Source organism: Phocoena sinus, chromosome 7 (genome assembly GCF_008692025.1).
Source record: "Phocoena sinus isolate mPhoSin1 chromosome 7, mPhoSin1.pri, whole genome shotgun sequence".
In the NCBI taxonomy this organism is placed as follows: Eukaryota; Metazoa; Chordata; class Mammalia; order Artiodactyla; family Phocoenidae; genus Phocoena; species Phocoena sinus.
In genome coordinates this window covers 103330630-103402718 of record NC_045769.1, presented here as the reverse complement: position 1 = coordinate 103402718, position 72089 = coordinate 103330630, and the positions used below count along the sequence as shown (strand labels likewise).

General features: G+C 46.8%; 1 protein-coding gene across 1 annotated transcript; it reads right to left on the bottom strand.

Moving 5' to 3' along the window:
• Nucleotides 1-30787: 30787 nt before the first annotated feature.
• Nucleotides 30788-50809, bottom strand: MARCO (macrophage receptor with collagenous structure). Its single transcript, XM_032636640.1, has 13 exons — nt 50656-50809; nt 50458-50589; nt 49401-49553; nt 47976-48020; nt 43025-43123; nt 42882-42917; nt 42300-42398; nt 42144-42206; nt 34757-34801; nt 33731-33829; nt 32931-32975; nt 32267-32443; nt 30788-31069 (listed from the first exon to the last, which is right to left on the bottom strand). Exons 1-13 carry the CDS (start codon nt 50807-50809, stop codon nt 30939-30941), a joined length of 1278 nt encoding a protein of 425 aa, XP_032492531.1. The 3' UTR covers nt 30788-30938.
• Between the last annotated feature and the right edge of the window lie 21280 nt (nt 50810-72089).

Here is a 72089-nt window from a genome sequence, read left to right as displayed (position 1 = left end):
TGATATCTTTTAATGTGTGGTCGAATGATCACCAATGTTAGAATCACCCAGGATGTTTGGTAAAATGCAGGTTCATAGGTCTGACCTCAGCCCTACAGAGTTGGACTTCCACATCTTTCTTGTCATCTAGGTGGTCTTTATGCGGAGAAGAGCCCTGTGACTTTCAAATCAGGACACTTGAGGGTACCACAGACTTCTAAGAACATTCACTTATTCCTTCTATACCTGTTGATCACCTGCTACGTGCCAGGCATGGTGCTCAGAGCCACCAGATCAATGAGACATGATTCCCAACTTTGAGGAGTCTACAGAGGCCAGGAATTACAGGTGCTGATTTTTATATCCTCCCAGAGAATCTAGTCACATATTCACAGATCTAACTCTCAGTACTTGAGAATGAATGAATGAATGGATGGAGTTTGTAGGACCACTAAGCTTTCATTTACTTCCCATAAGACACAAGCATACTCTAAAGAATTTAAAGAAGAATCTAGAATGTTGCAGAGAAGACTGGCAGACTATAGAAATGTGTGTAGTGTGACTTACCAGTTACTTGAGGTTACTATCTTGATTGTGTGAGTATTAAGAGCTCATCTGGAAAAGGGCTGGCCAACTGCTGAGTCTATAGGGGGCTATAGGGATGCACCCATCACAAGCCTTACTGTGGAGCTCTGGTCTCTATATTCTCCACAAAACACATCTATTAGGTGCCCAGCTGTCTGTTAAATGGTACATTTGATCCCCTTCTCCCTCATTCACTTGCGGCCTACGGCTCATCATGAGGTAGAAGAGAGAGGGTTTGTAAAACCAACACATTTCATTACTCTCTTTGTCCAAGAGAAGCCAGGAGGGAATGAGCTGGGAAGGAGCAGAGAGGGCAGTTGTCTTCCCCCAGAGCAGGGTGTGTGTGAGCCCCCTGGGGGCAGGACACAGTGTCTTCTCTTTCAACGCTACACACCGGGTGCCAGCTCCAGAAATGCAAGCCCAGTCCTTTGGCTGGCGGTCCTGATAGCCGACCTCTGAAGGGGCAGCCAACCTGCCCAGCCACTCCAGTCCTTGCAGCCTATAAACAGACAGCCCTGCCCCCGACCACGGGTGCACTGTTTCCCCTCTGTCTTCCTGTCACCCAGGCCCTCGTCGAGCTGCAGGAACCCACCGAGTCCTGGGTAAGAAGGTTAAAGACCCCCCGGCTGTGGCCTCTCTCTTGCGTGAAGCACCTCCTTGGATTTGCAGCCCAGTCTCTCAGGTCCTCCCCGGTGGGAGCGCATTCTCCCAAATACCTGGTGCCCCGCTCTGGCCAGTTCCCTCTCACATAAGGAAGCAGCCTCTCAAGCAGCTTGGAAGGTGCTGCCCAGCTCCAGGTTGCATCCGGGATCTTGCATCTTCTCTCTGTGGCTTGATGAGCAGCCTGCCCATCTGCCACCGGCCAGATGTCCCCCATCCACCTGGGGCCCATCCATCCCTTGCCAGGGGCTACAGCGTATCCAGAGAATGAGAAGACAGAGGTCCTCCCTCGAGGACCCTGGAATCTCTTTGGGAGACAAAGTGTAGGCACAGCCATGCCCTCAGAGAACTGCACGGAGCAGTTTGGACTGCAGGTGGGCAGGACATCCAGGAGGTTGGGGCTGGAACACGTGGTCAGGAAGAGCCTCGCAGGCGGCTGGGTGAGAGCAGGTGCTGGTGGAAGAGGATATTCCATGGGGAGGTGAGAGGGTGTAGGAAGTTGGAGGAGGGGCGTTTGCAAGCATGGGGTAACCCGGTGACACGTCAGCCTCCACCTACATCTTACGCTCAGACCACGTGTATGGCTCCTGGGACTGCAGGAACTTGTTCCCACCCCCCAAGCCTTTGCCATGCGTCTCCCCCTGTCCAAATCCCCCTTTCCTCCTGGAATTCCTTCACAACCTTGCAAGGGGCACTTCTCCCAGAAGGCCACAGACCAGGAGACTGGACTTCACATGGCCTCTCCCTCCCTCGGCTGGACCCTCTCCCAGGACACACCACATCTTACCTTACTCATCCTGGACTCCCAGTGTTCAACATGAGACCCAGCACACAGCAGGTTTGCCACAAATGCTGACTGGATCAAACTGAACTGCTGACCCAGCCCGGCCCAAGAGCCTCTTTCCACTGCGAATGTGCCCATTCTGTCCCGATGTTGGTCCTCTCTCCTCTCTGCCCTGCATCTCTGCTCCCCGCCCCCACCCAGCTCTGCCACTTACTCCCGGTGATACCTGGGCCATTTGCTTTAACTTTCGGGCCTCAGGCTTCTCCACGTCGGTCAGTTATGAAGAGATCTCCACACCGAGCGGTTCTGACGCTTACATGGCCCAGAGCCTGGCAACTCGGAGGCCCTCCAAAAACAGCCCTTCCCTTCCCCCACGCCTGGATCCCTTCACCGGCCCCCGTCCTGTTCCTGCAGCCTCTACCCATCTCCTTTTAGCCTGTCTTCCCTTCGCTGACACCTCTTGGTGGCCCAGGTGAGCCTTTGGGGCTGGTCCAGACTCTCGAAGCTTGCCAGACAGGAGGTTTGCACGTTTGGTTAATAGGAGAAAACACAACCCTGGCAGAGGGAAGACTACAGTGTGCAAAGGTGAGATAAAGGCTCAGGGAGTTGGACCCCAGGGAGAAAAACACCAGCTCAGCAAGCCCCTCACCCTGTCTCTGTTCTCAGGTGCGTCTGTCATGGCTGGAGGAAGAAGGTTTGCCCAGTTGCAGATGCCCCAAGCCCTATGAAACAAACGTGACAGTGGCTACAGAGGCACTGGGTCCAATTCTGCTTTGGCCACCTACTAGGCTGTGTGAACTCTGGCAAGTTAGACTACCTCTCTGAGCCTCAGACTCCCCAGCTAGAAAATGCAAATGGTGCTAGAACCATCTTCAAAGAGGGTGACGTGAAGATGAAGTGCAATAATGCTAGCACCATGCTTAGCATGGCGCAGGGGACGTGAGAAGCATGAAATGAATTATATAAATTAGTGAATATGTGCATTTTTACAGCTTGACCAAGCCCAAAGAACAGAAGGATCCTTAGGGTGCATGAGGCCCCAGGAAAACATTTGATTAAAAATGTGTTATAAAATCCATGTGGAGTATAATGATTTACAGATGAAGATTTAGAATAATGGGCAAAGAAGAGAAACTTAATTGTTTGTTTATTGTCCAATCAGAGCTCATGAAGACTCTTCAGAGTCCCCAGGCTCTGTCTCTCCCTGTTCAGGCCCAGAACCATCTCTTTGTAGTCTTTACTGTCACATGCACATTCCTGGCTAATTTCCTATTTCCCACTTCAAGGAAAAGGTGGCAACACTATTTTAACTCTCAGTGCCATGGCTTTTCGTCTCTGCAGGTCCCTAATGCTATTTAGTTAATGCTGGTTTACATCGTTACGCCCAAAGCTGCATCAGCCACTGTGCTGCCCATGACTACTGACTTCACTGATTTTAAGCTATTATTGTGTTTTATTTACTGATGACCACTTGGGCAAGTCTTGCCCAAGACTGCAAGGAAGTGGGAGCGGTAATTCATTTTCTGGTCATGTTAAATTTGCCTCTTGGAATTTTGTAGTATTAACGTAAAACAACACATATCTTCCACCGATGTCTTCTCTGGAACTCGTAATCACCACGTCCCTAGAATGTGATAGCTCTCACTGTGGCCCAGGCGCTGGCCTTTCACACGCTGCCACCAGCATGGAGAACAGGCAAGGCAGGGTGAGGGGAGCCAGCAGGCTGGTGCATGCACATAGGGGTGTCCATTCCCTCTCCGGCATGGCTTAAGATGGGCCAGGGGACCGTGGTGTCACCACACCTTTGGCCATAAGAGAAGGCATCAGTTGGAAAGCTCCACTGGCATTTCTCCAAAGCCTTCAGAGGAGATAGGTGTGGCCATCCATGGAGCCTGCCTGACTTGGAGCCTGGGGAAGAGGTGTGGGAGCCATCCTGGGTGCCAGAGGTGGGAGGCACGCAGCGGGGAAGGAGGTCAGCCTCCATTCCCAGTGCCCTCAGGAGCCATAGGCTGAGGCAGCACCGTGATGGAAACACACCCAGAAAGAAGCAGCACGTGGGCCCACAGTGGTGGCTCAAGCCTGAGGGTCCACGGTGAACTGTGATTACTCAGAGGCCCCAATTCATCCTCTGTCTGACACGAATGAGAGTTACCCCAAAGCAGCATGTCAGTTCCCTTCTAGGGGCGCAGGCCCATGCCAGCCAAGTGAAAGCACCAGCCAGCCAGCCAGCAGTTGTGATCCACTCAGCTGGTCACGCTCCTGGAACCACGGCCTGGCCACGGGGCCCTTCGATGATCCCCACGGCATGAGTCCTTGGGGGCTCCATTTGTCTTGTAGATCCCCACGTGTTGGGTAGAGGGTCTGAGAGCACCTGCGGAAACAGGGCTAGAGGCCCTCACCAGTCTAAATCTAGACCAGGGGTGCCCTGGTCAGAGGCTCTGCCAGCCCTGGGGATCACAGGTACCAGTAGGGACCTTAGAAAATTTCAAGGAGCGTGCAGCTGGAACCTGGGAACATACGGGATCTGGTCTGGACCTGGGGTACCCTGCTTGGACACAACTCCTAGCCCCAGCTTTTCCCAGGTACCCAAGGGGTCTCAGAGAATTTCAAGAAAAGCAATGCAAAGTGAGGCCCCTTAAGGTACAAGGGCCAGGGCAGGGGTCTGCTTGCTTAGGCCTAAGGGAGGTACTTCCAAAGAATACACTGAATGAGATTTTACATCTAAGGTTCATGAAAAACCAAATTGCATAAGAATTTCTCTGCCCCATCCAACATTAACCTAATTGCTATGGGCCCGGCTGGCTGTAGTGGTGCAGAGGGGCTTGGCTTGGGAAGTGATGACCCAGGTGCCCCAGGGAGGCCACTGTTTGAAGAGGGTAACTCAGCAGGCTGGGTGCTTCTGCTTGGGCCTTGCCTTCCGGTGCCAGGGCAGGGCTGCCCAACCTGGATGCACATCGGAGTAACCTGGTGATGTCCTGGTCCCACACCAGACCAGTTAAATCAGAATCTCTGGGGGCTCCTGTGCTCAGAGAATCCATGAAGAGGGAGCAGTGATCTGACTCCAAATCCTAGCTCCTCCCCCTACAAGCTGTTTGACCTTGAATAAGTTAATTAACCTCTCTGAGATTCAGTTTCTGATTCCATAAATGGGATAGGACTCTGCCTCTTCGGACTGTCACAAATGCAGTAATTGAGACCATGGACTTGGAGGTCAGGCAGGTTCTCTGTTCTTTACTAGCTGTGTGACCTTGGGCAATTTTCTAACCTCTCCTGAACCTTCATTTCTCCAATTTTTAAAAAATTTATTTATTTTTGGCTGCACTGGGGTCTTCGTTGCTGCACGCACGCTTTCTCTAGTTGCGGCGAGCGGGGGGTTACTCTTCATCACGGCGCGCAGGCTTCTCATTGCTGTGGCCTCTCTTGTTGCGGAGCACAGGCTCTAGGCGCACAGGCTTCAGTAGTTGCGGCACGTGGGCTCAGTAGTTGTGGCTCACGGGCTTAGTTGCTCCACGGCATGTGGGATCTTCCCGGACCAGGGCTTGAACCCATGTCCCCTGCACTGGCAGGCGGATTCTTAACCACTGCGCCACCAGGGAAGTCCTCTCCAGTTTTTAAATGGGCATTATAGTGTTAACTCCCAGGGCTGTGGAGATGGAGTAGGATAAAGTATTTTAAATACTTAACATAGTACCTGGTGCATGATTAGGAATTTCTTAAAAAGATGATTCTCTTGCCTGTAGCCCTGCCTATAAGGAGTGGATGATCCAAATCCCCCATCGGCTTTCGGCAGTCTCCGCTGTTGCTTTCCTGTCTGCTCCCCCACCCCCAGTCCTGACAACACGCACCTCATCAATCCTTGTCTCCCCTAACTGCTCCAGTCATATTAATCTCCCTTGTTCTTTCTTATCTCCGAGCCTTTGCTCCTGTCAGGGGCAACAGAATGATCTCCCCTCTCCTCTCTGCCAAACTAGGCTGAGCACCTCATTCATGCCTTTGTCAAATTAAAATTTTCTCCATGGCAAAAAATACCATGAACAAAGTAAAAGCACAAACCAAGGGAATCTATTTACATATTCATATCCACGCAATACGAAGAGCTCTTACAAACTAGTGAAAAAGAATAATAACTCAATTAAAAAATAGGGAGGGCGGGAGGGAGGGAGACGCAAGAGGGAAGAGATATGGGAACATATGTATATGTATAACTGATTCACTTTGTTATAAAGCAGAAACAAACACACCATTGTAAAGCAATTATACTCCAACAAAGATGTAAAAAAAAAAAACAAAAAAGTAGGGAATGAACACATAAGGCAGTTTCCAAGAAGGGAAGTACAAACCGTCAATAAACATATGAAAAGCAGCTCAGACTCACTCATTATTAAAAAATGCACATCAAAACAATGAGATGCCATTTTCACAATTATATTGGCAAAATAATGATGACAATATACAGTCAGACAACAGGATAGGGAGGAAGACAGTCACGCACTGTTAATGGGGATGTAAGCTGGTGCAGCCTCTTGGGACAGCGGTTTGACAGATTTACTGGTATTTTAAACGCTTATTCCCTTTGAGAGGGCAATGCCACGGCCAGAAGCTATTTTACAGTTGTAATTACATGTGCACCTCTGTTCAGTCAACAAATCTGCAGTAAACTCCTGCTGTAGGCACTGTTCTTGGCATTGGGATGCAGTGAGGGGAGGGCAAAACACAGCTATGCCTGGATTAGTTTCCTATTGCTGCTGTAACAAATTATCATAAACCGAGTGACTTAGAACAATATGGATTTATCATCTTACAGTTATGGAGGTCAGAAGTGCTACAATCAAGTTTTCGGCAAGGCTGAGCTCCTTCCGGAGGCTCTAGGGAAGGATGCATTTCCTTGATTTCCCAGCTTGTAGAGGCCTCGTGCACTCCTTGGCTTATGGTCCCTCATCCTTTCTCTGACTCTGGCCTTCCTGCTTTCCTCTTATGAGGACCCTGTGATTACATTTAGGGCCCGTGGGGATAATCCAGGATGCTCTTCCAATCCCCAGATCTTTAATTTAAATCACATCTGCGAAGTCCCTTTCGCTACAGAAACGAACGTAGTCACGGGTCCTGGGCATTAGGATGTGGGCCTCTTTGGGAACTGTTGCTCTGTCTGTAGCACAGCCTTGTGAGGTTAATATTCCAGTGATATTTATACACAAGGAGATTCATGGCAGCATTACGTGCAACAACAAAGAACTCAGCAAAGAAAAGCCTAACCATTCAGTAGTGGACGAGTTCCACTGGCTATGATGCACCCACTTAGTGAAGTCCTAGGCTGCCGAAGACCTAAACAGTAGAGCTGGGATCCGTCTCCCAGACACCTTGCTGAGTGAAGAGGTGAAACCAGAGCAGGACGAAGAGTAAGCTGACAACTGTGTAGAAAGAAAAGCACGTCTGCTTCTACAGGTATAGACCATATTTGAAACTATACACAAGAAACCGCTAACGGAGACCGGGATCGAGAACTAGGGTTTGAGTGAGGGTGAGACTTAATTCTTCCTAATATAACCCATTGTAGTCCTTTCCTGTTTTACTGTTTGTGAAAATAACTTTTCAATTAAAAAAAATCTAGCTAAGGAAAAGATAGAAACGATACCTTCTGTGTCTTACCTGCAGCCTCCATCACTTCCCCAAAGCTCTGCCCCCATCATCTTCCTCCATGACCTCTCCTCCCAGGCGCCCTGGGACAGGAGGGAGTTGTCTGCAAACTTGAAGCATCGGATGCCCCACCCTGGGAGGACTGCTGGAGGGCCGAGGGTGCTCAGAAACTTCAGGCTGAGGCAGCGGCAGAGTGAGGAGGTGGTCATTCATTCATTCATTCAACACATAGATGTAGGAAACCACTGTGTGCAGGGTCTGAATCAGGGCCTGGGAGGAGAGCTTGGAGATATCCCTGGGGGATGTGCTGGAGCCCCATCTCTTAAGGTCCCCTGTCTCACTTCAGACCCACAAACCTTTGTCAGCTGCCCACTCTCTGCCTGGTTCTCGGCTGGAATTTTGCCCCATGGAATTATGAAGTCAGATTTGAATGTTAGAGACGCCTTTGGGCTGCAGTGGGCCCAGAGATTGGATGGGCTGAGGATTGAGGCAGGCAGCTAACTGGAGGCTGGTCCAGGGGAGAGAGTACAAAGATCCGGATAAGACAGTGGCTGCCGGGGAAGAGCGAGAGGATCTGAGGATGACTTGTGACAGATTTGAAAGGACTGGGGGACATGGAGCGCTCGCTCCGGGAACTGTTGCTTGTCTAAGAGACTGCACGGACGACAGCATCCTCCAGTGAGAGAAGCGATATGGTGAGAAGGTCCTGGTGTGGGACTGTGCAGTGGAGGCACTCGTGGGGGGCACCCAGAGGGTGGTGAAGCTGCAGCGGTCGGAAAGTGGCCCAGGCAGCAGGGGTGACACCCAGGAGGGACAGAGCAGCCGCACTGCTGAGAGGGGAGAGGCCATGTGCACGTGTACAGCATGCTGCTTTGGCTTAGGTTACATCAATAGAAGCAGCGAGGTTTTCTAAGGTGTGTTCAGCCAAGCTCTACTGGGGAATGAGAAAACATGCACTTCACTCACCTTTTTCCCTCTCCACTTTCTTCTTCATCTGCTTTGGAGGGTGCTTTGGGAGGAAGCAGATGGAGTTGGAGGGTAACCACCCTCAGGCAGCCCTTGGCATCATCCCTGCTAGGGAGCATGTGACCAGTGAAGAGAGAGAGTGAAGGTCCATTTTTAAGCCACAGACAGAGAGAAAGAAGCCAGGGAGGAAGGTTGAGGAGGGGTCAGGGAGACAAAGTGGGGTGAGACTCCAAAAAAGGTTGAGAAAATCAGGGGGAGAAATGTTTCATCTACCTACCTATCTATCTATCTATCTATCTATCTATCTATCTATCTATCTATCTATCTATCTATTATCTATTTATCTATAATCCATCTACCTAGTCAGTAAATACTTAAGACATGCCTGCCAAGCACAAGGCATCACCGTAGAATCTGCAGGCAATGCTGTTAAGGCACCGTATGTTCTAGTCGGCTGAAAACTGAAACTAGCTATAAAATATTTAACTAACAGTTTAACCCTGAAGCCACAAAGGAAAAGATTGATACATTTGACTCCACAAAAAATTAAAAGCTTTAGTACAAGGGAAAAAAAATCTTCAGGACAAACTGTAAAGGTATTTGACAGACAAAAGACTAATTTCCTTCATTGACATTGCAAGAATCACTGAGAGACAGATCCCAAATGAGCAGATGTGAACAGGAAGTTCTTAAAAATGAAAGCTGATATGGAAGTATTCTCAACCTAACTCATAATGGAAGAAATGTAATTCAAAACTTCATTAACCACATCTCAGGTTGGTAAATATTAAAAGGATCATTACTACCCAGTGCCATGAGGAGTGTGGGGAAAATAGACAGCTACTTACTACTGGTACCAGTTAACTGGTACAGCCTTTTTGGAAGGTAATTTAGGACCATGTCAACATTTAAAATACATATCCCATTTGACCTAGAAATTCCATCCCTAGGAATGAGCTCTATAGGTGTCTTGCATAGACACCAAGATGGACCAGGAAGGATGCTCACAAGTGGCAAAGATTGCACACGACCTAATATTCATCAACTGGGGACTGGATAAATAAGTTAGGCTATGTCCAGACTGTGGCATATCGTGTAGCCATTAGGAAGGATGAGCTAGAAGTGAAACCAGCTCAGTAGAGAACAGGGTGTCTCTCATTAGGACATTACACTGATAAAAAGCATATATACTGTATATGGATTATACTAAATTTTATTTTGGAAGTAGACATGTGAAACTAGTAACCATTTCTGTCTTGAGACACTATGTGATTGATTGTTCCATCAAGTGAGAAAAGAAATGCAGGAGCAGGTCTTTGGGTGAAAATCATGACTGTTGACTGTTGAGTTTCAAGTACACTTGGGAGGAAGACTGAGCGGGGTTCAATATAGAAAGGAAGGCTACTATTATCTAGTTTATGTTTTCAAGTACTTTATGAACTTTTCTATTAAGTTCATGTATTATATTTTATAATCTATAAAATATTTTAGAATAGATTTTAAATAAAATTACATATTAAGACAATACTTGAGCAGTTGACCCAAGGCCACATGTGAGAAACATCATTGAATTTTTCCCCAAAAAATGGCCAGGACGGGAAGTCTCTCTGATCATCCCTCTGTGTCACGTTGTTTCTCTATTTTGTGAAATCCTTTTCTCACTGCATATTGTTCATGGAAGCCCTTAGGAAGACCCCCTGCAAGATGCCTGAGATGTTCCCACCCACAGCTAGCCCCACCACCTTGCCTCAAGATACAGCCAGGACAGGAGTTTGTTCTGAGTAGTTTCTATTTCTTTGAAATGCCAAAACATCAGTAGGGTCTTGGCCAAAGTTAGAATGAATCACTAATTTGGATAATTGTGTGTGTGTGTGTGCGTGTGTGTGTGTGTGTGTGTGTGTGTGTGTGTGTCCCACGGTAAGCAGTACAGCTTGATGAATGGGAGGAACCCTGACTTAGGGACCAGAGGCCTTGGGTTCTAATCCAGCTCAGCAGTCGACCAGCTGTGTCCTGTGGCCACCACAGTGCCTCTCGATCTCCATCACCTGCCTCTAAAATGAAGGAATCCAACTGAGTCATGGTCTCTAATGATCCTTGCAGGTCAGACTTCCTGGTTTTTCTACATTTCTTTCTAGGCCTCAACTCAGGGATTGGTTATATATTCTTCCATTTCTCTACTTTACCTGTAGGGCCTCCTGTAGTACTGAGCCTGCAAAGGGCTGGAGTCCATAGCTTCCTGGGGTGGAGAGTTTGGGCCTTGGAGGCAGATACCCTTGGATTTGAATCCCATTTCTGCTCTTCACCAGCTGTGTGTCCTGGAATAAGTCAATTACCTTCTCTGAGCCTTGGTTTCTCCCTCTATACAGTACTTTCAAGGTGGTGGTAGAGATTAGAGATGTACCATCTCCATCTCAGGGGCCTGGCATATAATAGGTGCTCAATAAAAAGGGAAATGCTTATAATGTCATCAGAAAGTAATGATAGGAGGACACAGGATGCCTACTTCCTTGCCTCCTTCAAGTCTTGTCAAATGCCCTTCCTCTGGGCATTCATGTCCTAACCCCTCTGACCTTGTGTGTCGTGTCCCATTGAAGTTATCCACTGATGTCTCTGTCTCATCCTCTAGACTGTGAAATCCTTGGGGTCGTGAATCATGATCCCCAGTACCTGGCACAGTGCCTGGCACAGATATACCTTTGTCAAGTGAGTGTACCCACCTGGTTACCTGCCACAGGTAAGCCTGAGAGGCCTGTAGGCTTTGGCGGTGGTTTTGCCTCAGGCCCAAGCTATCCTTGGCCCGCATGTTTCAGCTGCAATTGAGCTAACCTAGGAGGATTCCTGTATGCATGGGGGCGGGAAGGGCTCTCTGGGCAAACTGATGTAAGCAGTGACCCCTCGGCCCTGTGCCTGGTGGGGATTCAGCAGTCAGCCAGGAACCTCAGGGAGAGGCATGTCCATTCATCCAGGAGATAAACAGCCGTCAGGTGCTCCGGGGAGCATCTGTAAATGCCACTCACCAGGGAAGGAGGCTCATTTTTAATTAATTGCAGCCTCTTTTATCAATAACAGCAGGGACCACAATCAGCATCACAGAATCGCTTTAATTGCCTCTGAGAACTCTCCACACTTCGGGTGCCCTGGGACATCCCCCTCAGCAGGCCCAGGAAGCCCCAGTGGGCCCTCCTGTTTACGCCAATTCCACAGCTCCTCAGGGGTTCCCAGAGGTCAAACCCAAGCTTCTCTCTCCCTGAAACTGCCCTCCGTTTGGATGAGTAGCACAACTACACTCCTGGGTACCCGAGCCAGGAACCCAGGAATCAGGCTGGAGTCCACCCTCCTTTCCAGGCACTGAGGGCGCATCCCGTGCCCCTCTCCCCTGTTCCAGGCCTCGTCCTCTCTCAGCTGGGCTGCTGTGCCAGTCTCCTCACCGCTTTTGTCCCCTAAATGTCCAGCTCCCTCTCTCTAGAGCATCTTCCCTCTGCCCTCACTCCCCTAGCTGACTTTCCTTATCCTCCCAGCACCGGGCGAACTCTTTCAGGAAGCCGCCCAAGATCTCTAGCACCCCCAGCGGTTCACCCGTCCTCCTCTGGGTCTCCCTGGACCCCGTATTGGATGGCCTAGCTGTCTGTTGATGGTTCTGACTCCCCAGCTGGACTGAGAACTCTTGAGGGCCTGGCTGCAGATCGCCTCGGTCCCCATGTCCCACAAATGCCGCAGGGTGTGACACGTACAATATGCCTGCTCGGGGTATGTTGGAACAGAATTAAACCCAACACGTTCATAGCAGAAAGAGCCGGAGGAGAGAGACAGCTCCCGGCAAGGAAAAGGTGGGCTGTCGAGTGCTGGGGGCACCGCCTGATGCCAGCGGCCGTGGGGCTTACTAAGACCCTGGGTGAGTACCTGCTGGTGTGGGTATGTGGTCCCCTGTCTTCCCAGACCACTGGCCACCCTCAGGCAGGCCTGGGGTGGGGCAACTTTTCAGGGGCTCTGGTCCTCTGGTACCCAGACCTCACTTCACAGATGGCATAACCCCGAGACTGTTTGCATAAGGGCTCCCTCTTGGCTTTTTTCTGACCTCTCTGGCCGGCCCTTGGAGGAAGCCCAAAGTCGGGGAGTCCTCCGCGCACAAACTGTTGGAGATGCCGGGGGCCTTGGGAATGACTTAGTTCCACGCCACATTTTCCAAACAAGGAAATGGGCGCTGGAGGGGAAGGACCTGGCTGGAGGTCATCAGCTAATATTTGACTGAGTAGAGACTAGGACTCAGGTCCCCTGACTAGTTTGGTGCTTTTTCCGCTGTAGAGCTCTGTCTCCCCCAAGCTCTTCAAAAAACCTTCCATCAAACCTGCTGTGGTAGCCCCTCCTCCTGCCCAGGTTCTTTACCCTGGGGTGTGGGTATGGGAAGGCACTGGCAGGGATGGGGAAGGACATGGACTTCGGGTCAGCCTTGGGTTTGGACCATTAGCCCTGCTGCATACCAGCTTGCTGGTGACCCTGGGCAAATAACCTAACCTCTCTGAGCGTCTCAGTAAAATGGGAGCTATAGCATCTCATGAGACTGTTCTGAAGAATTAACGTATTTAAAGAACCTCACCCAGTACCAGTTCACAGTGAGTGCTTCGTGAATGGGAGTTTCCCAACATCCTAAGGACCCCCTGAACGGCTTCTGTCCAGGGTCAGCGGTAGATTGGTTATTACTGCGCATCAGGGGGAGAGAACGAGGAGAGAGTTTCGCGGAGGCCCGGACTGGGCACAGATGAAGGGGGGTGGATTTTTTCTGAGCGGCGCGCTGGATCCGGCCCTGGAGCCTGGACCAGTCTTTCTAGGTCCGGCCCCCGGCGGCGCCGGGCAGAGACCGAGGCCGGCTCCTGGCGGGCTGAGCACGGCCTGCAGCGCCCCCTCGTGTCCTCAGCGAGAAGGCGGCCTCCCCAGCCGCCGCCGGTTTGCAGGTAAATGCCCCCCAGGCCTTGTGCCCTGAGCAGAAGCGGGGTCCAGCAGATCACGCGGAGGGGCAGGCGGCCAGGTTATGTTTGTGGGGCAGGAGGCTTGAAACCCACGCTTCCCCAGACGGTTCTCCGCTCGCAGCCCTGCCACCGCCTGCAAAGGTCAGTCATCGCCCAGTGTTTACCGAGTTCCTGGAGCGTCGCCAAGCCTGTGGTACCAAGCACCTACTTTGCTCCACAGTGCACCCGCTGTTTTCTTCCCAGACCCAGACAAAAAGGGGCCGAGGGCCAGAGAAGAGCTCCCATCAGCTTATGAGAGGACTCCAATCAGAAAATCCAGGAAAATGCCATTTTAACATTCATTTTAACACACATGCAAATTTCATTTGCTATTTGGTATGATTTTGAGCATATTTAGAGGGGAGATACCATGCAGCTGTTTGGTGTGTGTTCTTTAAGATGTTACCATAGAGATTTGGGGAGGTGGTAGGGAAGGGATCCCAGCCTGGCCCTTGGCCTGGGGGCGTTCAGAGCAGAGACCCCTCTGGCCCCCACATTCCTGGGCCGGGCCAGCCCATCACTCTGTGCTGATGTGTTCACTCATGGTTTCCTCCGTGAACCCTGGCCTCAGGGGTCAGGAACTGTGTCTTAAATCTTTGTGTCAGCGGCTCCCAGCACAGCGCCTCACACACAGAAGGGACAGGTAGAGGCCAGATTACAGGGGCAAATGCAAGTGTGAGGCGGTGAGGCTGGGAGCAGCATTGTGGCAGGTGGAAGGAGAAGCCGCATTGGATTAAGCACAGAGGGGGCCCTCGTGAAGAACCCCCCCGCAAACTCTTCTGGTAGGACGTTAAACCTTCGACACTCATTCACGTATTAGAGCCCCCAAATTTGCTGGTCCTGCAGGGAACGGACTTGATCAGGAAGTGAGCGCTGGGATGAAGAGGTGCCCAGAGGGTTAGAAGGGGAGGCAGGACACCAAGGCTCAGCGAGGGCGCGTCCAGCAGGGGGTGCGTGCGGAGGGCCACTCGTCTCTGGCATCAGCCGTACGTGGTTCAAGTCCGGCCTCTGCCTCTTGCTAGCTGTGTGAGCTTGAAGCCACAGCTCCTCATTTGTACAGCGGTCCCAGGAATTCTTACCTTGCAGATATTCTGAAGATAAGTGAGAATGTGTGCCTGGCACAGAGGGAACCCTCAATGACGGTCGCCCGATGACTCCTAGCATTTCCAATAAAGGCGGCAGTGCAGTCCACCCCACCCCAGCTTCAGATCTTTCTCCCTTGATGTCCCCAGCACCCATTCTTCCCCTGAGCCTGCTCAGCTGCTGACCTTGGCTCGTGCCCTCTTAAAGAACAGAAACAATCAGATGAGAGCTCCTTTGTCCCTCATCTTGCCACCACCAAACCCACCAGCTTCTGCATCTTTATTCAGATTTTCCCCTTCTTTCCTGTTGGGGATTCCCACCCCCAACAATTGCTCAGAACCCTCTAGTCCTCGTAAGGACCTGGCTCCTGAAATTGTGTCCTCCCTCCTGAATTATTAATTTCTCCCTTTCTACTGGGTCGTTCCCATCAGCTTACAAACAGGACTTTATCTTTTTATAAAAAATAAAGTCCTCCCCTGCACCCCACCTGTCTCGCTCCAGCTGCAGCCCCATTTCTGTTCACAGCCACACAGCAAAGGTATTCTCTGGACTCTGTACCCCTGTCCTCCCAAGTGCTTGTGCACCAGCGACACACAGTGACACACAGAGAACCTGGGACGGAAAGTCTGACCTCAGGAGGGCGAAGATTCTGGACTCTTTGCTGATGCATATTGCACTTTTATTGTTTACTTTAAGTGACAACTTCTTTTCTGCTTATAAATATATACTCATGGCAGACAACCACCAAATCATGGAAAAATATAAAAAAGAGAAGAAAAAGGCATCACAATTCTACTGCCAAGCAGAGACATTTTGGTGTGTTTCTTTCCAATTTTTTTCCCTAAGCATACACATTTAAAAATGTATAGAAATGTATATACTGTGTGCCATGCCCTGTGCTAGCTCCTGCTGTCAGAGCAGAGAGAGGCCATGTGCTAAACTGTGCTGAGTGGCATCACGCTGGCTGAATCCAGGCGTGTGGGACTCAGAGGAAATGGGCATGAATGACCACAGCTGCCCTGAGGGACTGAATGAAATGCCTCAGGTTGGAGAGTAAATTTGGGCTTTGTGGCAAGTAGTGATTCAAAGGCTGGATGACCAGCGCCCCTTATGTCTTGGCTGGGAGAGGGGACTTCCTTGTAATGGCAGTGGGTGACCTTTGAAGTGTTTGAAACAAGGAAAGTGACAAGAGCTAAGGCCACTCTGGCTGTTCTGGCAAGGAAGGGGCAAGATTGAAGGGGGAGAGAGCAGCGAGAGGCCAGAGCCATCATCTAGGCCACTGTCACTATGGCTCAGGCCATGCTGGGGAGGGAAGGATAAGTGAACACACCCCAGAAGCATCTGACGGAGAACTCAGAGGTCTTTGGTGCTTAATTGAATCTGGGATAGGCATGGTGAGGAAGAAGGAGGAAGATTTTTTCTTTCTTTTTTTTTTTTTTTTTTTTGCGGTGCACGGGCCTCTTACTGCTGTGGCCTCTCGTGTTGCGGAGCACAGCCTCCGGACACGCAGGCTCAGCGGCCATGGCTCACGGGCCCAGCCGCTCCGCGGCATGTGGGATCTTCCCTGACCGGGACACGAACCCGTGTCCCCTGCATTGGCAGGTGGACTCTCAACCACTGCACCGCCAGGGAAGCCCGGAGGAAGCTTTTTATTAAATTGTGGCCCTTCTGTACACACTGTTTTATAATTTCTGTACATACTTTTATAACTTCCGTACATACTTATTTATTCTAAAATATCATGACTACTTCCTCATATTCTTAATATCCTCTGTAATGTGGTTTATAATAGTTGAATAATCTGTAATTGCAAGTTATGTATATCATTTAGTTAACCAATACCCTCCTACTGGCCATTGGCTAGTTCCAATTTCTCTTTACAAGAGAAGAAATCTCAGCTCATAGGGGGAAAGCACACTGCACTTTGCTTTATTGAACTTGGCAGATACCGCATTTTTTACAAACTGAAGTTTGTGGCAACCCTGCATTGTCAGATGATGGTTAGCATATTTAACAATAAAGTCTTTTTAATTAAGGTACGTACATTGTGGGGAGGAGTCAAGATGGCAGAACAGGAGGACGTGGAGTTTGCATCTCCTCCCAGGTACATCAAGAATACATCTACAGGGCTTCCCTGGTAGCTCAGTTGGTTGAGAGTCCGCCTGCCAATGCAGGGGACACAGGTTCGTGCCCTGGTCTGGGAGGATCCCACATGCCACAGAGCGGCTGGGCCCGTGAGCCATGGCCGCTGAGCCTGCGCGTCCGGAGCCTGTGCTTCGCAACGGGAGAAGCCACAGCAGTGAGAGGTCCACGTATCGCAAAAAAAAAAAAAAAAAAAAAAAAAGAATACATCTACAAAGGGAACAGTTCTCAGAGGGCACCTGCTAAACACTAGCAGAGCAACTTGGACACCTAAAAGGACCAGAAAAATCCCCACGCACCTGCGTAGGACGAAATAAGGAAAAAAGAAAAGAGGAAATGTGAAGGGACCAGCACCCCTGGGGCGGGGTAGCTGAAGAAGGAGAGAGGTTTCTGCACTCAGAGAAGGGGGATCAGCTGGGATAGAGAGGGCACTGCCTCCATGGGCCCTGGGATGGGTGCCCATCTGAGCAGGCTCGCCCCTCCTTCAAGCCAAGGCCTCCTTCACCTGCACAGGCCCCAGTGGACCCACACCCCACCCCTGCCAGGGCCTTCTGGGGAGTTAGCCCTGGGTACTGCAGCCTGAGCCAGGTGTCCAACAATGCTGGTGAGGGCTGGGTGTTAAAGTGAGGGGTTAGGAGAGCGGACCCAGGGAGAGGACTGCTGTTGGCTGTGCGGACACTGACTGAAGGGATGGGAGTAAGGATCTCCACGGCCAGGAATGCTCCTGGAGGAAGCGTGGTCTGCCTTGGAAATGAGGTGCCATTGTTGAGGGGTGTGCAGGGGGTGGGACCACCATCACGGACTCTCTCCCCACGTGCAAGCCCCTTTTTGTTTTTTTGGTTGTTTTGGTGTGTTTGCTCTTGTTTGCTTTTCTTTTTAGTTTGCTTTCTACTTATTTATTTTATTTTATTTTTATTGTTTGTTTTGGTTTTGGGTTCTTTGTTGTTTTCATTGATTTTATGGTTTGTTTTTTCTTGTTTGTGTGTTTTTTGTTTGATTTTGTTTTTGTTTGGATTTGTTATTTGTCTTGGGTTTTGTTTGCCTGTTTGTTTTCCTTTTTTTGTTGTTGTTGGCCATGCCATGTGGCTTGCTGGGTCTTCTTTCTCTAGCCAGGGGTCAAGCCTGAGGCTCTGGGGTAGGTGAACCGAGTCCTGGCCCCAGGGAATATTAATCACTGTGAGCTCTCTTAGAGGTCCCCATGGCAGCACCAAGATCTGGCTCCACCCAACTGCCTGCAAGCTCCAGTGCTGAGTGCCTCAGGTCAAATAACCAGCAAGACAGAAGCACAAGCCCACCCATCAGTAGACAGGTTGTCTAAAGTCATACTAAGCCCATAGACACCCCAAACACACCTCCTGATGTGGCCCTGCTCATGAGAGGGACAGGACTCAGCTCCCCCCACCAGAGATCAGGCACATGTTACTCCCACCAGGAAGCCGGCACAAGCCCCTGGACCAACCTCACCCATCAGGGAGCAGACACCAGAAGCAAGAGGAACTATGACCCTGCAGCCTGTGGAAAGGAGACCATAAACACAGTAAGTTAGGCAAAATGAGATGAAGAGAAATATGTTGCTGATGAAGGAGCAAGGTAAAAACCTACAAGAACAACTAAATGAAGAGGAGATAGGCAATCTACATGAAGAAGAGTTCAGAGTAATGACAGTAAAGATGATCCAAGATCTCAGAAATAGAATAGAGTCATGGATGGAGAAGATACAAGAAATGTTTAATGTGGACCTAGAAGAACTAAAGAACAAAAAAACAGTGATGAACAGCAGAATAACTGAAATGAAAAATACACTAGAAGGAAGCAATAGCAGAATAACTGAGGCAGAAGAATGGATAAGTGAGCTGGAAGATAGAATGGTGGAAGTACATGGAACAGAATAAAGAAAAAAGAATGAAAAGAAATGATGACAGTCTCAGAGACCTCCAGGATAACATTAAACACACCAACATTCAAAAAACAGAGGGTCGCAGAAGAAGAAGAGAAAGAGAAAGGGTCTGAGAAAATATTTGAAAAGATTGTAGTTGAAAACTTCCCTAACATGGGAAATGAAATAACCACACATGTTCAGGGATCACAGAGAGTCCCATACAGGATAAACCCAAGGAGAAACATGCTGAGACATATTAATCAAACTAACAAAAATTAAATACAAAGAAAAAATATTAAAAGCATCAAAGGAAAAGCAACAAAGAATATACAAGGGAAACCCAATAAGTTTATCAGCTGATTTTTTCAGCAGAAACTCTGCAGGCCAGAAGGGAGTGGCAGGATATATTTAAAGTGATGAAAGGGAAAAACCTACAACCAAGATTACTGTACCCAGCAAGGATCTCATTCAGATTTGACAGAGAAATCAACAGCTTTACAGACAAGCAAAAGCTAAGAGAATTCAGCACCACCAAACTAGTTAAACAGCACTCAAGGCAAGAAACACAAAAGAAGAAAAAGACCTACAAAAGCAATTAAGAAAATGGCAATAGGAACAGACATATTGATAATTACCTTAAATGTAAACAGATTAAATCCTCCAACCAAAAGACACAGACTGGCTGAATGGATACAAAAACAAGACCCATATATATGCTGTCTACAGGAGACCCACTTCAGACCTAGGGACACATACAGACTGAAAGTGAGGGGATGGAAAAAGATATTCTGTGCAAGTGGAAATCAAAAGAAAGTTAGAGTAGCAATACTCAAATAAGACAAAATAAACTCTAAAATAAAGACTGTTACAAGAGACAAGGAAGGACATTACATAATGATCAAGGGATCAATACAAGAAGAAGACATAACAGTTGTAAATATTTACACACCTGACATAGGTGCACCTCAATATATAAGGCAAATGCTAACAGCCTTTAAAAGGGAAATTGACAGTAATATAATAATATTGGGAGACTTTAACACCCCACTTACACCCCACCTACAATGGATAGATCATCCAGACAGAAAATTAATAAGGAAACACAAACCTTAAATGACACATTAGACCAGATAGACTTAATTGCTGTTTATAAGACATTCCATCCGAAAGCAGCAGAATACACTTTCTTCTCAAGTACACACAGAACATTCTCCAGGTTAGATCACATCATGGATCACAAATCAAGCCTCGGTAAGTTTAAAAAAATTGAAATCATATCAAGCATCTTTTCCGACCACAACACTATGAGATTAGAAATCAATTACAGGAAAAAAACTGTAGAAGACACAAACACATGGAGGCTAAACAGTATGTTACTAAATAATCAATGAATCACTGAAGAAATCAAAGAGGAAATCAAAAAATACATAGAGAAAAATGACAGCGAAACACAACAATCCAAAAACTATGGGATGCAAAAAAAGCAGTTCTAAGAGGGAATTTTATAGCAATACAATCCTACCTCAGGAAACGAGAAAACTCTCAAATAAACAACCTATCCTAAAAAAAAAAAAAAACAAAAACAAAAAAAAAAAAACAACCTATCCTTACACCTAAAGCAACTAGAAAAAGAAGAACAAACAAAACCCAAAATTAGTAGAAGGAATGAAATCATACAGGTCAAAGGAGAAATAAATGAAATAGAGATGAAGAAAACAATAGCAAAGATCAATGAAATAAAAGCTGGTTCTTTGAGAAGATTAACAAAATTGATAAACCTTAAGACAAACTCATCAAGAAAAAAAAGGGAGCGGATTCACATCAATAAAATTAGAATTGAAAAACAAGAAGTTACAACAGACACCACAGAAATACAAAGGATCATAAGGGATTGCTACAAGCAACTATATGCCAATAAAATGGACAACCTAGAAGAAATGGATAAGTTCTTAGAAAGATACAACCTTCCAAGACTGAACCAGGAAGAAATAGAAAATATGAACAGACCAATCACAAGTACTGAAATTGAAACTGTGATGAAAAATCTTCCACCAAAGAAAGCCCAGGGCCAGATGGCTTCAAAGGCAAATTCTGTCAAACATTTAGAGAAGAGTTAACACCTATCCTTCTCAAACTCTTCCAAAAATTGCAGAGGAAGGAACACTCCCAAGCTCATTCTATGAGGCCACCATCACCCTGATACCAAAACCAGACAAAGATATCAAAAAAAAAAAAAAAAAAGAGAGAAAATAACAGGCCAATATCACTGATGAATATAGACACAAAAATCCTCAACAGAATACTAGCAAACCGAATCCAACAACACATTAAAAGGATCATACACCCTGATCAAGTGGGATTTATCCCAGAGATGCAAGGATTCTTCAATATACACGTCAATCAATGTGATACACCACATTAACCAATTGAAGAATAAAAACCATATGATCATCTCAATAGATGCAGAACAAACTTCAAACAACATTCAACACCCATTTATGATAAAAACTCTCCTGAGAGTGCACTTAGAGGGAACCTACCTCAACATAATAAAGTCCATATACAGCAAACCTACAGCTAACATCATACTCAATGGTGAGAAGCTGAAAGCATTTCCTCTAAGATCAGGAACAAGACAAGGATATCCACCCTCGCCATTGTTATTCAACATAGTTTTGGAAGTGCTAGTCATGGCTATCAGAGAAGAAAAAGAAATAAAAGGAATCCAAATTGGAAAAGAAGGAGTAAAACTGTCACTGTTTGTAGATGACATGATACTATACAAAGAAAATCCTAAAGATGCCATGAGAAAACTACTAGAGCTCATGAATGAATTTGGTAAAGTTGCAGAATACAAAATTAATACACAGAAATCTCTCACATTCCTATACACTATCAATGAAAGATCAGAAAGAGAGATTAAGGAAACAATCCCATTTACCATTGCATCAAAAGGAATAAAATACATAGGAATAAACCTACCCAAGGAGACCAAAGCACCTATACTCAGAAAACAATAAGATACTGATGAAAGAAATCAAAGATGACACAAACAAATGGAGAGATATACCATATTCTTGGATTGGAAGAATCAGTACTGTGAAAATGACTATATCACCCTGAGCAATCTACAGATTCAATGCAATCCCTATCAAATTACCAAGGGCATTTTTCACAGAGCTAGAACAAAACCTTTTACACTTTGTATGGAAACACAAAAGACACTGAATAGTGAAAGTAATCTTGGGAAAGAAGAATGGAGCTGAAGGAATCAGGTTCCCTGATTTCAGACTATACTACAAAGCCACAGTAGTAAAAATAGGATGGTACTGGCACAAAAACAGAAATATAGATCAATGGAACAGCATAGAAAGTCCAGAGATAAACCCACACACATATGTCAAGCTAAGCTGTGACAAAGGAGGCAAGAATATGGAGAAAAGACAGTGTCTTCAATAAGTGGTGCTGGGAAAACTGGACAACTACATGTAAAAGAATGAAATTAGAACACTCCCTAACACCATACACAAAACTAAACTCAAAATGGATTAAAGACCTAAATGTAAGACCGGACACTATAAAACACTTAGAGGAAAACATAGGCAGAACACTCTTTGACATAAATCACAGCAAGAGTTATTTCAATCCACCACCTAGAGTAATGAAAATAAAAACAAAAATAAACAAATGGGACCTAATTAAACTTAAAAGCTTTTGCACAGCAAAGGAAACTATAAACAAAATGAAAAGACAACCCTCAGAATGGGAGAAAATATTTGCAAACAAAGCAACTGCCAAAGGATTAATCTCCAAAATATACAAATAGCTCATGCGGCTCAATATCAAAAAACCAAACCACCCAATCCAAAAATGGGCGGAAGACCTAAATAGACATTTTCTCTGAAGAAGACATACAGATGGCCAAGAAGCACATGAAAAGCTGCTCAACATCACTAATTATTAGAGAAATGCAAATCAAAACTACAATGGGGTATCATCTCACACTGATCAGAATGGACATCAACAAAAATCTACTGATACAAACAATAAATGCTGGAGAGGGCATGGAGAAAAGAGAATCCTCCTACACTCTTGTGGGAATGTAAATTGGTAGAGCCACTGTGAAGAACAATATGGAGGTTCCTTAAAAAACTAAAAATAGAGCTACTATATGACCCAGCAATACCACTCCTAGGCATATATCCAGAGAAAACCATAATTTGAAAAGATGTGTGCACCCTGATGTTCATTGCAGCTCTATTACAATAGCCGGGACATGGAAGCAACCTAAATGTCCATCGACAGAGGAATAGATAAAGAAGAGGTGGTACATATATACAATGCAATATTAGTCAGCCATAAAAAAGAACGAATTAGTGCCACTTGCAGAGATGTGGATGGATCTAGAGACTGTCATACAGAATGAAGTAAGGCAGAAAAAGAAAAACAAATATCGTATAATATCTCTTTTACGTAGAATCTAGAAAAATGCTAGAGGTGAACTTATTTGCAAAGCAGAAATAGAGTCACAGATGTAGAGAACAAACTTATGGTTACCAAGGGGGGAAGGGGGGATGGCGTGTATTGGGAGATTGGGATTGACGTATATACATAGCTATGTATAAAATAGATAACTAATGAGAACCTACTGTATAGCACAGGGAACTCTACTCAGTCCTCTGTGGTGAACTAAATGGGAAGGAAATCTAAAAAAGAGTGGATACGTGTATACATAAAACTGATTCACTTTGCTGTACAGCAGAAACTAACACAACATTGTAAAGCAACTATACTCCAATAAAAATTAATTAAAAAGTACACACCAAATACAAAAAAAAGTATGTACATTGTTTTTTAAACATAATGCTGTTGCACACTTGATAAACTACAGTAGAATGTAGACATAACTTTTATATGAACTGGGAAACGAAAATATTCATGTGACTTACTCTATTGTGATATTTGCTTTATTGCAGTGGTCTGGAACTGAACCCACAATATCTCCGAGGTCCACCACCATATTCAAATATCTTTGAAAACCACTTAAGTCGCTCATGAAGTATAGTCTTCCATACGCATAGACACGTAGAGTAATGCGTATGTGTCAGTATATAATGTATAGCATCTATTTAAAAAGATATGTGCAAAATAGAACTTTGGGCCACTATTTAAACTGCCATTTTTCTTTTAATTTTTCTGAAGTCAGGTAGTTGAATTTACATAAGGTGACAGTACCAGAGCAACTGTGTGACTCCACGGCGGTCTACACAATGCTCCAAAGAACTTTGATCCACTCCAGTGGGTTGGCAGGTGCCTCACTAGCCCCGGTTCTGCATCCTGCCCACCCCACCCCCAATACATGCCCTTTGCCCCTTTGCTGTCCTCCCGCCAGAGGTGGAGGGAGCTTCAACTGCCCAGTGACTTTGTGCTCGGCCACGTGACTTCCTTTGGCCAGTGAAATGTGGGTGACAGTGTGCCACCATTGATCCCAGGGCTTAAGAGGCATCATATGCTCCTTCTTGCTCTTTCATGCCGCTGCCTTCACAATAAGGCAAGTTCTAGAAGGATACAGGTGGAGCAGCCCTAAGCCTGACCCACAGAGAGGAGCCAAGCTCAGCTGGACCACAGCTTGCAGCAGAGCTGCCAGGTTGAGCCCAGCCCAGGTCAGCCAATGTCCAGCTGACCTGCAGATGCAGGAGTTAGTATAAATAATGTAACCTACCAAATCTTGGTGTAAGTTGTTACGCAGCAATGACTAACTGATACAGTGGGCATTTCTCATCAGCCCCTTTTTCTATTTCAGAAAGTTCAGGTCACATCTTGCCAAATTTCAACACCCTCCCATCCCGCCCTAGGAAATCTATTTTCATTTCTATTCATAGTTTCTCTCCTCTCTGACCAACACCAAGGATTTTTTAAATTGCCAATTTGATGCACAAATAAATGATCTCCCTCTTTTTGCATTTCTTTTATTATAAGTGAGGATGAACATTTTAAAAATATATGTTTACTAGTGTATTGACTCTCTTTTGTGACTTGATGGTTTGTATTCCTGGGACTTGAAATAATTCACCTCTGATTACCCTGTCACTGAAGAAAACTGAAGAGTGTTTGAATGAATGAATTCCTTGAGTTCTGAGCCCCTCCTCAGTCTCATAGGCTTAGAACAACCCTATCAGGTGAGTGCTATTTGTGTACAATTTTAATAATGCAGTTTCCTATGTTGCAAAAATACAAATTTTCTGAAAGCTTCTTGAGTCCAGCATGGTGCAAATGAAATAGTCTTCAGAACTAGAAGAACTGGAGATGAGTTCTAATGACCAAAGGAAAGTCATGTTATTTCTCTCAGCCTCAGTTTTTCCATCTGTAAAATGGAGATAATAACAGAACATCCCACTCAATGTTGCTGTGAAGAGTAAGTAAGGTCATGGGTCACCAACACAAAAATATAATGCAGCTAGCATGATGCATACCCCGCAGTAGGCCCTTAAAATATCAGATTCTGCACTGAGTTTTCCTTCCTTTCATGGATGGGCCAAAGGGATTAAGAGAAAAGAAAGATGTCTCTGGAGTGAGAGCCATCAGGGAAAGTTTCCTAAAGGAAGTACAATTTGAGCTGGGTGTTAAAGGGTGGGGAGGATTCTGGAGTAGTGGATGGAAGAAGGGAAGATATTGTGGGTGTGGAGACATGGTAAGAACAGGTTTGGAGCCAGGAGCTGTTCTAATAAATGTTGCTGTTAGTCAGTACCCAGTACATGTCAAGAGCACACAAGCTAGTCCACATAAGGTAATATTTTATTTTTGTTTTTATTATCATCATCATATTCCCATTTCATGGATGTGAAGCAGAAACTGAGAGAGGTTATGGGATGTCCCCAAAGCCACACAACTGGTCATCGGTGCTGGCTTTGAATTTGATCCTAAGTCCTACCCTCTTTTAAGCAAACCAACTGTAGCCGCCATAGCGGTGCTTCTGGGTCTCTGGCTTCAAGAGAGAACCTGCTGTTCAGCTGTAGGAGTGCCCAGCTTCAGGGCAGCATCATACCAAATCCACCCCCACATCTGGGCCAAGGCCCTGCACTTCTGGGGCAGACCCCGGCCAGGGGACTGAGTTGGGAGGAGGGACTAGGGCCTGGCTATTCTTGCCCAACACGGCACTCCTCTGAGGGGCCATCTTTGCTCCTGTCTCCCTGTAGAGCTGGCTGAGACTCTGTCATGGCTACATGTCGGTCTGAGACTCTGCCTCCACCTTGCATCTTTCACAGGCCTTCCTCACAATAAACCTCTCCCACTCCCAGCCCCACATGTGTGGGCTTCTGGAGGACCCACAGACATACCATCCTGGTCCATCCTCTCCACAAGCCTGATGCAGACGGGTGGGCCCTGAGGAGACCCACTGCCTGGTGCAGGGGGCTCAGTGGGGCAGTGTTGGGGGCGAGGGATGGCTGTGAAGGGTCTTGAAGGATCATAATAACCGAGACCAAGCATTTACCACGTGCCAGGCACCATTTAAGATGCTTTCTTTTAACTTACCTTTTCAATTAATCCTCACAAGAACTCTGACAGGGAGGAACTGTTACTGTCTTTATTTTACAGATGAGGAAAGCCCAGAGAGTTTCAGTAACTTGATTGTACAGGTAAGGGCCTACTACGTGGCAGTGCCAGATCCTAACCCAGGCAGTCAGGCTCCAGAACCTCAGTTCCAAGCTGCACCTGTCCAGCTGGATGCTGGGAAACTCTCTGTGCTTGCCCTTCCAGGCTGGGAAATGATGGGAGTCTTGCACACAGAGGACCCTGCCATCTCCATCGCGCCCAGCCAGTATGCTCAGTGCTGGTGTCTGTGCTGCCGGCCTCAGACAGGGCACAGAGTCCCCAGAAAAGGGAAGCAGGAGGGAGGAGAGTTATTTCAAGTGGGCGGTAGTGTCACACAGAGGTCATGCCCAACATATGGCGGCCCCAGCCGCCCAGCCTGTTCTGTGACCATCGAGGATGCGCTCCTGCTAGTTTTACCCAGTTCCTCTTCAGTTCCACCATCAGTCGCCTATCAGCCACAGCACCAGCGTGCCACACACTGCGGCTACTTTCTGTGGTCTCTGCGGTTCTAAAGGGACTTCCTCAGCTTACCTCGGCCTGAGAGCTCAGCAGAGGACCCACCAGGAGGAGGTGCAGGCAGCAACTCTCCGGGCTGTGTGAATCCCCCTCTACTTCTCACTGGCTGTGTTTAGTTTTATTTGGCCGTTATTGCTACCTAACAAACCACCCCCAAACCTAGTGGCTTTCAGTTGCAACCATCTGTGATTACTCATGAGTTTATGGGTCGCTTGGGCAGTGAGTCCTTCTGGTATGGGCTTGACCAGTCTCTGCTGGGCTCGCTAACGTGACTGGGGCCAGCTGTTGGCTGGCTCGCGGAGGATGGCCTCTGCTGGGGTAACTGGGTCCTTCTTCACATGCTCACTCCTCCCCCAGCAGCTTAGCCTGGGCTTGGTTTCATATTGTGGCAGGAATTCCAAGCGAGGGAGTGGAGCAGTAACAGCTTTGATTCCTGTTAGAAGAGCTGTGGTCACGTCGCAAAGGCAACGTGAATAGAAAGGTGGTGAATTGGGACCAGCATACCCCGGTACTGAACCTCTCAGTGACTCAATTTGCTTATGTATGAGATGCAAATGATACCGCTTGTATCATATGATGCTCTGGTGTGCTGTGTCCTTTTAGGGGTTGGTCGGTCAGGTGCAGCTTCAAGAGGGGACCCAGGAGGGGAAAACAAAGTCTATTACACTCACAGGTCCTAGTGAGACAGAGTCGCTGCAGGCTGAGAGGGAGCCACCCACAGAAAGCACCAAGGGGGTTGGTCAGCCACGCAGGCAGGGAGCTGGGAAAGGGTGAGAACCCGAGGGTGAGGGCCTTTGTCGGAGAGGGGGTGGGTGGGGTACACAATCAAACAGTGTGAGGGGATTTCATTGGTGCGTTTGAATGTCATTAGGTCACAGCGACAGGAAGGGAGGAAGGGGAATTTGTGGCAGGGCCCAGCTTATCACACTGGTGCACCTGGTCACCTGGGCTGGTGCTCATGGCCTGTTTGTGGCGATGCTGAGGCAGCAGGAAGATAAGAACTTTTTTTTTTTTTTTTTTTTTGCTGTACGTGGGCCTCTCACTGTTGTGGCCTCTCCCGTTGCGGAGCACAGGCTCCGGACGCGCAGGCTCAGCGGCCATGGCTCACGGGCCCAGACGCTCCGCGGCACGTGGGATCTTCCCGGACCGGGGCACGAGCCCGTGTCCCCTGCATCGGCAGGTGGACTCTCCACCACTGCGCCACCAGGGAAGCCCGATAAGAACTTTTAAAATTTACAATACACCTTGTAATAGTTGGGCTCCACGATTTTGTTTCGAAAGCTAATCTTGTAAAAGGCCTCGGATTAGATTTGCCTCTGGAGAAAACCATTCCTTTGTTTGGGGGAACCTGTTTAGTGGGTGGGGATGCAGGGGTGTTTAGTCACAAAAATTAGAGTACAGTGTGCAACAAGGGCGTGCCTCCCATCTGAGGAAAGACTATGAAGCAATCCCAATACGAGAAGCTAAGCGCTCTGTTTCGCATTCCTTCATTTGTTCAGGCAGTCATTCATTTATTCAGGGAGCCAGTCAGAAAATGAGTCTGTTGTGTAAGAGGCATTGCATAAGAGAAACTGCATGAACAAAGGACTGGATGCGATAGAGGGGAAACAAAACATTAAGGTTGCTGGAGGACCAGGTGAGATTGTCAGGGGCACATCCTTGTAAGCCGTGATGGTGAGTTTGACCCACTGCCTAAGGGAATGGGGAGCCACTGAAGGCTATAGGCAGGGAGTGGCATGGTGAGCTGTATCGTTTCTAAAGATCCCTCAGGCTGCTGCCTGCAGAACGAATAGGTGGTTGGTAGAGCACGGTAGATGCAAGAGATTAATTAGGAGAAGTTCCAAGCACCCAGGCCACTGGGGCTGGGGCCTGGATCATCTTGGTGGCAGAGATGGAGAGGTTTGGGAGGTAGAATGAGTGAGACTTGGTGCCTGGTGGAGGCATGGCATTTGACACAAAGTTTCTATCTTGGACCCTGGATGGAGGGAGCCATCGGCTGAGATGGGGGCAGGATTTAGCTGCCTGGCCTTCAAGATACCCGTGTGGAGGCAGTTGGTGGACATACAGGTGGCCAGAGCTCAGGAGAGAGGTCTTCACTGGAAGTATAGGTTGGGGAATCAACAGCTAAGGGATGAAAACCAAAGCCATGGAAGGGAAATTTTGGGTGTGCTGAGCCGTGTCTCTCAGTTTCCTTGCTGTGATGGTGGTGGTGGGGGGGGGAGATGGTCCATTCTCTGCAAGGATTTTGTCTCTTCTGTGCCTGTAAACTGTCGTTTGTTCCTGTGGAAAGATGTGTGTGTGTGTGTGTGTGTGTGAGAGAGAGAGAGAGAGAGAGAGAGAGAGAGAGAAAGCATGCCTACTGACACCTCCCTAAGGATGATGGAAGGGGCCCCCCAGGCAGGAACCAGTCCCACAGTGCATCATTCTTGGAGGAGGCAGATCCTGGGAGAGGAGATGAAGGTGGGAAAGTTGGGCCTGAGACTCCAGGGAGGACCCTCCTCTATTTTTGTCTCCTTGTCTCCTTTCCCACCTTCCCCTGTGAGGGGCAGGGAGCTTTCACGGTACCCTCCCTTCCTGATGGCTCTGTTCAGACCTCCTGCACTTAAAACACTATAATCAAGTCAGCCAGGCTTGGCTTTTGATAAGCTAGATGGAAAAAACTAGAAAACTATTTCTGCTTTCAACTCTATTTTCACGGCTCTCCTCTTTCTAAAGAGGTTCAGGAAGTCAGCTCTGAGGTTCAGACGGGAGAGATGACATCTTTGTTTCAGGCCGTACCTGCCCTTTCCTTCCTTTCCGGGGGTGGGGGAATGGGGGTGGGGTGGGAAACAAGGAACAGGCAGTAAGATTGGAGAGATAAGGAGGCTGATAAGACACATTAGTTACCATTTGCAAAATATTATATCCCCACACCCCCTGATAGGGCTTAAAATGTCCTCTTTCCTCCCTGACTGACCTACCACTCCCCTATCGCGAAGTGCCAGGAAAACCTGCATCATTATAGAGGTTTCTGACCTGGTTTCAACCCAGGTTTCAACCCCCTGTCCCATGCCCCTCTCTCTGCCGAGGGCCAGAGAGCCCTCACGTCCCCCTGCAGCTCTGCCCTTGGTACTGAGTGCAGCCTCTGAACTTGCATATTGGGTCCTGGGTGGCTGGTTGAGCTCTTGAGGCAGAAAGCCCTGAGGTGTCCACTCCATCTCCCAGCCCTTCCACCGCTCCTCCTCGGTCCCACCATTTACAAGTGTCCCTGGGCAAGTCTCCTAATGCCCTGAGGCTGAGCTCCTTACAGGTCAAGTGTGAACGGCGATGCCTCAGAGCCGTATCCCATGCACCCCACTCTCCCAGATTTCACATTTACCTGAGCCATTTACAACACCTGGAGGGAGAGGGCGAGAGCATGTGATTGCGCTCAGAGAATATGTATCCCAGGGGAAGACTGCAAAGGGAGAGGGAGGCCAAATTTCTCAGAGAGGGTGAGCTGCTCTACCTTCTTGGTTTAATTCAGTCGTTCATTCCATAAATATTTACTGAGCCCCTACAGGGGTGAATAAAACAGAAAAAAGTTCCTTCATTTATGGAGCCCACATCCTAATGAGAACAAATTTTCATGCTTAATGGTACATTTCCTATTTTCCATGCAACCTGGTGCCAGCTACACGCGGCCTCTTCATTTGCTGCCGAGCAGCTCCAGTGCTGGAGGGAGTGCCTGCTGCTGTGCAGAGATGCTACATCGGATTGATTGAAAGGCTGGTCATGACTATTTCTGTCTACAGGTGAGCCTCGCTTTCGACATTGCATTTCATTGCCCTCCCATACCCTCAGCCTGCCCGGCTCTGAGCTGAGACTCCACTGTCCCCGTGCGTGGGAATGGGGGTGCAGGGAACGTTAGGACTCAGTGAAAGGCTGTGTGCAAGGAGTGGGCAGGAGGGACGAGCTAGTGATTCCAGCCACGGCGCAGGGCGGTGCCAGGTAGCGCTTTGAGCTTTATTAGCAAGCCCACTTCAGAGGCTGTCAGCCACCCCAGGAAGCCCCTCAGAGAGCACGGCCTCCCTTCGTGGGCTGAGCGTCTTGGCTGTGGACACCTTGGGGGCAGAGCAGTGAATGGCCTGTGGGGTCATCTGCAGTCCACACCCGCATCCTCACTGTGGTTGCAGTTGTGAGAGCCCCAGTTGCTCTTGCTGCAGCTCCACAGGGTCGATTCCGACCCTTGACATGCAACGTTGTCCAGCCAGATGGTCCCAGTGCCTGGACACAGCAAAAGCAAGGAGGGAGAGGAGCGTGGGATTAGGGTCAGAGCAGCATAGCCTGTCTGTCCTCAGGGTCTCCCACGGGGAGCTAGACTGCCAATTTCTCCCACGTGGGCACAGGCCCACCCTGCTGATGGCTGGTCGGCTCTCTTACGATGGCTCTGCCTCTGTTCTTCTTTCTACCCTTTGACAAAAGTCTCATCTGAGTATTTAATATGTAACCCAAGCATGATTTGAAATCCCCTCCTAGGGATCTCTAGGGTTTGTCTCTTCCTTAAATGCCTTTGTAAACAGGCCATTCACGTGTTCTAAAGCACTCACACCTTCCTCAAACCCCCTTCCTTCTGATATAATTGATTTCAGATCAGGAGCTCAGAGGAATTACCGGATAATTTGATTTCTGTAATTTACACTACAGTGTGACCATCTATAGAGGCTTAATCTGTTTGAGGAGAATGTGTATTTTAAAGGAGTTTTGTAATCCAACTGGACTCAGATTGAAAAGTAGGTATGCATTTTGGTGGGGTTGTGGGAGGGGTAAGGGCAGAGAACATTTTGGGGTGGGGGCAGGAGAAACGGGCCTAGTGTCCCTGCCAGGTCAGCTCAGAAATGGTCTCAGGCCTGGGGCTTAACTCTTTTGTTGAAAGTCTAAACCTTTTGCTGCAAGACATAGCTGAGTCTCTAGCACCCCAGGACATCTTTCCAAAACTGATTTTAGGAGGTCCCTGCTCTGATTCGTTTTCTCTTCCCTTCCACCTTCTCCTTGAAGATGATCAAGCTTGGGCCACCTAGACTGTCAGGTTCCAGAGAGCTGGGATGACTGCTGTGCTGCCCGCCCTGCATCCTTCTCTGTTCTCCCAGCTCCAGCCCCTCAGCTGTCCAGAGAGTGTCCCTCACAAACACCCTCCGACACATGGCATTCTGGCTTTAGGGCTGGACAGACAGCAACTCAAACAAGCCTTTGCTGTCCCTTTGGGGAAGAGAGCCTTCTTTCTCCCGGGGCTGCCAAGTCTGAAGGATGTAAGCTGGGGCCCTGGGCTGCAGAACTTTTCAGTTGCTTGAACCAATCCTTTTCTTTTAACGCAACCAAGCTGAGTCACTTGCAACCAATGGTTGCCAACACCCTACCAGGGAGAGAAAGCCCACATCAGCACCTCAAGGAAAGAGGCTCCTGGTTGAGGATCGATTCACTTACCAGCTCCCACGTTGAAAACGGCAGTTCCCGAAGAGAAACCCAGCATGCGGCAGAAGACGGTGGCATCTGAATTGTCCCAGTCATCATCGCAAATTGTCCCCCAGGCACCATTATAGTAAATTTCAGCCCGGCCTCGGTTCCTAGAGCCAGCAATCCGGACGGATACCGGGGATTCGCCTGGATGACAAAACACACATGGGAGAGGTGAGGGAAGCAGCCCAGGGCTTTGTGTGAATGTAGGCTCTACCATTTCATTTCTGGAAGTCTTATTGTTAGGGAAAAGAAGCCTCCTGCTTGGCTGCCACCACAGCTGGGAAGATCCCACGTGCTGGCACCAGCACAACCAGCGGCTCTGTGCACCTGGGCCTGCAGGTGCGAGGCCATGAGGGCAGGTCCCTCTGCAGCTGGCCTTGCAAATCCAGCCTACCATGTTTAGCCTTGTGTTGTCGATAAAAAAGGGGGAGGAAAGGAGGGAGGGAGGGAGGAAGGTGTTATCTGTGGCTCTGTGCCACGGGCAGGCTTATCCAAGGGACAAGCCCTTAGCTTTCCCCCCAAATGAGGAATCTCTCTGACAACCAAGGCCTCTCCCCCTAGCACACCTACAATTTTCAAGTACAGAGTAACCTCTGAAACACACATTAAAGAGAACAGAAATAGCAATTACCTTTTTGACCTCTTTCTCCCTTTGCTCCTTTTGGCCCAGAAGATCCTGTCATGAGGAGAAAAACCACACAGTTCGAAGGAAACCAAGCCAGGACCCCCTTGCCCTCCTTTGCCAGCAGTGGGGAGGAGGGGCGGGCAGGAGGGTGGAGGGGTGAGGGTCAGACTCCCTCCTTCAGCTTTGCCAGCCACCTGGCATCATGGGGACTGGATGTGCCGTGGGATCCCATGGGTGAGCAAGAAGAAATGGGCCTGGGGCTTCCCTGGTGGCGCAGTAGTTGAGAGTCCTGCCTGCCGATGCAGGGGATATGGGTTCGTGCCCCAGTCCGGGAAGATCCCACATGCCGCGGAGTGGCTGGGCCCGTGAGCCATGGCCACTGAGCCTGTGTATCCGGAGCCTGTGCTCCACAACGGGAGAGGCCACAACAGTGAGAGGCCCGTGTACCGCAAGGAAAAAAAAAAAAAGGAAGAAGAAATGGGCCTGAGCCACAGCAGGAAAGATTTAAGCTCTATTAGAGAGGAACAGTCAAGAGACATGGAGTTAGAAGTCTCTCCTGCCATCAGTCATGGAGACTGTGTGGTCCAGGGCCTGACTGGGCGTGGTGCCAGCGCATGGTCACCGGCCTGCCACTCGGAGTGCCCGGCCGGGCCTTATTCTCCTCTGTAAGCTCAGCGCTGAGGGCGATCCCAGCGCAGGACTTGGCCACAGAGCCACTAAACTTCTACCCTTCTGGTTCTGAAAACTCCCAGCACCTTATGACAGGCCTCTCCTTAGAACCCTCACATCAGAAACCGAGGCCTTACCTTTCGCTCCCGGCTCTCCCTTTTGGCCGTCTGGTCCAGGTGCCCCCTTGAGGCCGACCAGGCCTGGGCTTCCCATCTCTCCCTTCATGCCTGCAGGGCCTGCGGAGGAGAGAGACCACCTCCATCAGATGCTCTGCTCTGCTTTCCAAGGGGGACCAAGGGCCTTGGTGTTTAGTACATGAGTTGTCCTAAACCACCAGGTTCCCACCCTGCCCCCATCAATGGGCTGTTCGAATGTTCAGCCCGGGTGGGCAGGGCACTGCCCTGATCCCTCGACTCCTGTGTAAACTCTGGTTGAGGACGAGTGGGTGAAAATCACTGACAGTATTCCAAGGCTGTTGTTCCTCATTGGATGGCATGATTGTGTGGACGTTCTAGCCATTCTGGGAGAATTTGCTAGAACATTTCTAGGATTCAATTTCTCCTTCAGTAAGTTAGAATAGGGATAGAATATCCAGCTCAGGTGGAAGAAAGACTGCTCAGGAAATGTGTCTGAGGAGTGTCGCTTTGGCTTCTCAGGGTAGGGCTGGCGAGAAGACTAGAAATGCCGTGGGCAGGACGCAGTAACCAACCACTAGCTGAGGCGGGGGCCCACGAGGACCTTGATGACAGCCCCGTGAGAAGCAACAGGAAGAGGGGGGTGCCTTGAGGGCCAAAGGGTAGAGGGAGATGGACCGAAGCAGATGTGGACAGGCAGATAGAGGCCATGCAACCAACCTGGCAACTGGAGAGGAAGGTCGCCCAGCTCCTGGGCGGCTGCGCGGCCTGAAGCCACCACCAGGGGCAGTCGTCCCGGCTTTCTTTACCCTCCACCCCCTCTGCCCCCACCCCTCTCTCTACACCCCTTCCCCAGGTTTGTCACCCAAAGAGTCTGAGGCTGGAGCGATAGAGCCCTGCAGGCGGAGACGCTCTGGGGAAAGGTTACTGAGGTTACCGCCGTGATTTCAGGGTCGACAAGACCCACCCTTGGAGCACAAGCCCTTCCAGTCATTGCTGTGAGAAATGAAAATGAAGCCGGCACTTTACCTGGAACTCCTGATTCTCCTTTTGTTCCTTTCTGTCCTTGAAGTCCTAAGATCAAAATACAAAAAATGGGAGAAGATAATAAAATGTAGGTATTAGACGCTTTTAATCTCAGACAACCTCTACCTTCTGTCTGATTAATGCAGAAGGAAAGGTACATTGGTTCTCCACGATTGTTTAAACCCTCTTTAGCAGAGCATAAATGTAGACAGACTGCAGATAAATGGGGACGTGTGTTGGGGTGAAATAGAAATGTATTGGATGAAAGTCTAGGTTAGATGGACAGACCCCGGACTCAGTGGCTGGCCTTCCTTGTCCAGAAATAACCTGACTTGGTGTCTAAATACAATCCCATTCCTTTCTGTTGCATTTTATTGAAAAAGAGTTGAGAGATATTTTGAAAATAAAGTTATTTTTATTTCTAAAAGACTGTGGAGGAGACTCAGTGGCCACTAGGAGCTTTGGGGGGGCCCTCACCCTCAGTAGATATTCCACAGCGTTTATTGGTTTATTTCACTGTGGCCCCCAGTGTAGCTAAACATCCTTCTTCCTTCCTCCCATTCATCTCTTTATTCATTAACTTACATGGAAGACCCACTATCCCCAGCACCATGCTGGGTCATAATTTATTGTGGGATAATAATTTATTGGTTTAGCAACTCCATGGTCTCTCAGAGAAACAGGACTCTCCAAGACAGTTACACAAACTTGGGGAAACTAAAGCTCATTATTGACCATGAAGTAACAGTTACTAGAGGGTAACAGTGGGAATGCACTCCCACCATGCTCTTGACTGGTATCCCTCCCACCACGCCAGCTCAGTCTTAACCAAAAACCCACCCATTTGATGATCACTAGAGACCACAAGGAACTCGGTTACCCTCATTGCCAATTGCTTGGAGGAAGTTCCTGCCTTCCACTTCAGTTCCTGGCTTTCCTGAGCACATACTGTGTGCTGGTCAGTGGAGGGCAGGCGAGGGGCCTGGTGGGCCTCTTCAGGATCCCTTTTTGGAATAATGAGCAAGGAGTCTTGGCTCCTGGCAGCCTTTCAGAGGGCTCGTCTAAGGCTGGGCGCTGCCTGGGGAGGAGAGTCCGAGGGCCGAGGAGCTAGGAGCTGCTGCTGCAAGCCTGGGCACCAAGGGAGGCGGGAAGCCCTGGAAAGATCTGAGAGGGCAACTAGTTCTGCCCCTCATGTTTGAGTTGAGGACCAGAATGAGGCTCAGAGAGCATCTTCTAAAAGCTGGAGGGAACTTCGAGGTTGGCCCTGGCAGACAGGCCCCAGCTCACTCCACGCCAGTCCCTTGGTTTGGAAAGCCTCACTGCTTTGGTCCCCTGGGGAATGGGATCAAGGCTGTGAAAGCTGCTAAGATGCTAGATGTTGCTGCCTCTGAAGCCTTCTCTGGCCTCGTCCGTGGCTGACACACTTCCTTCCAAGGCAGCACAGGGGCCAGAGTCAGAGAGCCTGGGCTTGCGTCTGCCTCTGTGACCTTGAGCCAGGCTCCCTCTCCCTTAGCCTCACCTTTCTCCTCTGATCCTCTGTCAGACTGAAATGAAGTTGTCTGTGTCACGTACTAAACCTCGTGTCTGACAAGCGGTGCCACGAGGACCCCGGGGCCCCGTCGGCACGTGTCTGTCTCTCCTCCAGCGGACAGCGCCTGGGACACTGGGGCCGAAGCCCCCGCAGGAGCTCCAGGCTTGCTGCCCAGCAAGCCCCCGCCCCCAGATGTTTGCTGTTGACCTCAGGTGGCCCAGCACGGGCAGTAGATGTGTCCTCTCTGCTTACCTGCACCTGAATTGCAGGTGTCAAGATGAGGGAGGAGAAACCACATTCAGAAACATGTCTTTGGTTATTAAATAGAAAAATGGTTCATATCTAGACTCTTGACCCTCTCTGCCACATCCTAAAGTGTCCCATATTGCACAGATCTCTACCTTAAGAGCCTGTCCCTAGACCCAAGGTTGAGGGACACCTGGCACTGTGATCTCCCCTTATTGCCTATCTGCCACCGAAGAAGTCTCCAGAGCACCAGAACAACAAATGTCCTATACAGAAAGGAGCCCCAGGGGAGCCCCTGTTCACTAGGGCCATGGTCCCCAAGGCCTGACCCTTCCACCTCGTTTCTCACACCCTCCCTCCCTGCCCCCCACCTCTTGGGGACTCAACCTTGGCTGCTGCCTGCACCTGCACTAGGCACCACGCCAGGAGCTTCACGTACATCTCTCAGCTTCCCAGCGAGGTCGTGCCATTTCCCTCTTTACAGAGGAGGGAGTCCACACTCAGAGACGCTAGGTGATTTATCCCACGTCACACAGGGAGGGAGTGGTGACGTTGGGGTTAGGGCCCAGAGTTGGCCTCCCACTGGGCACTGTGGCTGCCTGTGTGCCACCAGCATGCCAGCTCACTACTTCCTGGAGTTTCACGTGGGCTCTCCACCTCGTTCCAAAGACTCCCAGTGGCCTTAGGCCATCTCTTACTCCTAAATGAGTCATCAAACTAGAGTGAGCGTCAGAATCGCCAGCACAGGGTTTGTTAAAAACAACGTGCTAAGCCCCGCCCCCCCCCTCCCGCCCCGGGGTTCCTGATTCACTGCATCTGGGCTGGGAATCTGAGACGCTGCACTTTTAACAGGTTTCTGGGTCTTTCTGATGCTGCTGGTCAGGGATCATGGTTTGAGTAACCACTGCCCTAAACACATCTCACTCAATCTTCAGGGACCAGCTGACAGCCCAAGTCCTCCAAGCAGCCTTCCTATCTCTGAGGAACTCACGGCCCCTCCCCTGTCTGAGCTCTCTCCTAACCCACTGGCCCTTGATAAAATGCCCTCTGAGAAGTGTATAATAGGTGTAGGTGTATGTCTTCAAAACTCCCCTCTTCAATGCAAGGAAACTGGAATTGAGTTTTGTGTGATTTTTGGGGGGTGTGATTTCTCTCCAGGACTGGACTCTTGAGAGGTGCTCGCTGAGTGGCTATGCATGGATCCAGGGACCAGTAATGACTTCACTATAAATCAAGGCGGCATCCTGATTGGATCAGGGAGAAGGAGAAATGGTTGAAAAATAGAATTTAGAAGTTCATGTTGTAAACCTTCACTGGAAGGGAATGAATGCTGGGTTTGTCCTCTTAACCACAAGCAAACTGGGATTCCCTGGGTGTCACAGACTCATCACGCTGAAAGGGCTCAAAATATTTATTTGCAAGGTGCTTATTTATAGAAACAATTTTCCCCCAAGAAAATAGTTTAGTTAGAAAGCACATGCCTTCCTATTGTTTTGTGTTCAGCTGGTACTCTGCCTAAAATCTTAGAAGGTCCCTGCTTGAAGGGAAAATTGCTTGTTTCAAACCCAGAGTGCTGGCAGATTGGCAGGGACCTGGGTATTATTCTAGAACTCTCCCCACACTCCACAGAGGAGGAAACCAAGGCTCTGGAAGTCATGTACCAACCCATCATCACCTAGCTAGTTGGCAAGTCCAAACTGATGCACAGGCCTCCTCACTCTGATTTAATGTAGAAATTTCCAGTACGTTAGGAAACTTCCTTAAATACCATCCCAACTTACAGGCTAAGTGCAGCCTGGCAAATTTTGGGTTAATTTAATACCTAACACGTTGAGCTGTATAACAAGAAGTAAGATGGTAGATAGGGGACCCAAATTTGGGACGCATGTAGACTTCTTCAGATGTCTCTAAGAAACTTAGAGGAAAACGAGGAAAACTCTAAGTGACAATTTAGTAATATGAGTTGGTAGAATTTAATAAATTCTTGGACTAAGTCAATACTTAGACATGGGGAATGAAATCAACTGAGAAATTATATTCATGATATAGGGCTTAATTGCTATTATTGATTATTCTTTGTTACTTATCTTTAAAGTAAAACGCGCCTTAAAATACAGATGAGAAACTAGATTTCAAGTTATTTGTACTTTGGCTTTGCCTCAAGAGAAACATAAAAGGACATAGAAAATTCAGATTCTTGTTATATTTTAGACATGAAGATTGTTGCGATGTAGAAATTTTGATCGGATTGGTATTTTGGAGCTTCAGTGTTTTGGCTGTGTCTAACTTCATTTCATGAGGTGAGGTGGTAGAAAGAGAAATGCCATGATCACAAGTTGAAGTGAGCCCTTCCTTATTTCCAAACAAATTTTCCTTTTCAAAATGGCCAAAGGATTTAGAGCTAAAATTTGTTTTGCTGTGGATTTTTTGCAATTTTTTTCCCCAAAGTCAAATGATTCTGCAATCGTTTGAAAGATCAAAGGTTAGAAAAAACTAAGTTTTCGGGGTTTGATAAAACCTTGTTTTATGAACAGTGAAGGAAACTACCATTACAGAAAGTTCTTCTCGGTGATAATGTCCTCCTTAAATCAACTATGCAGTCTATGTTCCCAACAGAATGGAAGGAGTCTCCTCTTTGCCATCTTTATCTTTAATCTTTCTCAAGGGGTGTGAACGTGGGGAAACCTTCCACCAGAATGGGTTGGAGTGTGATTAGAGAGCGTTCACAGCAGCGAGAAGATTTGGTGACTAAGCTAGGATTTACCCATCTACTGTGGGGTGAGAGGTGCGGGCAATTCTGATTTCTCTGAGTCCTATACTCTATGTTATTCTACACAACAAAATTTAGAAAAGCACAAATTTGGAATCAGACTTTGGGATTAACTCCTGGACTCAGTGTATATTAACTGTGAGACCCTGAGGAAAGGTTTTACCTTCGCTTCCTCAGTTGTAAGGTAGGGATGATGAAACTCAGCTGTGTGGATGAACTAAGGTCCTGGGAGGAAAGGCCCAAACACAGTGCCTGGCTTGGAGGCATCATTAGTACTAAACAGACCTCTTACTTTTGGTAATTAATGCACAATAACGAGATCTAGCTGTTACCTAGGTTAAGCCAAGGCACCAGAATTTCTCTGTTTTCATCCCGTACTGCTAGATAGTCTCCTGTGAGATTAATGATTTTATTTACAAAATGGGAAATACATCAGTTTGAAAAACTGGCTTCATATGATCAAAATTGAACCAACACCTCAGTACCTCTAGTTTGGGGAATACCAACATCCTGACATTGACAAGTACGCATTGTCTTCCACGAGGAGATGGTCTGGCTCCCACTCACCACCCACTCTTCCTTCTCCCACTGCAGAATGTGACCTTTCCAAAAGTTCATTAATGACTTCAGGATGAAATACAGCCCTGGCTAAAGCTAGTCAGTTTATGGTTCTAAGGGAATTCCCTCCTGAGATGTCTATGTAGACCAACAGCTACTTGATCGAGACAAACGTTTGGGTTTGAGCGGGAAACATACGCAATTTGGAATTTGTGGTAATCATCACACACCCCAAATTGAAAATGTAATTCACCATGTTTACCTGGGCAGCTGGAATTAAGGAATAACCCTTAGAATCTGCCTGGTTGGTATTTCCCACTAGGCCTGATTGATGGAGGTTCCCATAAAGGTGCTCACCAGATATACAGGTAATGGAGTTAAAGTGATCACGTCAGGAGCTGCTCTTATTATGCAAACCCTCCCAGGATGCAGAGTGCAGGCAGGATTCTCCACCTTCAGTGGGAGACACAGGCTCAGGGGCCTGGGGAGTGGGTGCAGTGCCCCTTGTGGGTAAAATCATGTTTTGTCACCCGTACTCTTGCTTAGTCAAGAATCACTAGCCTGGCAGTGGTGGGGTCGGGTGGCGGGGCTCCCAGTTTATAACTGAGGGAGAAGAGCCAACATCTCCATGAAGCCAAGCAGAAAACTCAGTGGTAAGACAGCCTCAGAGTCAGGCACCCTGAGATCTGGAGTCAGGGAAGATGGAAGTATAAAATCAGAAAGAGGCAGCCAATTAATCGGGGTCACCTGACCACCACACCCAGATGGAACCTTTCTGGAAGGCCAGACTTGCTGGTGGCCTTCAAGTGGCATTTATATGGCATCAGGTAGCAGAGCCCCTGCCTGCACTTACCCACCATCTGTGAAAAGGAAATCAGCTCCGAGGCTGGATGCATTGGAAGGGCAAGGATATAGGAGTTGCTTGTGCCAGGGCTGCTGACAAGCATCAAGGAAACTCCAAAGGTCGAAGGTCCAGAGTCCAAGGCTCAGGAGGTGGCATGGCCCAGCTCTCTGGCCAGAGCTCCTGAGCCTCTACCACATCCTAGACCTGGACTCCAGGGACATGCACCTACAGAGCCCTCCCTCGCCCTCCAAGACTTCACCTGCTCGGTTCCCTCTCTCTGGACTTGCCTTCCTCTCCCCACGTGGCTAAGCTCTACTCATCCTCCAAGACTCAGCTCGAGCTCTTCCACCACTCCTGCACTGCCTACCTTTTGCTAACCCCACCAGGGGCCACTGTGAACTTGAAGGATTTGGGTCAAGTCGCGTTTGTTTTAAAAAATCAATCCGTTGACCACTTGTTCAATGAAAACTGAGAGGGCTTGCCCCTGGTGTAGGTCTCTAACATGGTTCTGGGGTGAAGGCATCCGGGTTGTCTAACTCAAGTATGACCTTCTGCTCTGGCAGTGACTGTCCACAGACATCCTTGGAAGATACACAGCCCTTTCTCACAACCCTGCACTGGCCACAATACCTCCTGGCCTGCACCTGGCTTTCTAAATGGCATGTGGCACTTCTCCATGCAAAACCCACAGCACGGTGTGCCTGACACCATCTGGCAACAGTCCATCTACCTATCTCCTGCACCAGTCTGCACATCTGAAGGCAGGAACCAGGTCTTATGCATCATGGGGGTCCAGTACCTAACACAGTGGACCAGACTTTCTAGACCATCGTGGGTGCCTGGACTTACTTAGTGACTAGAAAACACACAGTTCTTTATAAAGTAGATCACACTGGTATGATGGTTTATAACCTAGACTAAATTGGCGTTAACAGTTTATAACCTTGACTAGGTTGGCAGGATGGTTTATGAGCTAGTCTCTGTGAGTTGGGTAACCGTGGGTCACTCCTCTCAGCCTGAGCCCCCCTGGGAGAATGTGCAAGAAGGGTTTCTCGACAGCTGTTGTCCAAATCCAGAGCCCTGACCCTTGGGACCCCACCGCAGGTCAGTGGGAGAGAGAGGGCATTACGAGGACCCCTGGAATGCAGGCCAGGAGACAGTGCGGCCGAGGCATCCCCTGCTCTCCTCTTTGACGGTGGAGGTTTGGTCATGGCATTCAAAGCCTCTCAGGGACTCTGGGCAGAGAAAAACAGCCCCAGAGCCTTGGACTCAAAGGGTTCCGGCAGAGGAAAATGCCCTTTTTAATCCAGGTGCGTCAGGGGCCAGAACACAGGAGACCCTCTGCCTGCTTCTGGTGGACCTGCTGGGAGGCAGTCTTCCTCTCTGTCCATCCTTGACACCCAGCGACTCCACCTGCCCGCCTACCCACGCCCTCTGTTACCTGTGTCCCCCTTGCTTCCTTTCACACCTTCGGCTCCTGGACTCCCGGGCCTCCCTGATGGTCCTGGACAACAGATACCATGGAGGGTGTAAGGTCTGTGTTGGGTGGATCTTCAGACATCAGTCCCCACGCCCACCACGGGACCCAGGACCTCACCTATTGGCCCAGTGGGACCAGCGCTGCCAGGCTCACCCTTGGCACCCGGGGATCCCGCAGTTCCTGGAAAGCCTGGAAGACCCTTGGCTCCGGGTTGTCCTGAAAGTTAAGTCATGAATGAAAGGCTGGGAGTGGTTGGCAGAGGGCCTGGCTGACTACCCCTTCAACACACCTCTTCTCTGCATGGCACATGCATCTCTTAACACCTCATGTGTTCCCCGGGCAGCTTAAACTCTAGGAGCCTTGAACTAGCCCTATTAGTGGGAGGAAAATTACAGCCTCAGCAACTTATTAAGTTTTTCCATTCACTGCTGCAGAATTTGAGGTTTATGGACTTACTAGGAACTCTGGGTGTGAGCATTCTGCTTCATACCCCTGGGTGGCAGGGTGGAATGAAGCTCTAAAAAAGAATATCAGTTAAGCCTGCCCTCCAAAGCTGCTCTGTTCCTCTTAGGACAGGCCAGGTTTTACAAAACCCCAGAGGCTCTGGGTTAACACTACAATGAAATAAGACATAGTAGAGTCAGGTCCTGAACTTGACTTTGCCCAGGGACAGGCGGTAGCGATTCCCACAACTCTTACCTTGATCTCCTTTGAGTCCAGGAATTCCAGCCACACCTAAAATACAGAAGGACTTTTAAGGATTTTTTTTCCCCTCTAGCTCAGCCCGCCGGACAAAAAGGGAATACCCACAGGACAACAGACCTGACTGTGCAGACTCCTACCTGGGGAACCGGGCATCCCTGAGTCACCTTTATGCCCCGGGGCTCCAGGGGGTCCCATGACCCCCATGTCTCCTTTCATGCCTATGTCTCCCTTTCTTCCTGAAAAATCAAGGGATTGTGGCCAGACATGGGAGGAGAGCAAACCCAGCTGCCACGTCCATCTCTGACACATCCTGTCCCACCCCAATTCCAAACTCAGACTCCTTGAACTCCTACTGGGTGCCCAGAAGTCGAAGATACAATGGCTGCCCGCAAGGAGCACACCACCTTGCCCAGAGGCCAGACATAAACTCCTGAAAAATGGATGAGGTGACCTGGCCTGGCTGACGCGCAGCGGAAAGTCCCAGAAGCTGGGCTCTCAGGGCCCTGTTTAGTGACCTGGTCCCTGGAGGAGGGACCACAGCCCAGGCTCATCCAGCACTGCCTGGTTTATTTCAGTGTGTGAATTTGGGGAATTACTGTCTCAAACTTCCCAAACTGAAATCTGAATATTCCATAAAGCAGACCCCAAGTGCTGAGAACAGAAGCTTTGAGGCACTGCTGGAGAGGGAAACATTGCAGCGGCACTTATCCCCCTAGCGGTTCAGAGCCTGGCTTTCCTGGTGGCCAAGGTTTCAGAGTTCCCACCTGTCATCAGCATTCCGGGCTCGCCCCAGTCTCTCCTCTCCTGATTCTCCGTGTCTCCCTCTCCTTTCTGCCACTGCTCAGCACATATCAATCGAGGGAGGCTCCTCCCTAGGCAGGGCTCGGCAACCCCTGCCCAAACCTGCCAGCCTCCCCGCACAGGGCCTGCTCATCGGGACCCACTGGCTTAGGAAGCCAGCCAGGTCCCACCATCAGCAGAGTTCCACCCCAAGCAACTCCTTCAGGGGCTGGGACCAGCTTGTTGGGATGGAATTTGGTTCAAGGGCTCCATTCCATTATTTTCATAATTTCAGAGCTGGAGAGGACTCAGAAGGGGGCCAGCCTCCTCTCTAGTGATTTAGAAAAAGTAGACAGAGTGGTCTGGAGTGGAGGGAAAGAAGCAACTGTCATACAGAACTCTCTGGGTCTAAGGTTTGAGTGACATTAGGTGCAAGTCTTGGGAATTAGCTTCTTTGAGGCGGTTTGGATACTTGAAGAATAATTATTCCTTGACGGAAGACGAAAGAGCCATAAAGAACATGTTTACAACTGAAGTCCCTTACAACAGACTCAGGTGCAAACAGCAAACAAGTTCTTGGTCATTCACAGCGTCCACGTGGGTGGAAGGGCCAAATGGCGCTCCTTTTTTTTTTAACATCTTTATTGGGGTATAATTCCTTTACAATGGTGTGTTAGTTTCTGCTTTATAACAAAGTGAATCAGTTATACGTATACGTATGTTCCCACATCTCTTCCCTCTTGCATCTCCCTCCCTCCCACCCTCCTATCCCACCCCTCCAGGTGGTCACAAAGCACAGAGTCGATCTCCCTGTGCTATGCGGCTGCTTCCCACTAGCTATCTGTTTTACGTTTGGTAGTGTATATATGTCCATGCCTCTCTCTCGCTTTGTCACAGCTCCCCCTTCCCCGTCCCCATATCCTCAAGTCCGTTCTCCAGTAGGTCTGTGTCTATTCCTGTCTTACCCCTAGGTCCTTCATGACAAATGGCACTTCTTAAACAAGGCTAGGAATTATTTCCCTGGAGGAATTTGTTGGTGCCCTATGGCTCTGGGCCAGCCAGGGCCATCACGCTAAGGCAATTGTGTGGCTCTATGAGGTTTCTTTCTTTCTTTTTCTTATATTTTGGCTGCCCCACGCGGCTTGCGAGATCTTAGTTCCCTGACCAGGGACTGAACGCAGGCCCTCTGCAGTGAGAGCACGGAGTCCTAACCACTGGACCGCCAGAGGATTCCCTGTATGAGATTTCTTGAGACTGGTCTGGGCCTGAGTCTGTATTGCTATGACTTCCGTGTCTCTCTCAAAAGTTACAACCTTGGGAAGCAAAGTAGTACCGGTGAAAGGACCAGAGTCTGGAGGCGCCTGAGGAATCACAGCTGCGTCTGACTTCAGAACCTGCCCGTCATCACAGCTAAAGATGGAGTGAGGGAAATAGATGTGTCCCCTGGAACCTCATCAATGTGGCTTTACCCATCTGCTGGGGCAAAGAGCAGAAAACCTCAATACCGCTGGGGCGGGTCCCACTTGGTCTGCTAGCCCCGTCCGCTGACAGCAGATTGGGCAAGCAGTGGGTAAGAGAGATCTGGTGACCTTGGGAAAAGAAATTTGGGAAGAGGAGGGGTAGGTTAGAGTCCTGATTTCTGAAGAAGTGAAACTGATCATTTCCCCTCGCCAGCCACATTGCTTCCAGGCCTGAGTCTGGGCGTGGCAGTGGGTGAGAGTGGGATGGGAAGCAGTGTGGCTCAGACTCCACAGGCAAAAGCCTGGCTGTCATCCCCTCTCTGGGGGTGGCAGGGTCACCTTGAGAAAGTCTGGGCCATAGAGAAATGCGGAGGGCCACCTTTGGAATCATCCTCACAGGTCAACTGTCCAACCACCTGCCTGGTGCAAGGATCTCCCTTCAGTCCCACCAAGGAAAATTCTGCAGCCCCAGTTCCCCACAGCCCCCATCTGCCCGTTTCATTGTGCGGCAGCCCAAGTCTTAACTATTTGTTCCTCCCTTACCTCAGCATAATTGGTTCTCCAGAAACCTTTGCCCGTTGGCCTCCATTCTTCTGTGGGGTACCACTGAGAGCAAGTCTATTTTCTCTTCCACAGGAACCTCTCTAATACTGGAGGATGGCTGACACATCCCTATAAGGGCTCTCTCTTCCCGATGGCAAGCACCCTCCGTTTCTTCTAATGTAAATATTTCCTACATGCCAGGTACAGCATCACGATCTTCTGTCTTATATTCCTGTTGTAATCAATCCTCATTGAAAGTTGCTATTATTATCCCCCTTTTGTAGGTGAGTAAATTGAGGCTCGGAGAGGTTACACAGCTAGAGCTGTATTAGAACCCAGATCTGTCTGATCTTAGAACTGAAGTCCTTCCCTTTCCACTTTACAGGATCACTAACACTACCTACCACGTAGCAGAGTTTGAACACATGATCTCCAACCCTTATAGCTGTCCTGCAAAGCATGTATAATTTAATTATTACTATTTTAATGTAATTGCCATTCTTTGCTGAAAGGAAGAGGTTAAACCTCAACAGGCCGAGTAACGTGTCTAGTTACACAGGTGAGCAGGGATGGCGACCAAGCCTACTGGTTCCACAGCCTCATTCCCCTGCTGCGCCCAGAGCCACCCTGAGGGTGGCCTCTTGGGAGGCCAAGAGACCAGGAGCACACGAGGTGCTCGGTCACAGCCGGAGCGCTCGGGCCGTGCTTCTCAGAGCCTGTCCCCTACGTGTCCAGGGTCAGAACCCTCCACGATCTCTAAAACACAGACCTGCATTTTAAGCAAGCACCTCAAATGGTTCTTATCCATGACCCGTAGCTTGAGAAGCACTACTCTAGAGAGAGCGCTGGCCATCAAGGGAAGATTCTAGATGCTTAAAGTCCTCCTTCTGGAATCAGCCCCTTAGCCCTCACTGCCAGTGGTCTCCCCTCCTTCCCCAGGCCCACCTCAGGCCCCATTTCGGTCCCACACCTTCTCCTCTGAGCTCCCAGCACTGCCTGCGTCCCCACTGGCCACACGTTGTACCTGGCAGGAAATTCTTCCCCCTCTCACTTTGCTCTTAGCTTTCCCATTCCTGTCCTTGGCTCACCTGGACAAAAGGGACCACAGCTGTGCCCCTGGGATGCCTGGTGACCCACCACCCTCTGAGTGACCCTGCCCCACTCTGGCTCTGAAGGTTGAGTGAGCGTGTGTGAGTGAGTTTGTGGCTGGGCGGTGAGTGCGTGTGTGGGCATGTATGCATGTGAGTGTATGTGCACATGTGAGCACGTGCACAAGTACGCTGGTGCATGTGTGATTGTGTTGCATAAATGTGTGTGCACACGTGTGTGTGAGCCCGTGGGTGTTCGAGTGCCTGTGTGTGTCCCTAAACTCTCCTTCTACTCGTCCTCCCCCTGAAAAGCTCCCCGGAAAAACCCTGCTGGTGACCTAGAGCACTAGGTTGTTTGGGATTCCCCCTTCTCTTAAGGTCCTTCCAAAAAATTAGTTACTCAAAAATGAGTTTCCCTTTATCAAGTTTCCCTTCTGTAACTGGTGGTGTTTTTCATTCTGTCTCAGTGACCTGGAGGCTGAGAGGCTCTTGGTTTGTTTATTTCCCCCTTTCTTGCAAATCCTCTCATTTTGCTTTTTCCTCCAGTATCGTTTGTCTTTGCACCTTTACAACTCAGCAGCCTCAACCCCTCCAGGGATTGGAGGTTTGAGAGTCTAAGTGAAGAGCAGAGCGGACTATAACAGTGATGGAGGCCCCCTCCCCCCGGGGGCAGCCAAGCCGTCACATTCTCTGACCCAGCTATGCCGTGGCCATTTGTAAGGCAGCTGGGCAGGTTAAGGCCACAACCTAAAAGGGAGAGACCATCATGTGCTTTGAATCGTTATTTTAACCTCCTAGTAACCCTCTGAGGCACTCTTGTCCCCATTTTACAGACAAAGAAACTGAGACTCAGAAAGGTAAGGGAATGCTTCCGAAGTCACAGAGCCAGTCTATGGTGAAGGCAGATGCGTCAGACTCTGGAGTCTGGACCAAAGAGCTTGACTCTTCCCGGTGAGGCTCACAGGCTTGTACTCTGAGCACCAAGGAGGGGCTTGGAGTGTCCACACCCCTCCAGCCACACCTAGGTGTCTTCCCCGGGATGCAGGTACTTCCCAGTAACCCAGCCCATCTAGGGTCTCACTACAGGTGACCTCCCTCACATACAGACCCCACCGGGTGTTCAGACTCTGGGGATGGCATGTGTGCCTGCGGTCCCCTGCAGCTGCTCCGAGACAGCCTTCTGTACACGCTGGAGCACACACCCAGCCCCTGCTCACCTGCCTCTCCCTTGATTCCTGGTGGACCTTGGGGTCCTGGGGGGCCTGGAAAGGAGAAGGAATTCAGAACGTAGCCTGCACAAAGGATGAGAGAAAGGATCATGGGATCTATAGACAGAAGCAGGTTTCTGCGGCTCCATCTCGTCCGGGGCCCCCTTCTCCGCTGGTGGCCCTGGCAGACGGGGGAGGCGAGGGCCCCTTTGGACCTGGAAGACTTGAGGAGAAGGGGCAGAGGCACCAAAGCCCCAACCAACAAGGGGGGGGGGTGACAATGCCACTCACACCATCATTCACTTAACGAGTGTCACTGAGCACCGAGGACCAGCCAAACTGGGTGGAAGGAACACAAGAAAAGACAGAGCTCCTTCCTCCAAGGAGCTCCTGGCCCAACAAGCAAAACACAGCCGTGCGGATGATGACTCCCGAGGGAGGCTGAGCCAGACAGACCTGAGTTCGAGCAGCAGCAGTGCCACTTTAGCTGGGTGACCCTGGGCACAGCCTCTCGTTGTTTGGAGAATCAGCTTTCTCATCAGTGAAATGGGGTTCATATACCAGTTATGCAGGGCTGTCCTGAGGCCGCCACGTGGAGACCAGCACGGAAAGCACACCCGTGCTCTGATAAATGGTACCCACCACCGCTGCCACTTATGTCAGATCTCTCCCTTGCCAGGGCTGCTCTGTGGACCAGAGCCTCCCAAAGGCTCGGGTGGCCGGGACAGGGCTCCTTGTCTTGCCTTGGTCCATTCTGGTTGCTATAACAACACACCACAGACCGGGGTGGGAGGACCTTAAACATCAGAAATTCACTTCTCCCACTTCTGGAGGCTGGAAGCCCAAGATCAGGGGATGGCCTGGCTGGGTTCTGAGGAAGGTCTTCTGTGCTGCAGACTGCAGCCTCTTGCTATGTCCTCACATGGTGGGAGGAGCCAGGGCTCTCTCCTCTACAAGGACAGGCCCGCTGTCCTCTCCCCTCGAAGGTCCAGGCACTGGCCAGACTGGCTTGGTGCCCACTGTTACTCTCTCCAGCCACAGACCAGTATTAGTTTGCTGCTTGGGAGTGGTCCTGGAAATCGCCCTGGGCTCTGTCCTGCACACTCTGGATCAGTCTGAGGGCTCCGTGACTCAGACCCGGCCTTTGGCTGGTTGCTGCAGACCTTGGTCCTTGGAGATCACACTCGTCTGGACAGCATCCTTGGTTCCTAGGTCCCTGACCCCACTGTCTCTCGGAGAGCTGTCTGCAGCCACCCAGGGTGCCTGTAACTTCATGCCCTCCCCATACGGCCTTCACCCCCTGTCTTGGCCTCCACACTCTCATACGAGGCCAGAGAACGGGATTCAGGTCCAAAGGCCCCTTGGTCTGCACACGAGACGCTCCCCCTTTCCCGTCCTCTCTGGGGAGTCCCAGCCCAGGGGGGAGGGGCCAACCTGGGATCCGAGTAAAGTTGTCCACCAGTCGTAGTAGGTGCTCCTGTCTGGTGCGGACGCGGATGAGCTGGGCCTGCAGGAGATGCTCGGGGACCAGTGTTTGATTGTTGTAGGGCATTTCCAGGGCCCGGAGCCGCTTCTGCAGATTCAGAACTGGACACCCCACCGCCATGCCTGCAGCATCCTTTTAGGGACTTCATTAAAGTCCTAGGCACTTGAGCATAACCCTGACATTCTGTGTCACATGTGCATAACTCTGCGTCCTGAACAGGTAAGCACGTGTTTAGTGTACCGTGAGGACCTAGAGTGAGCACACAGAACTTTGTCTGTATCTTGCATGTGTGCACTCCACACTCAGATATGACGTTACACGTCCACAGAACGTACCTACACCCTGTATAACCACTGCGCCCACGAATAACCTGCATGCGGTTAGGAGCTTTGTGCATGCTTGGACATGAAAGCGTGGCCGCTAATATGCTGATCTGGCCTAATCATGGGTAACTTTCATATGCGTGTGACGTGTGTTCATGACAACTGGCCACATGGCATTCTTGAGGGACTTCACTATCTGCTGATGGAATTGCTTCACGACCTCACCATTTGGATTGGGAGCACTTTGAAAGTCAAATCACGTTAAAATGAAACACTCTGACCAACAAAGCTACTTCCCATTCAGAGGCAGGGAATCCTTGATGTGAGAGGCACGAGGCACATCCTTGTGAGATCACTGCATCTTTCACTGCTTCAGACACACAGAGCCTCACACATGTGTTCCCTCTCTCTCTACCTCCCTCCCTCCCTCTTGCGCTCTCTCTCTCTCTCTCTCTCTCTCTCTCTCACACACACACACACACACACACACACATGCAACACACACTCCCCTTTCTGCTTCCCCCCTTCTCCCCCCACCATGCAGACCACCCAGGGACTGAGAACTCTCTCCCAGCAGATAGGCAGCAGTGGCCCCAAGGGCTCTCCTGTGAACCTGTGCCTTGTGTCGGGCCGGGCCACACTGTCACCCCAGGAGGGACCAGACAGGACCCAGATGCTTTACCTTGCACCACCAGCAGCCCAGCACCTGCGGTGAGCAGAATCAGGTAGATGAACAGCAAGACCGTGAAGCAGTTTATCCCATTTCTCTTCTTGGGCTTTGGATCTGAAACACAACCCAGGCAGACGGCTGCTGCTGCAGACGTCTGAGGGTCTGAGGGCTCCGTGACTCAGACCCGGCCTTTGGCTGGTTGCTGCAGACCTTGGTCCTTGGAGATCACACTCGTCTGGACAGCATCCTGTCCAGGATGCTGGGGGGCCCCCAGTCTGTGCCCGAATCCCCTCTGTATGAGCAGGGGGCTGCCCATGAGGTCCCACGAGGGGAAAGACACAAAGGCCCACGACCCCCAGATCATCTTCCCCTTGATTCTCCTTGCCACAAGGCAAGAAGTGCCATTGTCAGCCCTTCATTTATGTGGCCGGGCAAAAAACCCCTGTGCACACATCCTTAGCTGGAAGAGCGCAGTCCTGTCAGCCTTTCTCACCGTCGAAGCCCCAGCATGGAACCTGCCACAGGGTCACTCAATAGATGTACATCAGAGAAATTGATGAATTCGCATATTTCAGTTTCAAAATTCGGGGAGGAGGATGATTGTTCCTGTTTTACAAACAATGAGGGGGGTTTGGAACAGTCGAGAAAACCTGTTAGGTTATAAGACAAGAGCTGGAAATCACGTCTAGGCCTTTGTTTTCTTTTTAATTACAAAAGTAAAACGTGCTTAATATAATTCATCAAACAATATGGAGAGCATTTCAAGGATTAATAATCTTATAATTAATCCCCTGAGGTCCTAACCCGCTGAGGTAAGCTTTGTTAGCATTCTGGGTTGTGGCCTTCCTTCCATCTCCCCTTCCTCTCAGAAACTTACAAACTCACATCCTCCTAGATAGACTTGTTTTTTTTTTTCCTTTTAATTTTACTCTAATGACATCATGTTATAATTACATATTACAGTACATATCAATTATAGCACCTGCGCTTTCTGCAGTGAAGGAGTTTTCCATGGACTTCCCTCTAGTTTTCTCAGTAGAGAGAGATTTAACTGTTCTCTTTAATAGTTGCCTCGTATTCCTTGAAGACACGTGGTTATGCTCAGTCTAGCACAGGGTGGTCCCCCCACCCCCATGCACCCCTGGAGTCTAGGCCCACACAGCAGCCTGAGTGAGTTCTCCAACACACAACCTGCTCCAGTCACTCCCTTGCCCTCTGCCCTTCAACTCACTGCCCTCAGGGAAAACAGCTCCCCCTGCTGGTTCATGTAGCCTGGCCTCCAGCCAGCTCTCCTATGGCCACACCTCCATACCTCACCTCCCGGCTGACACTGACCAATGGTCAGGCCAGACCACTGTGGTTACACCCTTGAGACTTCAGGCAGAGTATCTCCTCTGAATACCCAACCTCCCTCCCTTCTTTCTGCATAACTAATTCGTACTCATCCTTTGGGAGCACAGTAGATCTTTTCCTGCTCCAAGATAGATGCTCAGACTCCCCTCGGCTGGGTGGGACCTTGCTCTGCTTCCCCACATCACTGTATTTTTATCCACTGTGGCCCTGAGCACCTGAACTATATATATGTTTCAGTATCCTCCATATGGCCTGGAAGTTTCTTAGGCTGTGTTCCAGCACCAACATGGTGCGCTGGAAAGATGGTGACGGGCTAGATGAATGGATGAATGAGTGGTTTGGGTGCTGAACTTGTACAGAGTTGAACATTTTGAAGTGTTGGGAGAGCATCAGGATGCAACTTAGGACCTCAGGTGTCCATATAGTCATGATGGTGAAGATGGATAACATACAGAGGAAGCCTCACATTTAATAGAAGATGGTGGATGGTGAATACTATCTCATAGACAGCAACCAAACATGATGAAACATAGCATGCGATGGGAATAGAAAGATAAATTATGCTTCAGAGACACAGGTACCATAGAGGTCAGAGGTGGAGGTGAAGGCCAGCATGGAAGATAAAGATATTTTCAAATTACATGGTAGGACCATGGTGCAAGGCATTTGAGTAAGGATGATGAGAGGAAAAACAGACATGGTAGTGTGATGGGAGTAGTTCAAGCCCAGAATGCTTTTTAATTCAGAGCTATCACCTGGCCTAGAGGCAAGGTATTTTAGAAACTGGGAACTTCAAATCTGTGAGCTTTGTCTAACTCACTCTATACAAAGCAGAGGATCTGATAAATTCTTTACCCTTATGTTGATCATTTCATCTCTTAGTGGTTAGAATAAACTGTCAAGGAAATACCTACCCTCGTTTGAGGTTGACCAATGAGCAAGAGTTGCTTGAGATGAGAGAATGAAAATTAAAAAAAAAAAAAAGCTTCAGGTGAATAAGAATGAGCTTACTTGGAGTAAACTATGGTTATTCTGGATAGAGATTTTAGGGAAACAGGTTTTAGAAATTTGACAGCTCTATTGTCTGACTCACAGTGAAAATATGGCTCCAGAGAGAAATAAAATTTCAATTCCATAAAAGAGCTCAGTGAAGAAAAAAGGCTGCACACAAATTTTAGGGTTCCCAGGCCTTCCATCTCTCAACCCCTCACCAAGTGGCAGAATATGGCTTGGTAGGTGTACTTCTCTCCTACTGTAACACTAGTGGAAATCAAGTGAGAGCCCCTCTCCCCACATTCCCAGCACTGAGCTACTGGTGAGGCCCAGGGAAGTGGTCTCTGTCCTGTGGGTTTGAGGTCTCCCACCCTCTCCTTAGTAGCACTGGGCAATGTAGAGCAGTGTCTCCTGCCCCTGCAGGCAGCACAAGCAAGGGGCAAGAACACCAATAGCACAGGGAACAAAACAGACTAGAATAGCATGGTCAGGGATCTGAAAATTAAATTGTGATTGGAACCATAGCCCACAAAATGAACCAGAATCTACCTAATAAATCTAAATAGTTTATGTAAGAAACCTAAACCTAAAATCATTGAGATGACAAAAATATTGGAATTATTCAATAAGGATTTTAAAGCAGCCATCACAAAAATGCTTTAATGAATAATTACAAATAAAACTTTTTTTTTAAATGTCACAAAATAGAAGATATATAAAAGAACCAAATGGAAATTGTATAATTTCAAAACACACAAAAAATTTTTTAAACATCACCACATTGGCTCAATAGTGTAATAAATACGATAAAGGAAAGAATCACTAATTCTTTCAGTGACTGATAGATAGATAGAACTAAATGATAGAACAATAGAAATTGCCCAATCTGAAAAACAGAGAAAATCATCAACAAAAACAACAACAAATAAACAGAGCCTATGAGACAGGTGGATCAATAAAAAAGAAAAAAAAAAACACATAATACTTATATCATTGAAGTCCCAGAAAAAGTGTGAAGCTGAAAAAATAATCAAAGAAATAATGGTAGCTGAAAATTTCTCAAATTTTGGGAAAGACATAAACTTACAGATCCAAGAAGTTGGGCAAATCCCAAACATGGTACATTCAAAGAAATCCATACCAAGACACATAGGCAAAAATCTGAAAAATCTAGACATAAAGAAAATTTAAAATCTGAAGAAAAAGAAAAAAATTTTGAAAGCAGCCAGAGAAAAATGGCACATTACCTATAAAGTGATACTAATTTGGAATATCAGCAGATTTTTCATCTGAAACCATGGAGATCAGCTAGGAGTGGCACAATATTTTTTGTGTGATGAAAGAAATGAATTGTCAACTATGAATGCATGCTTTAGCAAGGTATGGGAAATAGAGATTCTCAGATGAAGGAAAACTAATAGAAGTTATTGCTAGTAAACCTACATTTAAAGAATGGCTAAAGGAAGTTCTTCAAATAGAGTGTTAATGATAGTAAGAGAAGGCTTGGCACTTCCGAAAGGAAGAACAAGAAAAAGGAAAGAAGAATGGGTAAAATACAGGGCTATATATTCGACCATACCTCTCCTCATGATTTTAAAAAATCACATTTGATGGTTGAAACAAAAATTATGATGCTGCCTGATGTGGTTCTCAGTGTATGCAGAGGAAATACCTCAGGCAATTCATTTTAGAAAGTGAAGATAATAAAAGGACATAAATGGAAATAAGATTTCTACACTTTACTCAAAGTGATAAAATGTTGATATCAGTAGACTGTGATATGTTATGTATGTATATTGTAATGCCCAGAGAAACCACTAAATAAACTATTCAAAGAGATGCACCACAAAAATCTTATAAATAATTAAAAATAGAATTCAAAAAAAAAAATAAAAAAAAAAAAAAAAAAAAAAAATAGAATTCAAAAAATGTGCTCAAGTAACCCATAGGAAGGTAAGAAAAGAGAAACAGATGAATGGGAAACAGAAGAAACAGAGAAAATACAAAATAGGATGGCCGATTTAAGCCTAACATACCTATAATTACTTTCATGTAAATAGTCTAAATATACCAAGTAAAGGGTAGAAATTGGCAAAGTGAATGGAAAAGCATGACCCAATTATAAGCTGTCTATAAGAAACCAAACAGTAGATCTTCTATTCACATGAAACAGAATTGATACAACTGAAAGGAGAAATGGGCAAATCCCAATTATAATTGGGGACATTAATACCCCATTCTCAGCAATTGATAGAAAATCAGCAAAGGTATAGAAGAACTGCACACCACCACCAACCGACAGGATCTAATTAACATTTATAGAATACTCCATGCAACAACAGAAGAATACACATTCTTTCCATGCATACATGGAATATTTACTAAGACCATATCCTGGGTCATAAAACAAACCTCAACAAAATGTAAAAGAAATTAAATTTTACAGATGTTCTCTGACAATAATGGAATAAAAATAGAAATTAATAGCATACAGACAGAAAAATGTCCAAACACTTGGAAATTTTTTTTAAACTTCTAAATAATGCATGGGTCATAGAGAAAGTCTCAAAGAAAAAAGAAATTTTAAACAGAACTGAATGAAAGTGGAAATACAACATACCAAATTATGGGCTACATCTAAAGCAGCACTGGAAGGGAAATTTACAGCACTAAAATCTTACATTACAAATGAGGAAAGATCTCAAATCAGTAAACTAAGTTCTTACCTCAAGAAACCAGGAAAGAAGAGGAAAATAACCCTGAACAACCAGGAAAAAAAGGAAATAATAAACACCAGAGCAGAAATCAATGAGACTTAAAATAAGGATACAAAAGAGAAAATAAAAAACAAAAATCTGGTTCTTTAGTGGCATGGACATATATACACTACCAAACGTAAAATAGATAGCTAGTGGGAAGCAGCCACATAGCACAGGGAGATCAGCTCGGTGCTTTGTGACCACCTAGAGGGGTGGGATAGGGAGGGTGGGAGGGAGGGAGACGCAAGAGGGAAGAGATATGGGAACATATGTATATGTATAACTGATGTATTTTGTTATAAAGCAGAAACTAACACACCATTGTAAAGTAATTATACTCCAATAAAGATGTAAAAAGGAATCCGGTTCTTTGAATAAAATCAATAAAATTTATAAAGCTCTAGCAAGACGGACAAAGATAAAAAGAAAGAAGACACAAATCACCAATATCAATAATAAAACAGGGTATATCACCACAGATGCTGCAGCCATTAAAAACAAAATAAGAAAATACTACCACTAACTATGCTCACAACTTAGAAGAAACGAAACAGTTCCTCAAAAATCACATACTACACTCGACCAAGATGAAACAGATAATATAAATATCTATGCCCCTCAAATAAATTTAATTCGTAATTTAAAATCTCCTATAAAAGAAATATCCACGTCCAGATGATTTTATTGAAATATCCTAAAAAACCTTTAAAAAAAGAATTAGCACCAAGTTCAAACAATCTCTTATGGATAACAGAAGAGTAGAGGACACTTCCTAACTCATTTTATATGATAAGTATTACCCTAATATGGAAACCAGACAAAGGAAGTACAAAAAGAAAACTAAAGATCAATATTTCTCATGAAATTTGATACCAAAAATCTCAACAAAATAGCAGTAAACCATATCAAGCAATGCATCGAAAGGATTTACAGGGGCTTCCCTGGTGGCGCAGTGGTTGAGAGTCTGCCTGCCGATGCAGGGGACACAGGTTCGAGCCCTGGTCTGGGAGGATCCCACATGCTGCGGAGCCACTGGGCCCGTGAGCCACAAATACTGAGCCTGCACGTCTGGGGCCGTGCTTCGCAATGAGAAGCCACGACAGTGAGAGGCCCGTGCACCATGATGAAGAGTGGCCCCCGCTCGCCGCAACTGGAGAAAGCTCTCACACAGAAACGAAGACCCAACACAGCCAAAAGTAAATACGTAAATAAATAAATTTATTTAAAAAAAAAAAAAGGATTTACATACCATGACTAAATGGGATTTCCAGGTATACAAGACTGGTTCAATATTAGAAAATCAATGTAATCCACATATCAATAGGCTAAAGAAGAAAAATCATATAATCATATAGTTGATGCAGGAAAAGCACTTAACAAAATCTAATTCATAATAAATTGTCATAATTATCACTCTCATAATAACAAATTTATAATAAACCTGTCAGCAAACTAAAAAAGAAGAGAACATCCTCAAGTTAAAAAAAAAAGAATCAACAAGCTATCTAAAGCTTACAGTCTTAATGGTGAGACAGAAAACTTTCCTCCTTAGGTTGGGAACAAGGCAAGGATGTCTGTTCTCACTCTCTTTTTCTGTATACAACTGGAAAACAAGTGCAAATCGAAATTTAAAACACAATGGCGGGACACATTGGCGCAGTGGTTAAGAATCTGCCTGCCAATGCAGGGGGACATGAGTTTGAACCCTGGTCTGGGAAGATCTCACATGCCGTGGAGCAACTAAGCCCGTGCACCGCAACTACTGAGCCTGCACTCTAGAGCCCGCGAGCCAAAACTACTGAGCCAGCGTGCCACAACTGCTGAAGCCCTTGAGCCAAGAACCCGTGCTCCACAATGAAGAGTAGCCCCCCCTCACCGCAACTAGAGACAGCCTACGTGCAGCAATAAAGATCCAACGCGGCCAAAAATATATAAATCAAATACATAAATTTATATTAAAAAATGGCATTTACAATTGCTCCAAAGAAAATGAAATATTTAGATATTAAATTTAACAAAATGTATACAGGATCTGTATGCTGAAATTTACAAAATCCTCATTAAAAAAAAAGACCTAAATAAATGCAGAAATATACCATGTTCACAGATTGTAAGACTGAACATAAAGATGGAAAGATGTCAATTTTCAAACGGATCTAGAGGTGTAATATAATTCCTACAAAATCCCAGCAAGGTTTTCAATGGTATAAATTTATACCAAAATTTATATGGAAAGGCACAAGCCCCAGAATAGCTAAAATCATCTTGAAAAAGAATAACTTATGAGAAATAATGTTACCTGATGTTCAGAGTTACAATAAATCTACATTATCAAGACAGTGTGGTATTGGTGCAGGGTTAGACATGCAGATTAATGGGACAGAATAAAGAACACAGAAATAGACGCACACAAGTATGCCCAACTGATTTTTGACAAAGATGCAAAAGTAGTTTACTGGAGGAAGAAGAGACTGTTCAGCAGATGGTGTTGAAGCAATTGGACATCCATAAGCAAAACACACAAACCTTGACCTAAACTTTACATCTTATTAAAAAATCAGGGGGACCTTGAAGATGGCGGAAGAGTAAGACGCGGAGATCGCCTTCCTCCCCACGGATACACCAGAAATACATCCACACGTGGAACAACTCCTACAGAACTCCTACTGAAGGCTGGCAGAAGACCTCAGACCTCCCAAAAGGCAAGAAACTCCCCACGTAACTGGGTAGGGCAAAAGAAAAAACAGAGACAAAAGAATAAGGACGGCACCTGCACCAGTGGGAGGGAGCTGTGAAGGAGGAAAAGTTTCCACACACTAGGAAGCCCCTCCGCGGGCGGAGACTGCGGGAGGCAGAGGGGGTTGTTTCGGGACCGCGGAGTAGTGCACAGCGACGGGTGCGGAGGGCAAAGCGGGGAGATTCCTGCACAGACGATCGGTGCCGACCAGCACTCACCAACCCGAGAGGCTTGCTGCTCACCCACCGGGGCGGGCGGGGCTGCGAGCTGAGGCTCGGGTTTTGGTTTTGGACGGAGCTCAGGGAGAGGACTGGGGTTGGCGGCTTGAACATAGCCTGAAGGGGTTAGTGCACCACGACTAGCCGGGAGGGAGTTCGGGGAAAAGCCTGCACCGGCCGAAGAGGCAAGAGACTTTTTCTTCCCTCTTTGTCTCCTGGTGCGCGAGGAGAGGGGTTTAAGAGCGCTGCTTAAAGGAACTCCAGAGACGGGCGCGAGCCGCGGCTGAGGGCGCGAGCCCCCGAGACGGGCGCGAGCCGCGGCTGAAAGCGCAAACCCCAGAGACGGGCGCGAGCCGCAGCTGAGGGCGCGAGCCCCCGAGACGGGCGCAAGCCGCGGCTGAAAGCGCAAACCCCAGAGACGGGCGCGAGCCGCGGCTAAAACCGCGGACCCCAGAGACGGGCGGGAGACGCTAAGGCTGCTGCTGCCGCCACCAAGGGGCCTGTGTGCGAGCACAGGTCACTCTCCACACCCCTCTTCCGCGGAGCCTGTGCAGCCCGCCACTGCCAGGTTCCCGGGATCCAGGGACAACTTCCCCGGGAGTACGCACGGCGGGTCTCAGGCTGGTGCAACGTCACGCCGGCCTCTGCCGCAACGTCACGCTGCCTCTGCAGCTGCAGGCCCGCCCCGCACGTAGTGCCCCTCCTACCCCCATCCCCCAACCCCCGGCCTGAGTGAGCCGGAGGCCCCGAATCAGCGGCTCCTTTAACCCCGTCCTGGCTGAGCGAAAAAAACAGACGCCCTCCAGCGACCTACACGCAGAGGCAGGGCCAAATCCAAAGCTGAGCTCCTGTGAGCTGTGAAAACAAAGAAGAGAAAGGGAAATCTCTCCCAGCAGCCACAGAAGCAGCGGATTAAAGCTCCACAATCAACTTGATATACCCTGCATCTGTGGAATACCTGAATAGACAAGGAATGATCCCAAATTGAAGAGGTGGAATTTAGGAGCGAAATCTATGATTTTTTTCCCTTTTCCTCTTTTTGTGAAGGTGTACGTGTATGCTCCTGTGTGACATCTAGTCTGTATACTCTAGCTTCCACCATTTGTCCTAGGGCTCTATCCGTCCATGACTTTTTTTTAAAAATTCTTTTTCTTAATAATTAAGTTTAATTGTAATAACTTTATTATACTTTACCTTCGTTCTTTCTTTCTTTCCTTCCTTCCCTCCCTCCTTTAGACAACGAATCACCCCAAATTGAGGAGGTGGTCTCAGGGAGCAGGATTTATGATTTTTCCCCCTTTACCTCTTTTTGTGAAGGTGTATGTGTATGCTTCTGTGTAAGATTTTCTCTGTATAGCTTTGCTTCCAACATTTGTCCTAAGGTTCTATCCGTCCCTTTTTTTTTTTTCTAAATATTTTTTAATTCAATAACTATATTATACTTTATTTTATTTTTACTGTATCATCTTTCTTTCTGTCTTTTTTTCCTTCTTTCCCTCCTTCCTTCCTTCCTCCCTCCCTCCCTCCCTCCCTTTCTTTCCTTCTTTGCTTCTTTCTTCCTTCCTTCCTTTCCTCCTTTCCTTCTTTCTTTCCTCATACTTCTACTAATTCTCTCTACTTTTTCTCCCTTTTATTCTGAGCCGTGTGGATGAAAGGCTCTTGGTGCTCCAGCCAGGAGTCAGGGCTCTGCCTCTGAGGTAGGAGAGCCAACTTCAGGTCACTGGTCAACAAGAGACCTCCCAGCTCCACATAATATTAAACAGCGGAAATCTCCCAGAGACCTCCATCTTAACACCAGCACCCAGCTTCACTCAACGACCAGCAAGCCACAGTGCTGGACAACCTATGCCAAACAACTAGCAAAACAGGAACACAACCCCACCCATTAGCAGAGAGGCTGCCTAAAATCATAATAAGGCCACAGACACCCCAAAACACACCACCAGACGTGAACCTGCCCACTAGAGAGACAAGATCCAGCCTCATCCAGCACAACACAGGCACTAGTCCCCTCCACCAGGAAGCCTACACAACCCACTGAAACAACCTTAGCCACTGGAGACAGACATCAAAAACAACGGGAACTACGAAAGTGCAGCCTGCAAAAAGGAGACCCCAAACACAGTAAGATAAGCAAAATGAGAAGACAGAAAAACACACAGCAGATGAAGGAGCAAGATAAAAACCCACCAGACCTAACAAATGAAGAGGAAATAGGCAATCTACCTGAAAAAGAATTCAGAATAATGATAGTAAGGATGATCCGAAATCTTGGAAGTAGAATGGACAAAATGCAAGAAACAGTTAACAAGGACCTACAAGAACTAAAGATGAAACAAGCAACGATGAACAATGCAATAAATGAAATTAAAATCACTCTAGATAGGATCAATAGCAGAATAACTGAGGCAGAAGAACGGATAAGTGACCTGGAAGATAAAGTAGTGGAAATAACTACTGCAGAGCAGAATAAAGAAAAAAGAATGAAAAGAACTGAGGACAGTCTCAGAGACCTCTGGGACAACATGAAACGCACCAACATTCGAATTATAGGGGTTCCAGAAGAAGAAGAAAGAAAGAAAGGGACTGAGAAAATATTTGAAGAGATTATAGTTGAAAACTTCCCTAATATGGGAAAGGAAATAGTTAATCAAGTCCAGGAAGCACAGAGGGTCCCATACAGGATAAATACAAGGAGAAACACGCCAAGACACATATTAATCAAACTGTCAAAAATTAAATACAAAGAAAGCATATTAAAAGCAGCAAGGGAAAAACAACAAATAACACACAAGGGAATCCCCATAAGGTTAACAGCGGACCTCTCAGCAGAAACCCTACAAGCCAGAAGGGAGTGGCAGGACATACTGAAAGTGATGAAGGAGAATAGCCTGAAACCAAGACTACTCTACCCAGCAAGGATCTCATTCACATTTGATGGAGAAATTAAAACCTTTACAGACAAGCAAAAGCTGAGAGAGTTCAGCACCACCAAACCAGCTTTACAACAAATGCTAAAGGAACTTCTCTAGACACGAAACACAAGAGAAGGAAATGACCTATAGTAGCGAACCCAAAACAATATATAAAATGGAAATAGGAACATACATATCGATAATTACCTTAAATGTAAATGGACTAAATGCTCCCACCAAAAGACACAGATTGGCTGAATGGATACAAAAACAAGACCCTTATATATGCTGTCTACAAGAGACCCACTTCAGAACTAGAGACACATACAGACTGAAAGTAAGGGGATGGAAAAAGATATTCCATGCAAATGGAAACCAAAAGAAAGCTGGAGTAGCAATTCTCATATCAGACAAAATAGACTTTAAAATAAGGACTATTAAAAGGGACAAAGAAGGACACTACATAATGATCAAGGGATCGATCCAAGAAGAAGATATAACAATTGTAAATATTTATGCACCCAACATAGGAGCACCTCAATACATAAGGCAAATACTAACAACCATAAAAGGGGAGATCAACAGTAACACATTCATAGTAGGGGACTTTAACACCCCACTTTCACCCATGGACAGATCATCCAAAATGAAAATAAATAAGGAAACACAAGCTTTAAATGATACATTAAACAAGATGGACTTAATTGATATTTATAGGACACTCCATCCAAAAACAACAGAATACACATTTTTCTCAAGTGCTCATGGAACATTCTCCAGGATAGATCATATCTTGGGTCACAAATCAAGCCTTGGTAAATTTAAGAAAACTGAAATTGTATCAAGTATCTTTTCCGACCACAACGCCATGAGACTAGATATCAATTATAGGAAAAGATCTGTAAAAAATACAAACACATGGAGGCTAAACAATACACTACTTAATAATGAAGTGATCACTGAAGAAATCAAAGAGGAAATAAAAAAATACCTAGAAACAAATGACAATGGAGACACAACGACCCAAAACCTATGGGATGCAGCAAAAGCAGTTCTAAGGGGGAAGTTTATAGCAATACAAGCCCACCTTAAGAAGCAGGAAACATCTCGAATAAACAACCTAACCTTGCACCTCAAGCAATTAGAGAAAGAAGAACAAAAAAACCCCAAAGCTAGCAGAAGGAAAGAAATCATAAAAATCAGATCAGAAATAAATGAAAAAGAAATGAAGGAAACAATAGCAAAGATCAATAAAACTAAAAGCTGGTTCTTTGAGAAGATAAACAAAATAGATAAACCACTAGCCAGACTCATCAAGAAAAAAAGGGAGAAGACTCAAATCAATAGAATTAGAAATGAAAAAGGAGAAGTAACAACTGACACTGCAGAAATAAAAAAAATCATGAGAGATTACTACAAGCAACTCTATGCCAATAAAATGGACAATCTGGAAGAAATGGACAAATTTTTAGAAATGCACAACCTGCCAAGACTGAATCAGGAAGAAATAGAAAATATTAACAGACCAATCACAAGCACTGAAATTGAAACTGTGATTAAAAACCTTCCAACAAACAAAAGCCCAGGACCAGATGGCTTCACAGGTGAATTCTATCAAACGTTTAGAGAAGAGCTAACACCTATCCTTCTCAAACTCTTCCAAAATATAGCAGAGGGAGGAACACTCCCAAATTCCTTCTACGAAGCCACCATCACCTTGATACCAAAACCAGACAAGGATGTCACAAAGAAAGAAAACTACAGGCCAATATCACTGATGAACATAGATGCAAAAATCCTCAACAAAATACTAGCAAACAGAATCCAACAGCACATTAAAAGGGTCATACACCATGATCAAGTGGGGTTTATTCCAGGAATGCAAGGATTCTTCAATATACGCAAATCTATCAATGTGATAAACTATATTAACAAATTGAAGGAGAAAAACCATATGATCATCTCAATAGATGCAGAGAAAGCTTTCGACAAAATTCAACACCCATTTATGATAAAAACCCTCCAGAAAGTAGGCATAGAGGGAACTTTCCTAAACATAATAAAAGCCATATATGACAAGCCCACAGCAAACATCATCCTCAATGGTGAAAAACTGAAAGCATTTCCACTAAAATCAGGAACAAGACAAGGTTGCCCACTCTCACCACTCTTATTCAACATAGTTTTGGAAGTTTTAGCCACAGCAATCAGAGAAGAAAAGGAAATAAAAGGAATCCAAATTGGAAAAGAAGAAGTAAAGCTGTCACTGTTTGCAGATGACATGATACTATACATAGAGAATCCTAAAGATGCTACCAGAAAACTACTAGAGCTAATCAATGAATTTGGTAAAGTAGCAGGATACAAAATTAATGCACAGAAATCTCTGGCATTCCTATATACTAATGATGAAAAATCTGAAAGTGAAATCAAGAAAACACTCCCATTTACCATTGCAACAAAAAGAATAAAATATCTAGGAATAAACCTACCTAAGGATACGAAAGACCTGTATGCAGAAAATTATAAGACACTGATGAAAGAAATTAAAGATGATACAAATAGATGGAGAGATATACCATGTTCTTGGATGGGAAGAATCAACATTGTGAAAATGACTCTACTACCCAAAGCAATCTACAGATTCAATGCAATCCCTATCAAACTACCACTGGCATTTTTCACAGAACTAGAACAAAAAATTTTGCAATTTGTATGGAAACACAAAAGACCCCGAATAGCCAAAGCAATCTTTAGAACGAAAAAAGGAGCTGGAGGAATAAGGCTCCCTGACTTCAGACTATATTACAAAGCAACAGTAATCAAGACAGTATGGTACTGGCACAAAAACAGAAAGATAGATCAGTGGAACAGAATAGAAAGCCCAGAGATAAACCCACGCACATATGGACACCTTATCTTTGATAAAGGAGGCAGGAATGTACAGTGGAGAAAGGACAGCCTCTTCAATAAATGGTGCTGGGAAAACTGGACAGGTACATGTAAAAGTATGAGATTAGATCACTCCCTAACACCATACACAAAAATAAGCTCAAAATGGATTAAAGACCTAAATGTAAGGCCAGAAACTATCAAACTCTTAGAGGAAAACATAGGAAGAACACTCTATGACATAAATCACAGCAAGATCCTTTCTGACCCACCTCCTAGAGTAATGGAAATAAAAACAAAAATAAACAAATGGGACCTAATGAAACTTCAAAGCTTTTGCACAGCAAAGGAAACCATAACCAAGACCAAAAGACAACCCTCAGAATGGGAGAAAACATTTGCAAATGAAGCAACTGACAAAGGATTAATCTCCAAAATTTACAAGCAGCTCATGCAGCTCAATAACAAAAATACAAACAACCCCATCCAAAAATGGGCAGAAGACCTAAATAGACATTTCTCCAAAGAAGATATACAGAATGCCAACAAACACATGAAAGAATGCTCAACATCATTAATCATTAGAGAAATGCAAATCAAAACTACAATGAGATATCATCTCACACCAGTCAGAATGGCCATCATCAAAAAATCAAGAAACAATAAATGCTGGAGAGGGTGTGGAGAAAAGGGGACACTCTTGCACTGCTGGTGGGAATGTGAATTGGTTCAGCCACTGTGGAGAACAGTATGGAGGTTCCTTAAAAAACTACAAATAGAATTACCATATGACCCAGCAATCCCACTACTTGGCATATACCCTGAGAAAACCAAAATTCAAAGAGAGTCATGTACCAAAATGTTCATTGCAGCTCTATTTACAATAGCCAGGACATGGAAACAACCTAAGCGCCCATCATCGGATGAATGGATAAAGAAGATGTGGCACATATACACAATGGAATATTACTCAGCCTTAAAAAGAAATGAAATTGAGCTATTTGTAATGAGATGGATAGACCTAGAATCTGTCATACAGAGTGAAGTAAGTCAGAAAGAAAAAGACAAATACCGTATGCTAACACATATATATGGAATTTAAGGGAAAAAAATGTCATGAAGAACCTAGGGGTAAGATAGGAATAAAGACGCAGACCTACTGGAGAACGGACTTAAGGATATGGGGAGGGGGAAGGGTGAGTTTTGACAGGGCGAGAGAGAGTCATGGACATATACACACTAACAAACGTAGTAAGGTAGATAGCTGGGGGGAAGCAGCCGCAAGGCACAGGGATATTAGCTCGGTGCTTTGTGACAGCCTGGAAGGGTGGGAAGGGGAGAGTGGGAGGGAGGGAGACGCAAGAGGGAAGACATATGGGAACATATGTATATGTATAGCTGATTCACTTTGTTGTGAATCAGAAACTAACACACCATTGTAAAGCAATTATACCCCAATAAAGATGTTTAAAAAAAAAAAAAAAAAAAAAAAATCAACACAAAATGAACCACGATATTGTAATGTAAAACTGTAAAACTCTGAGAATTAAGCATAGGAGAAATCTTTGGGACCCAGTGCTAAGTGAAAAGTTCTCAGACTCGACACCAAAAGCACAATCCATAAAAGGAAAAATCAATGAATTGGACCTCAATAGAATTAAATACTTGCACTTTGCAAAAGACTTTGTTAAGAGGATGAAATGACAAATTACAGACTGAGAGAGAATATTTACAAATTATGTATCTGGCAAAGGACTTGTATCTTGAGTATATAAAGAATTCTCAAAATGTTTAGTTTTAGTTTAGATTAGTCAAAAAACAAACAATCCAATTAAAACGCTGGCAAAAGGCATGAAGAGACATTTCACTGAGGAGGGTGTACAAACAGCAAATGACACATGAAAAGATATTAGCTATTAGGAACGTCATTAGCTATTAGGAAAATACAAATTAAAATTACAATGATGTATCGCTATCACGTGTCTATCCAAATGGCTAAAATAAAAATAGTAATAATATCAATTGCTGGCAAGGATTGTGAATCAGTTGTACACTGCTGGTGGGAATGTAAAATGGTGCATCCACACTGGAAAAACAGATCAGCTGCTTCTTGTGATACTAAACATATATTTAGAGTCCAGCCATTGTACTTTCGGGCATTTATCCCAGGGAAATGAAAACTTGTGCTTACACAAAAACTTTTATGTAAATGGTCATAGCAGCTTTATTTGTAATAGCCCAAAACTGGAAAAACAACCTAAATGTCTTTCAATGGGTGAACGGTTAAACCAACTGTGTACATTCATATCATACAATAATACTCATTAATAATACTTATTAATAAAAGAACCAACTACTGATACATACAACAATTTGGATGGATCTCAAGGGAATTATGCTATGTGAAAAAAAGCCAGTCTTTAAAAAGTTACATGCTGGGTAATTCTATTTATATAACTTTCTTTAAATAGCAAAATTATAGAAAGGAGGAACTGATTAGTGGTTGCTGGGGGATAGGGATGGCTGAGCGGGGAGAGAGGGTATGTGCGTCTATGAAAAAGTATCATGTGGGAGATTTTTGTGGTGATGGAACTGATCCATATCTTGATTTTGATGGTGGTTACACAAGTATACACATCTGATAAAATTGTAGAGAACTACATTCACACACACGAATGAGTGCGTGTAAAACTAAAGAAATCTAAATAAGCTCTGGGGGTTGTACCAATATCAGTTTCCTGGTTGTCATATTGTACTAGAGCTATGCAAGATGTTATCACTGGGGGAAAATGGGTCAAGGTCACAAAGACTTCCCTGTACCTTTGGTTTTTGCAACTTTCGATTGCAAAAATTTACAATTATTTCACACAAAAAAAGTGAAGAAATACCTCTGGGTAAAGTCAGATTTTTAAAAAATTCTAAGAACAAGTGACATGACAAAAAGTAAAGTCAGAACAATGACATGAAATGAAAGAAGTCATATCAGCAAGGCTGACCCTGCATAGACTCCAGGGTTAAGGTTTGTTAGGAGAATATTTAAAATTAACTTCAGAGCAGGAAGAAGGGACAGCTAGGTCCAATGTTGGGGCCAATGCTTAGTGTTAATTAAAACAAACGACAAAAAAAACCCATAACTTTCTTTCATAATTTGTATTTTTGGGGATCTTCTCTGTCAAGAAGGATGTTCTTCAGATAGAAATTGATGGGAAGAAATATCATGAAGAAATGTGTGAGACCTGAAATAGTTGAGGGCTTTGGATGAGAGGGCCAGATTACATTCCACAGACGGGCAAGAGGTTGCCGATGTGGTAACAGAACTTGAGAAACCAGACACATCAGGAGACTGACAGGAAGACCTGAGCCAGACAAATGCTCATATTTTCAAGAAGGTGAAAGGAGCGCATCCCAGAAAGATACGGTCCACAGGGACAAATGTGAATTCTCTCGTTCAGGCTCAAATGCTCCATTGTTGAAGGGGAGAGGGGCTGATACTGGTTCATAAGGGAAGACCTGGGGTTTTGTTGGACTTTCAGGGCAGCAAGAGCCAGCAGTCTGTGGCGCCTCTTCAGAAAACTAAAGCAATCTTCAGCCTACAGAGAGCTAGGTAGGTAGATAGATAGATAGGCAGATAGATAGACAGGTAAACGAGGCTGGAGCCATTTAGTGCTAAAGTAAGTAGTTTTTTCATCTCAGTAAAGCCCTGAGGGGGTAACTGTGTTACAGAGCCCTCACAGTGAGTGCTGTCCATGATGGCACTCATCTAGTAAGTTCCATATGTTCTTTGTATGAGGAGGTAGAAGTTGTGAATGCATTTAAGAAAGTGTTCCATCCACACTGGAGCGATTTTGGTCTGGGGTTAGATTTTTACTTCGTGGTATCTATAACCCCAGTCAGAAATCTGGGATTCACCCTTGACCCTTGTATCATCCTCACTTCTCTTGTCCCCCCACTATAGTCCTACTGATTTGACTTTTTAAAAAAATATATGTATTTATTTATTTGGCTGCACCAGGTCTTAGTTGCAGCATGTGAGATCTTCGTTGCTGCATGTGGGATCTTGGTTGTGGCATGTGGGATCTAGTTCCCTGGCCTGGGATTGAACCCAGGCCCTCTGCATTGGAAGCATGGAATCTTAGCCACTTGATCACCAGGGAGGTCCCTGATTTGACTTCTAAAATTTCTCCAGAGCATTCTCTTTTCCTTCCACACACCCACTGCCTCACATCATCTCTTGCTGCCAAGCTCGTCTCCGTCCTCAGGGTTACTCTTTCCAGCTCGTCCCCCATCTATGAGGGTGAGTAACCTCAAGTGCAGATCACTGCCTCTCAGCCCAACTTCAGTCTCTTCAAAGCTCCCCATTGCCCTTGCCACTTACAAATTGGCACTTGCCATCTACCCCTACAAGGATTAAATCAGGAGCCGCTGCAGCGGCTGACCTTCAACAACCCCTGAAAGGCGTTCAGGGTGGAGATCAGGAATGAGGCTCTCTGCGCTCTGGGAAAAACTGGCAGAGCAGGTCTGCAGAGAGTTAGATATTTTCAGGAGAAGATTTTACGAGCCCAATCCTTGCATCTCCTCGTATTTAGAAAAGCGCTAAAATCATCACAGTGACATCTGCTCCTTTTGACTCGCAACGAGCCTCTGCCAACATGTGTGCTTGACTGCACAGCCCCCCTTCACTAAAGTCATATATAACACTGCCTTTCCCCCCTGCCTCTTTGGAGCAGTTTCTCAGAGCTATCTGAAATGTTGTCTCCTGGGCTAGAGTCCTCATTTTGTCCCAAATAAAACTTAACTCACATCTCTCACATTGTGCTTTTTCTTTTTTCTTCAGTAGACACCCTCAGGATAATGTCCAAATTAATTGGTCCTAGTCTCAATCCCCACTGAGCTCCCCCACCCGATTTTGACCCAACAATATGGAGCTATTTGTATTTTTTCTGAATATTCCTTGGGAAGGTGTCATAAGCAGGTTGTGCCCTACCCCGGCTCCAGCCTCCATCTCCTTTCTCTAACGAATCCTTGCTATCCCATTAAACTTTAGAAGAGGTCTCAGCTCTGCCCTCCAGGGTCCCACATCAGCTTAGATCTGTCCATAAAGTCCTGTGCAAATCTCAGTGACAGCCAGTAATGAACTGTATAGAAATGGGTTATGAATAGGCTCTCTCTGCCGCCTTCCATCCAACATGACTGTGGGCTCCCTGGGGCCAGAGGCCGGGTTGATCCATATCTATTTTCTCAGTGCTGAGTGCAGTGTCCAGCATGGAATAGGTGCCAAATCTGTTTGATCACCTGACTTTGCTTGAACATTTTTAGTATCTTAAGAAGGCATGTGTCCAGAACACTGCCTTCTCCAAAGTTCTGAATAACCAACAATTATTAAAGTCATTTGCACTCCTGCCTTCTCTGTTACCCCACTGTGAACACCTAAAGGCAGAACGCTGGACCCTTAATCTTTGTACCCCCATAATTCCAGCCACTGACCTGAACAAACAGACCCTGGGCGAGAGGGACAGTCAGGTCAGGGGACAGAGCTGCAGTTGTTCCTGCACATACAGTCTCCAGAAAAGAGAGTGGGAGTGGGAAAGACTGATCAACTTGGAAGACAATTCCAAGAGGATATTCTGAAATGGGAAATCAGAGATCTCCTGTGGGAAGCACTCAGCAGTGACTTTGAATGCTACAAATTCTAGAAGATTTAAAAAAATGCATCACACTGAAGGAGAAAATAAAACAACAGTTGACTGAATTTTTAAAATCTGAGTTTAATCTAAGACAGGCTAATTATGAAGCTGTAACATACCCTAGCCCATACTAAATGGAGAACACACTCCCCGAGGAACACATGAGTTTTCACAGAAGACATCTTAAAGAGTTTTAACAGAATTGCATTAAATAAATATGACACTTGGCTTCAGTTTTGTGGAACTTTTTCATCCCTCTTGTTTTGCATTGTCCTTTCATCACACACGTCACAAACATAATCTGTGTGTCAGAATGAGACACTAATAAAAAGGAGGGACATATAATAAGCATTAGCATTAATTGAAGGGAAAATATTTAAATACAGTTTAAAGGAGTCACGAAGCTAAAAAAATCCCTGTATGCTAAAGACACAGCATCTATTACTAGCATTATACAAATTTCCAATGGAAGCATGGAGGTATTCCAGAAATGTATTATTGACTCTCTAAGGTGCAGACCTAGACTTTCAATGGACTTGTCTATTCTTATGCCGCCAAGAGAAAGACTACATCACAGGCAATGTCATTACTGGGGACTAGTACTTTACCATTAAGTTCAAAGGTCTCCACTGTAGACAGCATGGTTTGGTCCAGAGTCGTTCTTTCTCTGGCGATAGCTGAGAGCTCTTTCTCCTTGAGAATTTCCTCATTTTCCATTGCTAAGTTTTATAGATGGCCAAAGTCCTGGAGCCAGCAGAAATGCTCCCCACAAGAGGAACCACTCGGGGAAAGATTGTTCCCTTTTAACTACTGCTGCTACTGGTGGAGCACACAGCACTTCCCTTGGCTCTGATTTCTGAATTTGCAAAATGTTTCCTGACATGATCAGGCTTAGGTATTTCTCAAACAGGGGCTATTCACATGTGGAGCTCCTGCTTAGTGCAGCTGCTTGTTAAAGGGAGTGTGGGGAGTTGGGACACAAGTCACAGGTCCTTGAACCCACTCCTTGCTCCCAGGCCCCTGAGAGCAGAGCCGATGACCCCCCGCACTTTCTCCATCTGTCCAGGCCCTGCCATCATCCCAGACCCGGTTTATTGTTGTGGGACCTCTCCAACCCACAGTGAAACCTGCCTCCTCTGACCTGCTTCAACGCTTAGAGTTCATCCTTGCTACTCAAAGTGTGGGCCACGGACCAGCAACGTCAACATCACTTGGGAACTTTTTATAAATGCAGAGTCTCAGGTCTCACCCCACAAAGACTGAATTCAAATCCACAGTTTAAAAAGGTCCCCAGGTGGTGTATGTACACATTCAAGTTGGAAGCGCCTGGCTCTACCCCATACATTTTAGTGTTTAAGTATGTTTCCTCTCATAGCTTTCCCGTGTTCTCTCTGTGTACATGCACATGTGTGCTTGCTCTGGCCCCAGTAAGATCTGAGCTACTTAAGAGAAACCCCTTTGCTCTGCCCCCTACACCAGGCACTCCCCACCAGGGAGGTTGTATAGCACAGTAGTTAAGAGACAGACTCTAAAATCTTGAATGCCTAAGTTTCAATTCCACCTCCTGCAAGCAGCTGTGTGACCACAGGCAAGTCATGTTAGCTTTGAGCACCTCACTTTCCTTGTTTGTAAAATAAGGAAGGTGGTAATGATTTTTGTGTGCATTAAATGATTTAAGTGGTATAAGGTGGCCAGGATGAGTACTGACACCATGGTGCTGCTATCACTAGAGACATTGTGAACCCACTGTGTCCAGGGAGATGAAGGAAACAGGCTTTGCCTTAAAGGAGCTCAGTCTAGTATGCAGGATGATCGTGGATACAACTGAATTCTAGAAAATCGCTGTTGGTGATTGGACCATCTAGGAGGACAGAGGTGGCCCGGAGGAAGAGAAGGCAGGGCTGGGAACGCCACAAAGAGCTTTTCCATCAGATCTGGGTTTAAAGGGATGACTTGGAAGGTCACCTGTAGAGCAGAATAAGGTGAGGGCCTTGCAAGTGGGAAAGATGGCAAGTGTAGCCTCACAGTGGCCGGATGCTTGTGGACCATGGACCACTGGGCTATTTGGGACATGAGAGGTGAGGTGGCAGGAG

Excerpts from the sequence above, each read along its gene's own strand:
- MARCO (XM_032636640.1), bottom strand. The coding sequence starts at position 50,809 with ATGATCTGGGGGTCGTGGGCCTTTGTGTCTTTCCCCTCGTGGGACCTC. Across the intron at positions 42,918-43,024 it reads AGGGATGCCCGGTTCCCCAG|GTGTGGCTGGAATTCCTGGA; the intron begins GTAGGAGTCTGC and ends TCTGTATTTTAG. Across the intron at positions 32,976-33,730 it reads GGGAGAGCCGGGAGCGAAAG|GATCTTCTGGGCCAAAAGGA; the intron begins GTAAGGCCTCGG and ends TCCTCATGACAG.